We start from the raw sequence: 72,089 nt of genomic DNA, 5'->3' as shown, positions 1-72,089 counted from the left end.
TGCGGCGCTGCAAGACGAGATTTCTCCTCTGCAGTAAAAGATACGTTTGCCGAGGCATATGCGCTGAGGAGGTGGCAGTGTTCATATACTTTGGCAAACACTTTGTATATATAAAAAAAAAAATCCCGGCAAGGATTTATTCATCCACATCGATTGATGTGAATGGAGAAATCTGGTTTGCCAGGGCATACGAGCTAAGTGGGTATGGATGTTGGGCGGAGCTCCTATGTCCTGGCAGACGCCTTTCCCCTCCTTTTTCTTTTTTTGGCAGAGTTTTTTTCATCCACATTGATCGATGCGAATGAAGAAATCTGTGCCGTTCATTTTTTTCTTTCAGCCCAGAGGCTGAACGGAAAAAAAAAATCTCATTACCCGTATGCTCAATATAAGGAGAATAGCAGAAACTCCTAATGCTGGGCATACATGTAATGATTGCGGAGACCCTCAAATGCCAGGGCAGTACAAACACCCCACAAATGACCCCATTTTGGAAAGAAGACACCCCAAGGTATTTGCTGAGGGGCTTATTGAGTCCATGAAAGATTAAAATTTTTGTCCCAAGTTAGCGGAAAGGGAGACTTTGTGAGAAAAAAATCCCAAAAATCAATTTCCGCTAACTTGTGGCAAAATTTTTTTGTTTCTATGAACTCGCCATGCCCCTCATTGAATACCTTGGGGTGTCTTCTTTCCAAAATGGGGTCACATGTGGGGTATTTATACTGCCCTGGCATTTTAGGGGCCCCAAAGCGTGAGAAGAAGTCTGGTATCCAAATGTCTAAAAATGCCCTCCTAAAAGGAATTTGGGCCCCTTTGCCCACCTAGGCTGCAAAAAAGTGTCACACATGTGGTATCTCCGTATTCAGGAGAAGTTGGGGAATGTGTTTTGGGGTGTCATTTTACATATACCCATGCTGGGTGAGATAAATATCTTGGTCAAATGCCAACTTTGTATAAAAAAAATGGGAAAAGTTGTCTTTTGCCAAGTTATTTCTCTCACCCAGCATGGGTATATGTAAAATGACACCCAAAAACACATTCCCCAACTTCTCCTGAATATGGAGATACCACATGTGTGACACTTTTTTGCAGCCTAGGTGGGCAAAGGGGCCCACATTCCAAAGAGCACCTTTCGGATTTCACAGGTCATTTACCTACTTACCACACATTTGGGCCCCTAGAATGCCAGGGCAGTATAACTACCCCACAAGTGACCCCATTTTGGAAAGAAGACACCCCAAGGTATTCCGTGAGGGGCATGGCGAGTTCCTAGAATTTTTTATTTTTTGTCACAAGTTAGTGGAAAATGATGATTTATTTTTTTTTCTTACAAAGTCTCATATTCCACTAACTTGTGACAAAAAATAAAAACTTCCATGAACTCACTATGCCCATCAGCGAATACCTTGGGGTGTCTTCTTTCCAAAATGGGGTCACTTGTGGGGTAGTTATACTGCCCTGGCATTCTAGGGGCCCAAATGTGTGGTAAGGAGTTTGAAATCAAATTCTGTAAAAAATGACCAGTGAAATCCGAAAGGTGCTCTTTGGAATATGGGCCCCTTTTCCCCACCTAGGCTGCAAAAAAGTGTCACACATCTGGTATCTCCGTATTCAGGAGAAGTTGGGGAATGTGTTTTGGGGTGTAATTTTACATATACCCATGCTGGGTGAGAGAAATATCTTGGCAAAAGACAACTTTTACCATTTTTTTATACAAAGTTGTCTTTTGCCAAGATATTTCTCTCACCCAGCATGGGTATATGTAAAATGACACCCCAAAACACATTCCCCAACTTCTCCTGAATACGGAGATACCACATGTGTGACACTTTTTTGCAGCCTAGGTGGGCAAAGGGGCCCACATTCCAAAGAGCACCTTTCGGATTTCACCAGCCATTTTTTACAGAATTTGATTTCAAACTCCTTACCACACATTTGGGCCCCTAGAATGCCAGGGCAGTATAACTACCCCACAAGTGACCCCATTTTGCAAAGAAGACACCCCAAGGTATTCGCTGATGGGCATAGTGAGTTCATGGAAGTTTTTATTTTTTGTCACAAGTTAGTGGAATATGAGACTTTGTAAGAAAAAAAAAATATATCATCATTTTCCTCTAACTTGTGACAAAAAATAAAAAGTTCTATGAACTCACTATGCCCATCAGCGAATACCTTAGGGTGTCTACTTTCCGAAATGGGGTCATTTGTGGGGTGTTTGTACTGTCTGGCCATTGTAGAACCTCAGGAAACATGACAGGTGCTCAGAAAGTCAGAGCTGCTTCAAAAAGCGGAAATTCACATTTTTGTACCATAGTTTGTAAACGCTATAACTTTTACCCCAAACATTTTTTTTTTATCAAAGACATGTAGAACAATAAATTTAGAGCAAAATTTATATAAGGATATCGTTTTTTTGCAAAATTTTACAACTGAAAGTGAAAAATGACTTTTTTTTGCAAAAAAATCGCTAAATTTCGATTAATAACAAAAAAAGTTAAAATGTCAGCAGCAATGAAATACCACCAAATGAAAGCTCTATTAGTGAGAAGAAAGGGAGGTAAAATTCATTTGGGTGGTAAGTTGCATGACCGAGCAATAAACGATGAAAGTAGTGTAGGTCAGAAGTGTAAAAAGTGGCCTGGTCTTTCAGGGTGTTTAAGCTATGGGGGCTGAAGTGGTTAATGATCTAATTTGGGGAAGGAAGAGGGTGCGTATAAAACAAAGATATTTATGGCTGTCGGAGTCAGAGGGCGGGTTATCATTTCCTTTTTTTCAAGGATATTATTTATGTGCACAGATTCAGCGATGTTGTAACTTTAAAGAGAGTTCACTTGCGCGATATTTGACTAAGGTTCTGGATAAACCAATAGAGAATATCTTCACATGTTTGGAGTCTGGGTATATGGGATTGAGGAAGTCCCTACTGATCCCTTGGACCCTACAAAGGGTTTGGAATAAGCTTAAAGAGGACCTTTCACCTGTATAAACGATGTTAACTGAGTATGCTGCCATTTAGAGCGGCGCCCGGGGATCTCACTGCACTTACTATTATCCCCAGGCGCTGCTCCGTTCTCCCGTTATAGGCTCCGGTACCTTTGCTTCTTAAGTTACAGTAGGCGGGTCTTCTCTTGTCCTGTGGGCGTCTCCTTCTCCTAGGCTGCAGCACTGGCCAATCGCAGCGCACAGCTCACAGCCTGGTAGGTTTTTTTCTCCCAGGCTATGAGCTGTGCGCTGCGATTGGCCAGCGCTGCAGCCTAGGAGAAGGAGACGCCCACAGGACAAGAGAAGACCCGCCTACTATAACTTAAGAAGCAAAGGTACCGGAGCCTATAAAGGGAGAACGGAGCGGCGCCCGGGGATAATAGTAAGTGCAGTGAGATCCCCGGGCGCCGCTCTATATGGCAGCATACTCAGTTAACATCGTTTATACAGGTGAAAGGTCCTCTTTAAAGGAGATTCTAAAAGTTTCCTGTCCTTTTGCTTTCACCCCTCTGTGGGGGAACAGGAGTCTGGTGGAATTCTTCAAAATCACAGATTTTGTCTACTGGTTACGTAAGGGGGTTGTCAATGTGTGTCACCTGATAGTTCATCATTAGTTCTGTTCATGTATTCACGTTTAAAACACACATATGAGGCCTCTAGGAATAAAGGCTACATTTTTCCACGAGAGAATTTATTCTTTGATTATTGTTATGCCCAGAAAGATGAGAAGGTTAAAATATCTAGATTATACTGCAAACTCCGAATGGCATTGGCAACTGTAACACTTTTTAAAAGCCCAAGTAAGTGGGAGCAAGAGTTGCATTGCCCTCCACTACAGTGGACCAGCATTTACAGAAATGTAAGAAAGGCTACAATTTCCAATGCTCATAGATTAATTCAATTTAAGATCTTGCACCGATTGTATTATACGCCAAAAATGCAAGCGAAATTCCCCCAAAATAAAGGCCGAGATTGCTGCTGCCCTAAATGTGGATATGTGAATGCAGATTACGGCCACCTACTTTGGAGTTGTAGTAAACTAAAAAAGTACTGGGAACAGGTCTTTGTAACCCTACAAAAGGAGTCCTCTATGATATATAATCCTGGGATGTTGACAGTGATATTGGAATACTTTGCTCCAGAAATGGTAATCCCGGTCCGGGTCAGACAGATCTGGATGAGGGGTTTGATGGCGGCAAAAGTTATTCTAATTAAACACTGGGGCTCTGTCTCCCCGCCCTCGCTAAATGAATGGATCCTGTACGTTCAACAAATTAGAATGTTTGAGGATATGGAAAGGAAACGGAGAGCGGCACGTATGACTGTATAGTTATAATTAATACTGTAATTGTGGGTATATTTGATAGAGCTGTTCTGACGACAGCCAATCAGGGGGGGGGACGACTATAGTTGTACTCTCTGCCTCTCTTTATAGGGTAGTTGATTGTTGCTTATAATGGCTACCCTGTGTTGATTGTCTTGCTTACAATAATGTACTGTTTTTCACTGTGTTTTAAAAAAATGAAAATAAATATTTAATTAAAAAATATTAAAAAAAACTGGCTTCAGTGTTGATGTGTCCCCAAGCAGTTCCTGTGACCCTGTCCATCCAGATGTTTACAGGACAGGGACTGAATCCAGTGGAGAGAGCCGGAGAAAAGCAGAGAGGAACAGGTGAGTGCCAGAGGATGCTATACAACAGAGGTCAACTCCTCTGGCACTCCAGCTCTTGTGAATCTACAACTCCCAGCATGCTCCAATCATTTCCATGGGCATTTTAAGAACAGCCAAGCAAGTGTGCATGTTGAGAGTTTCGGAGCAGCTGGAGTGCCAGAGGTTGCTGATCCCTGCTATACACAGTTATAAATATCCCCCCTTTAAAGCTCTGTTAAAAAAAAGCTGAATTTTTGTAGTCAGCAATTTTAACAGGCAGAAAAGGGTTATTTTTTTCTTCTTCTGTCATTCATAAAATACACCATGGAGGCTTCTTTCTCTCTCCTCATGTTTTAGACTATATAGGATCCTTCCTCCACAATTCAGTGGTCCTCTCCTTAACTAACCCACCAAGAATGGAAACGGAGAGAAACAACATGACCAAGAAAATACTAAATCTCACTTTGGAGATCACCTACCTGCTGACTGGAGAGGTGAGGGATTCTGAGAATAAGGTCTCATCTCTAATAATAACTCTGACTCAACTGGAGATGTGAGTGATTTGGGAAATGTATATAGTTATACTTGTAAGGATCTCTGTCCATACACAGGATCACACCGTAGTGAAGAAAGTGTCTGATAAATGTTTGACCTCCAGCAGCTGTCTCTGTGTCTCAGAAGGTGTGAGAAGGATGCAACGCCCCATCATGGAGCCTCCACCTCACTCACTGATAACAGAGAGAACCAATGAGCAGAAGATCCTAGACCTCACCAACAAGATCATTGAGCTGCTGACTGGAGAGGTGAGCGCTGCTGGGAATGCTGGCACATTACACAGTAACACAAGGAATGATGGATCTGAATGATGACTGTGTCATTGTATGTGTCAGGTTCCTATAAGGTGTCAGGATGTCTCTGTCTATTTCTCCATGGAGGAGTGGGAGTATTTAGAAGGACCCAAGGGTCTGTACAAGGACATCATTATGGAAAATCACAGCCTCTCACAACACTGGGTAAGAGGACATTCATTGAATGTTACATATGCACTATGTATTCTGTCACTGCGTGTTTCCTACATATGAGGCTACTTTCACACTAGCGTTCGGGGCTCCGCTTGTGAGCTCCGTTTGAAGGCTCTCACAAGCAGCCCCGAACGGATCCGTACAGCCCCAATGCATTCTGAGTGGATGCGGATCCGCTCAGAATGCATCAGGATGGCTCCGCTTGGCCTCCGTTCCGCTCAGCAGGCGGACACCCGAACGCAGCTTGCAGCGTTCGGGTGTCCGCCTGGCCGTGCGGAGCCAAACGGATCCGTCCAGACTTACAATGTAAGTCAATGGGGACGGATCCGTTTGAAGTTGACACAATAAGGTGCAATTTTCAAACGGATCCGTCCCCCATTGACTTTCAATGCAAAGTCTGGACGGATCCGTTTGACTAACTTTCACACTTAGATTTTTTTGTGAAATATAATGCAGACGGATCCGTTCTGAACGGATACCATCGCTTGCATTATAGGAGCGGGATCCGCTCCGAACGCAAGTGTGAAAGTAGCCTGAGTCTAGCATGAGAAATCCACCAAAGAAATGTCCCAGTCCCATGTGTTCCCAGGACTGTCCAAAGAAAAGTGAAAGTGTTCTGAGTGAAAAGGTAAGTGGACTTCTACTCATATCCCCTGTGAATTTGTCAGTTTTCATTGGTTTTCTGTATTTTGGGTGCTGTTGCATCCATAATCTTCATTCTAGAGGTTCTTGCAAATAAGGTCAAGACAATGAAAATATCATAGAGGTTGTAAAGTTTAAAAATCCTACCACCATCCAGGTATAGTAGAAGAAATGCTGCCATATTGTAGGAATTACATAATCAGATTTTGGGAGAGACCAGTGCTCATGCTTTCTCCATCTAACTACACTGTAAGACTCCATTCACACGTCCGTAATAATGGGTCCGTAACAGTGTGCTATCCGCAATGCACTACGGACATGTGAATGGACCCTTTGTATGATAAGATCTTGTGCGAATTTTATTTTATGGAATATTAAGGATGAAGACGTGATTATTGTAGATGAACCCATAGCGAGAGCTGAAGATGAAGGGTGATCAGCAGCATGGAGAGGTCACTACTAAAGCTGACAATACGGGTGGGTGTTAAATACTCTCCTTGCTCAGTCCCAACCCATTAGGGTACAGCAACATGGTTTGGATTCCTGATGCAGTTTCGAAAGCCAAAATGGTTTCAAACCTGCATCAAGAAACCTGACTGTGTGATCGCACCATTATTCAAGCATAGCTTAACTGTGGTAGTATAAAGGTAGTCTGGGGGGGGGGGGGGAATGGCCCCAAGTTGTAGGAGAGTTCAAGTTGACAGTAGGCAGGGCCAGCAATACCATAGTGCAGCACAAAATACCACAATGCAGTATAAATACTCCACTATAACAATATTGAGGATGGTGATACAGTAGTGTTCATGAGGGCGGCTGCTGGCTAGGTGCAATAAAATCTGAATATGAATGGACTGCTTCTGGGACACTTGTCGTTGCGGCTGCAGGAGGATGTAAACATAGATTTCTTGGTCATTCACTCTATAGACCATCACTCTAGTCTGCACTGCTTTCTCTGTTATTTATATTGTGCAGATGGTTAGGGCCACCCAGAATAGCATTGTGGGCCACAATTTGTGCACCTCCTGATCTACAAGTTATAACATAGAGGCATTATAGATTTTGATTGTTTTCATTTATTTGTACCAGCAGCTATACTGAACAGTAAGAAGATCTCGGAGAGACGTCACAATTTATCTCCTGGTTGTCAAGTAAAGGATATAGAAATTGATGAAGGTTCCCTTGGACAAAACCACATTACTCCAAATCTGACTGCTGTACTTGAAACTGTAGATCTAACATTGGATCATACCAATCATGAGAAACCTCCTGAAAAATCACAGAACGTTTCTGCCCAGACATGAAAACACAGTGTTACATGTCCAGCACGCAGGAATTCCGATTTTGTCAGACATCAGTGGTCTCACACAGCAGAAAAGCCCCATTCCTGCTTCGAATGTGGCAAATGTTTTACAAAGCAAGCCAACCTGTTCAGACACCGAAGACTTCATACTGGGGAAAAGACGTTTTCTTGTTCCAAATGTGGGAAACGTTTCTTACAGCAGTCGCTTCTGGAAAAGACAGCATAGAATTCACATGAATGAGAAGCCTTTCGCTTGTTCAGAGTGTGGGAAGTGTTACGCCTGGAAGTCAGAACTTTCTAGACATCAGAGGATACACGTAGGGGAGAAACCATTTCCATGTCCAGAATGTGGGAAATGTTTTACCCAGAAATCTGATCTTGTGAGGCATGAAAGAATTCACCGAGGGGAGAAGCCATTTTCTTGCCCTCAGTGCAACAAAAATTTTACCCAGAAATCTGCCCTTATAAATCATCAAAGGCTTCACACTGGAGAGAAGCCCTTCTCGTGTTCCCAGTGCGGAAAACGATTTATACAGCAGTCACTACTCAAGAGACATCAAAGGGTCCACATCGGGGAGAAACCATTCTCATGTTCAGAGTGTGGTAAATGTTTCTTGCAAAAATCAGAACTCAGTCGACATCAGAGAATTCACATTGGTGAAAAACCGTTTACATGTTCAGAGTGTGCTAAATGCTTTGCTCAGAAGTTGGATCTGGTCCGGCACCAGAGAGGTCACACCGGGGATGCAATAAGTATTTTACACAAAAATCAACGTTAATTTATCATCAGCGAACTCACACCGGAGAGAAGCCCTTCTCGTGTTCAGAGTGTGAAAAGTGCTTTGCACGGAAGGCTCTGCTTCTTCATCATCAAATAATTCACAGCAATGAGAATCAATATGATATCCTATAATCTGGAAATGTATTGCAAACAGATCCATTACAGGCTATAGACATCAGTTAATTCAAAAATATCTTAAAATGATTGACTGTAAAAGCCAAGTTGTCTTAAAGAGCAGGTGTCATCTCTCCCGACATGGCAGTTTTAGTAAATGTCTTCATCCCCCCTCGTAATAACAATTCTGGAGTATATATTCTTACGACTCTATGTTGTGGTATTCTTTTATTATTCCTGTTACACACTACTCACAAAAAGTTAGGGATATTTGGCTTGTGGGTGAAATTTCAGGATGAACCTAAAATGTACTCTGACCTTTACAGGTGAACTTAATGTGACCTTCTCTAAACTTTTGAACACACGTCCAGCTGGTCAACGTTTCACTACCTTTTGCACAACTTGCTGTTCTCTAACAAGGAGCTTAACGGCAAAATTCACAACAGGTCGCCTAATAAATTTCCTGGTTCAATTGGTATTTAAACAGTCCTCCTCATCATGCTGTTCACATTTTGATATCATGAGACCAAGATCACACCTCACCATTGCAAGGCTTCAAGCAGGATGTTCTCAGACAGAAGTGGCCACTGAGCTTAGAATGTCACAGAGTGTCATCAGCAGGATGCAACAGGGATAGAGAGACTGGAAGAGTCACAGAAAGTCCACATCCCACACTGATGACCACTTCAGTCTGAACAATTCCTTGCTGAACTGGATGATGAATGCCACCCAACTCCAGGCACATTTAAAGTGTAACTGTCATTCTTTTTATTTTTGTAATATACTTTAATTACTGAAATCGTACATTTTTATTAGAAAAATAGCTCTAAAGTGGGCCATTCTCAGCCTTAGCAATGCTCCTTTGTCTTCTGTTTACATAACACAGTCCGTGTTGAGCAAGTCTCCACAGTAAACAGAAGACAGAGGAGCTTTGTTAAGGCTCAAAATGGGCCACTTTACAGCTATTGTTGTAATAGAAATGTACGATTTCAGTAATTAAAGTATATTACAAAAATGGTCAGTACCACTGCCCCTATCCATCACAAAAAATAAATAAAAAATAATGACAGTTACACTTTAAGGGAGGTGAGAGGCACCCAAGTGTCACGTCAGACGATTCTAAACCGGTTACATCAGCGTGGTCTGCGTGCTAGATGACGTGCAAGGGTAACTCACCACAGCACCAGGTACAGGCGTCATCATCTTGCATAGGTCAGGGAGCATCTACACTGGATGAGGGACCAGTGGGCCTCTGTGCTGTTCACTGATGAAAGTCAACTCACGCTGAGCAGAAATTATGGCTGCCAACGATGTTGGAGACGTCAAGGAGACCACTAACTGTTGTCACCAGATGACCTTTGGTGGTGGTGTTACAGTATAGGCAGGTCTGTCTAGTCAATACAGAACTGCCCTACACTTTGTGAATGGTACAGTGACAAGCCCAAACTACTTGAACATCATCATTAATCCAGTCATTGTGCCTCTGCATGAACAAAACAGGCCTAATTTCATCTTTATGGATGACAATGTGCCAGCTCATCGAAGTCGCATCATTAGGGAACGGCTGCTGGAGACTGGGGTACCTCAAATGGAGTGGCCTGCACTTTCTCCAGAAATGAATCCCATTGAAAACCTATAGGATCAGCCGAGTCGCCGTGTAGAGACTCTTAACTCTACCCCAGAACCTCAATGACCTGAGGGCCGCCCTTCAATAAGAGTGGGATGCCATGCCTCAGCAGACAATAAGTCGACTTGTGAACAGCAGGAGACGTCGTTGTCAAGCTGTAATTGATGCTCAAGGCCACGTGACAAGTTATTGAGACGCTGAAATTTTTTTGTGGGGGGTATACCTACCACTGTTGGCTTTTGTTTCGATAAATTGTTTGAGATGAGGAAATCATCAATGCATGCTTCTACTGAAATGCCCTACTTTCATGATATAATATCACTGTAGCGTGAACTTTTTGTTTTCCTTAAACTTCACCTGAAAACCAAATATCTCCAACTTTTTGTGATCAGTGTAAGTTATGAATGAATTACTAGTTGCTTACAATGAAGGTCCAGCTGGGTGTAACCAGTTAAGAGTTATGTCCATGCACAGTCTGACATCATCCAATCAATGCTGCCACTATCAGACTGGACACACCTGTAACTGGTGACACCCAGCTGGACCTTCATTGTAAACAGCTAGTAATTAATAACTTATAGCAGGAATAATAAAAGAATAGCACAATATAGTCATAAGAACAGATACTTCAGAATTCAGAAAGAAAATACATGTCAGGAGAGGTTACAGGTCCTCTTTAAATCATGAGAGGGACAAAGCTCCCCTCCCCCAGTCAAGCAAGATGTGAAAAATTACTATGAAATTCTGTACTTGCCCATTTCTTTTTCCATTAAAGTGGTTGCACATATTATTTGTTTTATAAATCTTAAAAAAATGAAGGATATTTTCCATTTGCACGCTGTTAAAAAATAATCCAGGAAGGTTTATGGCATTTACATACATAGCATGGCGCCACCTTGTGTTCACAGTGTACAGCAATGTGCACATCAGCGATGTACCTTTGCACTGTGATCACTAACGGGAACACAGTGCAAATAGATGATTACAGCTTCCATTGCAGACATTGGTAACTGCATAAACTTTGATGCACTGGGCTCCCCCTAGTGATGGCTGCAGGCAGACAGATTTGTAAAGACTGTAAATTCAGTTAACCTGTTCACTGCAATAGTGGAACTCTATCGGGTGTGATTTAAGCAGGTATGGTACTGATGAATAGGGCCTTGTTTTATCAACATCATTTAGTAATATCCAAGGTAAGGAGTAACGAGGATATCCTATGAAAATGGTCTATATCACTTGGGATGGGCCATCAATATCTGAGCCAAAGAGCTGCTGTAGATTTCAGCCATCACTACGCCAGTTTCTGGTATAAATATTGATAAATGTGACAGGGCCAATGGCCCAGCCGCCTTTTCAGAAACTGGCGAGGGTGGCATTAAAATCCCAGTTGAAATAAAAAAAAAATTGCAATGGCATTGAAAACATTGCAAAATCCAACTTCGAAAATCTAACCCAACCAGACATAGGAGTAAAGATATTTTATTGCCTTACAGAACACTAAAAAAACATCCTTTAAACTTTTCAAAAAATGCAATTATTTTTCAGAAAAAATATTACAAAAAAGGCAACATTAACAGGGTTCTCCGGGATTTACATATGGATGATATGAGACCGGCGGGGTTCAGACTCCCAGAAGCTGTATGAAGAGGCTGCGGAGCACCAGGCCAGTGAAGTCATGTTCATTGATCACATGGCGTAGGCCCAGCTCAGTTTCATTCAAGAGAATGGGGCTGAGCTGCAACAGAAAGCACAGCCGCTATACAATATACAGGTCCATTGCTTGGTAAGCTGCGAGAAGGTCATGGCACTCACAGGAGCACTGTGGCCTTCTCAAACAGCAGTATCCCACCAATTTCATATTGGGTCATCAAAATATAAATCCTGGAGAACCCCTTTAAAGGGAACCTGTCAGAAGAGTCGCATGGGTAGTATGAAATCCTAACAGGCTCCCTCAGAGACAGCTGTGTGTACCATGAAATGCTGCAGAGTTTTAAAGAACACATTTCTAAAATGAGTCTCAGTGGTGGCTCCCCAATGGCTTCTCCTCACTGTGTATCCCAATGCAGAAATGGGAAGAGACCTGTCTATCAAGCTGAGCCAGCGTCATGACTCTTTTCTCCATTATCTAGCTCCACAACTATGCTGTATCTGAAATGGAGCAGCATAGCTGTCTCTTATGAAGGAGCCTATTGGGTCTGCATGCTGCCTGTGGTTTGGGCATATGAATCTCCTGACAGACCTCCTTTAAACATTTGTCCCAGAAGCGACTTTCATGAGAAAATCCGATCATAATACGCGCACCATCTTGGCTTGCATTTAATCGTTTCTGTAAATCCCTTAGTAATAATGGAAAGTAAGTGCTCAGGCTCAAGCATTGTTCACTGGTGTCAGGACCAGCTTCTATCCGTTTGGTAGGGTCTAGATCTCAACTCCAATCTGATTTTTTTTTTTGGTACATGAGGACCGGTTTTTGGGAAAACTATTACAAATTATACCTAGATTTTTTTTGTACAAAATATATATATATAAAAAAACAACAATATCAAAATGAAATACTGAGTTCTTTTCAATAAACTGACCGAAGATAATAGACCAAAATACTGATGTTATGTTCTATCTAGACATGTGGTCAAAAGCAAAGGTCCCATCAGCGGGTTTTCTTGAACCTTTCCTCTCTGTACATCTAGAGCTTTTGTTTCCCATCTGCCAGTTCCAAAACATCCTTCATAATTTCCAGTAAGAATCTTTGATTGCTTGGTTCATAAACTGCACACAGGAACTGGTGCTTTCGATCTTTGCTGCACACAGCCAGACGCTTTTGGGTTGCTGATCTTATGGTGGTTTTCCGCACTTCATGCTGGACTCTGTTAATGTTAAAGTTGTGGTGTAGACTTGCTAATCGAATCCTGGCCTTCACACTGTCCTTGACAAAATCACCTCTCTTTGGACGGTACTTTGAAATTGCGCTATGAAACAGTTCTATGTCGGTTGGGTGACAAAAGGTGAAGAGGTGCTTTAGGTCATCTTGCAAGCTTGGATTGAGCACAATTTCTCGAAGCGAGTTGTGGGCTGCACTTCCCCAGGGAAGCCACCTCCTCCACCTATGTTGTTCTACAGAATTGTGCTCACATTGGTGGTACAGTTTGTTGCCAGACCAAGTGTGCTCATTTGCGGTATGGTTTAGCAACGAGTTCCACTTTTCGAGAAGAAGTTCTGCATTGTTATCGCATGTGCTAGCAGACCACCACAGGTGATCTCTAACAGCGCTCACCCATGCACTCAGGTCACCACAAGATTTTCTTTTGCTTGCAGACAGAACCTTTGCCCCTATGGATTTGGCCACGTGCCACACGTCTAACTGGTGCACCATAGGGCTATAATCAGTTTTGATCATTTTTCTAATGCCTGCACATTTGTCAGTACATATGATTTTGATGTGGACTTTTTTCTTCTGAAGTTTTTCCAAGGATTTCTGAAAGGCTTCTTTCTCCAAGCGGGCAGATAAAAGGCCTGGCCGCATCTGTTCAACCCGGAAGTTAAGTATTTTCTTTGTGCATGCATCCATTAATGTGTACAGACTGTATCTGGTATTGCGGCCTAGGCCGTCACTCTGTCCATCACCAACAATACATACTGGAGAGTTGCCTAAAACTGAAAGACTTTTTGCCTGGTCTTTCTTCCAATGGTGTCGGACTGTCGGAAATAAATATTTTTTTTGATATTTGTGATAGGTAGATTTTCGGATGCATTCAAGGCCCATAAGGTAGAACAAATTGTGTACCTGCCTAAAGGTGGAGCCACTGAATAAAACCGATGCTGAAAGAGCGAGATTCCCTACAGGAATGTTGGCTTCTTTTGGTTGGCTTTCCCACAAATGTGTACGGTGGTTGTCTGCACAGGTGACATAGACACTAACAAAGGTTCCAACTCTTTTTTTGAAGATTTTGACGATGGGCTTCCCACAGGGGCCGGGCCCCTTGCAGGACACCATTGTGATTAGGGCATCCAGGCACGATTCAGAAACAATAAATTTTCTTTCACTCATCGAATTTCGATTCAAACCGATGCCTTGCTTGGGGTTATATTTTTTATGGTGGGCTTCATTAATCTCATCAACTCTGGAAGATTCCACATTTGAGGCATGGAGTGTGGGTCTAAGGTCATTTTGGGAAGAGCAACTCTGTGTTCCAAAAGCAGGGGTCCTTTCTGCGATGACATTCTGCACACTGACGCCTTTTTCTACTAGAAGAGAGGGTAACACTTTTGGGGTGCGGTTCATTGGAAGAGAACCGTGAGGTGGTGCCACGTTGCCACCCTGGGCATGTACTTTTGCACTGGAACCACTACTGGCATGTGGTATTTTGCTGCCATCACTAGCTTTAAGTTTTGTTTTGTTTTTGTTAAATGGAAAATTACACTGTGTTTTTTTGCGATATGTCTTTATTTTATGTTCTACGGCAACCGCCCTGGTGTTGAGTTTTGGATCAGTATTTGTGGACCTGTCCCATCTTACAATGACTGATTCTGTGTTAACCCCAACGGAGACAACTTTAGGGAGACGTATTGACTGCTGTCCACAATGGTCACAAAAACCAAGCGGTCCTAGATGGGCATCTCTGTCCACTTTGCGCCTTTTTCGAGCAGGAATTTTTCCATTGGGCCCTAAACTGCTAGGCGGGAAATCGGGATGATAGAAAATGGTGGGAATAGCATCTTTCCTCAAAAGTTTGCGCCATCCGTCCAAATGCGTGTAACATTCAGGAGCAAAGTGTTTGGAGCACAGTCTGTAGCTGTCGGTTTTTTTCCCCTCATAAACCTTATTCACAAACTGCTCCAGATCTCCAAAATCTTGTCCTGTCTGAATCAGCCATGCCCTTATCATGTTCTTGTCTTTGGGGAAAACATGAACGATGACGCCATGCTCCTTCTGGCGACCTCCTGATGGACATCCATTGACAATACAAACAGGCATACTGCAAGACAAAAAGAAAATCTACTTTATTTACCTAAAGTGCATTTCCTCTGTAACCGGTAAATAGAAGCCTCTTCTTCCACCAGGTTAAAATGACTATTCCACTGTTTTCTTAGTTGATTGACTACTGCTCCATTCACTGCCTACAGAACTGATGGGGATAGCAGAGCACTTTATTCAGCAATCTCATAGACTGTGAATAGAGTGGTAGTCATGCATGCGCAGCATTGCTCCACTGACACAGGAGACTCAGGGATGCTATGCTCGCATTCAGTGGTTGGACACCCAGCGATCAAACATTATCACCTATACTCTGGATATAGGATTAATATAGCACCAGCAACAATTTACCTGAGGTTGCCATCCTGGAGAGCTCTCTAGAACGGAGCCCCATAGTAAATGAATGCGCACTGTGTGTGCGCAGCCGCCCTCCATTCATTTCTATGGGAGTGCTGCCTTGGCTATTTCAGGCAGTCCCATAGAAGTTAAAGAAGTGGTGGTAGCGCTTGTGCGATGCACTCTCCATTCATTTCTATGGGATTTCTGAAAATGTCGTAACTCCCAAAGAATTGAATGTAGGGCACACTGCACATGTGTAGTGCACTCTCGTTCACTTTGAGGGCCCTGTTCACTTTGTCAGATAGGTGCGGGTCACAGAAGTGGGACCCTCACCTATCTGACATTGGTGGCATAACCTAGCAATATGCCACCACTGTGTGAGGTGGCACAACCCCTTTAGGAACTGCCCTGAGCACAGTGGTGTCCCCACCTTGGAGACAGACCATGCTACAGGGCCCATGGTGAAAGGGTGCCCAGACATGAACCTCATTCTCCCATTTCCCAACATGAAACTACAGTGCAGAGATTTTACAGTTTTAATAGAGTTCAATGGTAACTGTATAGATTCTTATGCACTGGCAGTTGACATCATTTACGATATGAAGGGAATCAAAGGATTTAAAGCTATATCAATGTATTTTAATTATCTGGTATAAATACACTGCGAAACATGGTGCTCACAATGAGCATTAGAACAGCTGGTCTGCTTTTTCCAACATAGAAGTCGAGTAAAGGGGAACGCAACTTCTTTTTTTTTGTCAATTCTTCCACATAATAAAAAAATTGGCAGAAATCTCACAAAAAGGAGGCCCCTTATAAAATTTTGCTATGGGGCTCTATAATATCTGTGCATGCCCCTGCAATCACATTCATTACAAGAGACCTGACACTCTGGTAATATGTATACCTTTGTGTTACAATGTGGTAATTGACAAATACCTCATTTTTTTTAGGGATCGACCGATATTGATTTTTTAGGGCCGATACCGATACCGATAATTTGTCAACTTTCAGGCCGATAGCCAATAATTTATACCGATATTCTGGGTATTTTTATTTTTGAGAAAAAAAAAATTTTCCTACACAAATCTGCTGAAAATTAATGTTTATTGTTAACGTGTATTAATATTTTATTTTTTTTGTAAATCTTTTTCATTTATACTTAATATTTTGGTGTTTTTTTTTTTTTTATAAAACTTTTAGCCCCCTTAGGGACTAGAACCCTTGTCCCATTCACCCTGATAGAGATCTATCAGAGTGAATAGGATCTCACACTGTCCCTGCTGCCCTGTGCTTTGTGCACACGGCAGCAGGGAGCTTAGCATGGCAGCCAGGGCTTCAATAGTGTCCTGGCTGCCATGGTAACCGATCGGAGCCCCAGGATTACACTGCTGGGGCTCCGATCGGAGGAGCAGGGGAGAGGGGATCCTGTGGCCACTGCCACCAATGAGTAATACTGGGTGGGGGGTGGGGGCGCACTGCGCCACCAATGTTTTTACTATTGGGATGGGGGTGGGGGGCGCACTGCGCCACCAATGATTAATACTAGGGGGCTTGAGGGGGGGGGGCGCACTGCGCCACCAATGAAGATACCTCTCTTTCATATACAGGAGGCGGGAGCTGGCTGCAGAGTCACATAACCGGCTCCCGACCTCTATGAGCGGTAGCTGCGATCCGCGGCACCTAAGGGGTTAACTACCGCGGACCGCAGCTGCCGCTGATAGAGGTCGGGAGCCGGCTATGTGATTCTGCAGCCAGCTCCCGCCTCCTGTATATGAATTAATGAAAGACTCATCTTCATTGGTGGCGCAGCGGCCACAGCCCCTCCCCTCCTCTTGTCTCCTCTCCTGCCATTGGCGGCAGCGGCAGCAGCACAGGGGGAGGGAGACACTGCTTCCTTCTCCCCTGTGCTGCTGAGGGAACACAGAGAGCGCTGAGAGCAGCGCGTTCTGTGTTCCTAATACGTTATCGGAATATCGGCAAAATAGATGCCGATACCGATAATCGGTCGATCCCTAATTTTTTTAACAAAAAAAACTGTGATCAAGTTAACAGAGGCACCAGCTTCAGTATATTTACTCCATATGAAATGGAAATAAAAAGGGGTTGTCTAGTCCATTTAATTTACTGGCCTATCCTCAGCATAGGCCATCAATATCTGATCGGCAGTGGTCCGACACCCTGCACCCCCACCACTAGCTCCAGAACTCCACAGCTCCATCCACTGTGTAATGGACAGAGCTGGTTACTGCAGCGCTGTTCCCACTGTAGTGAAAGTGAGCAGTGCGACTGTTACCACCACCATCCACTACACAGTGGACGGAGCTCTGCATTTCCAGCACCAGAGATACTATAGAATAGTTGATCTGAGGGCGTAAAATGAAAAGCCAACAATATAAATGTAACAGAAAATGCCTTTAAAGGGAACCTGTCACCTCTACTATGCTACCCTCACTGAGCGTTTCTAAATGTTCATTGTGTTACCCTAAACATAAATTACACGTTTGTTTTTTTTTACACAATAAAAGCACACAGAGCTATGGGGACTGGGTATTGCGGATGTGCTAGTGGCCATCTAGCAACCCATGTCCTCAGCTCTTTACACAAAATCGCGGTGACAGGTTTCCTTTAAAGGGCTTCTACCACCAGAAATACTGTTATGTAGCTGACTGACATTAGCACTTGTATTATATGCTAATAAGCCTCTAGGTGCTATGTGGGCGTAAAATCAGCACCTAGAGGCTCCGTCCACTCACCCATTATCCCGCCCAGGTCCCCTGTTCTGCCCACCCAGCTCCTCTTGATTGATGGCACGGTCCGCCGCATCGCTGCCGAAATCCCGCGCCTGCGCCGTTCACTTCTGCCTTCGGCGCAGGCGCAGTGAGTGAAGGCCGCTCTCCTGATGCCAGCTTCCTCACTGTGACGTAGTCGAAGACAGAAGTGAACGGCGCAGGCGCGGGATTTCGGCAGCGATGCGGCGGACCGTGCCATCAATCAAGAGGAGCTGGGCGGGCACAACACTGGACCTGGGCGGCATAATGGGTGAGTGGACGGAGCCTCTAGGTGCTGATTTTACGCCCACATAGCACCTAGAGGCTCATTAGCATATAATAAAAGTGCTTTTTTAACAAAAACGGCTGCAGGGACTATTGTTAGAAACATACTGTTATGTAGTGCTGACATCAGCGCATCGCTATATCAGTCAGCTACATAACAGTATTTCTGGTGGTAGAAGCCCTTTAAGGAATATTATCAAGTAAACTGTCAAGATGTCAATAAAAGTCCAATATCTGTCGGCGAACTTAAAAGGGTTTTCCTAAATTTTTATACTGATGACCTATCCACTGGATACGTCATCAGCAGAGTTAAGCGAATCGAGCTTCGGATCATAGATCCGAAGTCGATTCGTTCAAACACTTTGTTTTAATGCTGTACGGAGACCTGTCTCCATACAGCATTAAAATGTATTGCCTCGTGGAGGCAAAATTAGTTACAGCCAAAGTCGCGCAAGACTTCGGTGAATGAATTCGGTAATCAAGTCGGGTTTGGGATCGGCTGGTTGGGTACCAAACCTGACTTTGGATTCCGAATTTTAAATGTTTTTAAAGATGCAGAAATGAATACCAAATTTGTTCCCTGAAGTCTCATGCGACTTTGGCTGAAATGAATTTTGCCTCCATGGAGGCAATACATTTTAATGCTGTGCGGCGACAGGTCTCCGTACAGCATTAAAATAAAGGGGGAGATTTATCAAACTGATGTAAAGTAGAATTGGCTTTGTTGCCCATAGCAACCAATCAGATGCCACCTTTCATTTTCCAAAGGAGCTGTGAAAACTGAAAGGTGGAATCTGGTTGCTATTGGCAAATAAGCCAGTTCTACTTTACACCAGGTTGGTAAATCTCCCCTAAAGTGTATGAATGAACCAACTTCGGATCTATGATCCAAAGCTCTATTCCAGGGATAGCCAACCGGAGGCTCTCCAGCTGTTGCAAAACTACAACTCCCAGCATGCCCGCTCTGCCTACAGCAGGGCATGATGGGAGTTATAGTTTTACAATAGCTGGAGATCCTCAGGTGGCCATCCCTGCTCTATTCGCTCAAGCCTATTCATCAGTATATGATCAGTAGTTATCCAAAACCCAGGACCCTCGCCGATCAGCTGTTTTGAGAAGGCAACAAAGCTTCTGTGAGCACCTTGGACTTCTCGCAGCGTACCAAACACAGTGCCATACATTGATCGCACTCAGCCCCATTCACTTCTATGGGGCTGAACCGCCCCTAGGCCATGTGACCGATGAATGTGACGTCACTCGGCCTAGGAAAAGCGTAGAGAATAATTGATCGGCGGGGGTCCCTGGTGTCGGACCTCATCTTTCAGATAGTGATGCCCTCCCAGCTCCTGTGTGAACAAAAGATCAGGCGTGTTGGTGTCCAACATGGCCAATCCCTCTTTACCATTAGGGAAAAGCCAGGAAGCTTGGCCAACTACCACGTATTGAGTATGGGGAACCGTCACACCCTCGGATGAGCACAGATAACCCCCGACACTCCTCTACCTGGTTTGTTGATGAATCCAGTGATAACTTGCTGTAAATGCCCAGAAATAAAAGGACTGAATGATCTACAAGTAAAACAGAAAACTATGAAGTACAAACCTACAGATGTAAATGTCATATACTCCAAACACTGTCCTTAAAGGGGTTTTCCTCAACATGTGTGGCATATTTGCTAGTACATGCCATCAATGTCGGTGTGGCTCCTATCTCCAGAAGGGGGCCCCCGAAGTGAAGGGGAGCACATTGCGCATGTGTATAGTCCTCTCTAGTCACCGCTATGGGATTTCTGAAAATAGCCAAGTGATCGCGCTTAGCTATTGTCTGAAGTCCCATAGCGGTAAATGGAGAGCACGCCAGGCAAGCACGGCCACCTCACCATTCACCACTATGGGACTACCTAAAATAGCCGAGCCAGCACTATGGGATTTTTGGAGCTCCCATAGCAGTGAATGGAGGGTGGTCATGCTAGTGCAGCTGCTCTCCTTTAACTTCGGGGGCTCTGTTCTGGAGATAGGAGAGGGTCCCAGACATGGGCCACAAATGTTGATATGGGAAAACCCCTTTAAGGGTTTGTACCAAGCCAACACAATAGACGATAAGCACGACCTATAGGGGTCTGACCACTGTGGCCCTCAGGAGAACAGTGGTCCCAAGTCCAATGAACGAATACTGTGGCATGAGAGCATCCATGCTGCTGCTCCATTTATTGTCTATGGGCCTGCTGGAGATGGCACATAGGTGTGACCACCACTCCATTGACCAATCTATAGCAGGGGTACTCAACTGGCGGACCCCGGCCATCCTTCAGAGCGCTCCTCCTCTCCTGCACACTGTACTGTGCAGGAGGAGGAGCTTACCGGCGCACTTCCGCCTGTCCCACAGCGCAGTGAGACAGGGCTTCCTCCACATGTAGCGCTCCTCCTCCTGCACACTCTGGTACGTGCAGGAAGAGGAGCTTACCGGCGCAGTGAGAGACGGCTCCACATGCACATGCAGGCACCAGCGCTTTCATCCGGCACCTGCCCGTGGAGGGAGCTTTCTCCCTCAGTGCGCTCACAGGTCCCTCGTCCCCTGCGGCAGCACGTAAGGGAGCTTCAAGCTCCAAAGGACACTTATGTGCTGCTGGAGAGGGAGGGGAGGGACATCACCACTGCCACCAATGAAATAAATGTCACATTTGGGAAGGAAGGGGGGCGTGGAGAGGGCTACAGAGAGGCGGGAACACGTCACTGATTGCAGGAAAGGACTCCAGTCAGTGTCGTGTTCCCATCTCTCCTGGGCCATCTTCTTTAAAATTAAAGGTAACCTGATTAAATAAAGTGATTAAGCCCCATCAAACCATGATAGTTATGTTCCGCATCCAATTCCCATTAGTTTCAATGGAGCGGAAAAAGATGCAGACAGCACACAGTGTGCTGTCAGCATCTCTTGTGGCCCCATTGTAATTAAGGGGCCGCATCCAATCCCCCAATAATGGGAATTGGATGCGGAACAAAACTATCATATGTCTGTTCTGTGGCTTGGGTTGCCACCCGGCCAGTAGTTCACCAGCAAGGCTGGTATTTTAGTTACCTTGCCGGTGCCAGAATTTTCCTGTAAGGACTGTTAGGCGACTTTCACACTTGCGGCAGGACGAATCCGACAGGCTGTTCACCCTGTCAGATCCGTCCTGCCGCTCCCCATTGACTATAGCGGGAGTAGAGCTACGGCGCAGCATGGCAGTGCACGGCGTGAGCCGCCAGACGAAAAAGTCGAACATGTAGTACTTTTAGTCTGGCGGCCTCTCACCGTGCTGCGCCGTAGCTCTGCCCCCCATCCCCATTATAGTCGATGGGCACAGAGCAGCGGCACGGCGAAGTAGTGGCAAGATGGATCTGACAGGGTGAGCAGCCTGTCGGATCCGTCCTGCTGCAAGTGTGAAAGTACCCTTACTAATGAGCGCTTCCATCATGGAACGCCCATTAGTACAGCCTTTACCTCCACCGCTACTTGTGCTAGTAAAAAAAATAAATAAAATTACGGTACCTCCACCTCCATTTGCTCACGCTGTGGAGAACACTCCCTGCTGACTAGAAGCTCAGGACAGGACCTACAAGACGTCATCACGTTGGAGCACCGGTCCTGAGCTTGCAGTCAGCAGCGAATGTTCACCGCAGCCAGGTGAATGCTACTTATATTTTTTATTTTTTTTGCAAAAGCAGAGAAGGGGGGCACTAATGGGGACATTATTCTTACTGGGGGCATTATTCTTACTGGGGCACTAATGTGGCCATTATTAATTCTGGGACTTACCCGGGGCGCTCCACTATAACGTCAGAGCGCCCCACGCGCATGTATCACATGATCGCATGGCATCTTTACTGTTGGCGTTCAGCTCGGACCTTCACCTGACTGCAGACCCAGGTATGTGGACCTTTAATAAAACTAGTTGAGTACCCCTGATCTATAGGACAGCACTTGGCTATCCCCGGAAGTCCCATAGAGAATGAATAGAGTGGCATCGAACTGATCCTCCTGTATTATAATAACAGACAGGACACCACAGTCTGCTCCTCCTGTATTATAATAACAGGACACCAGAGTCTGCTCCTCCTGTATTATAATAACAGACAGGACACCACAGTCTGCTCCTCCTGTATTATAATAACAGACAGGACACCAGAGTCTGCTCCTCCTGTATTATAATAACAGACAGGACACCACAGTCTGCTCCTCCTGTATTATAATAACAGACAGGACACCACAGTCTGCTCCTCCTGTATTATAATAACAGACAGGACACCAGAGTCTGCTCCTCCTGTATTATAATAACAGACAGGACACCACAGTCTGCTCCTCCTGTATTATAATAACAGACAGGACACCACAGTCTGCTCCTCCTGTATTATAATAACAGACAGGACACCACAGTCTGCTCCTCCTGTAGTATAATAACAGACAGGACACCAGAGTCTGCTCCTCCTGTATTATAATAACAGACAGGACACCAGAGTCTGCTCCTCCTGTATTATAATAACAGACAGGACACCACAGTCTGCTCCTCCTGTATTATAATAACAGACAGGACACCACAGTCTGCTCCTCCTGTATTATAATAACAGACAGGACACCACAGTCTGCTCCTCCTGTATTATAATAACAGACAGGACACCACAGTCTGCTCCTCCTGTATTATAATAACAGACAGGACACCACAGTCTGCTCCTCCTGTATTATAATAACAGACAGGACACCACAGTCTGCTCCTCCTGTATTATAATAACAGACAGGACACCAGAGTCTGCTCCTCCTGTATTATAATAACAGACAGGACACCAGAGTCTGCTCCTCCTGTATTATAATAACAGACAGGACACCACAGTCTGCTCCTCCTGTATTATAATAACAGACAGGACACCACAGTCTGCTCCTCCTGTATTATAATAACAGACAGGACACCACAGTCTGCTCCTCCTGTATTATAATAACAGACAGGACACCAGAGTCTGCTCCTCCTGTATTATAATAACAGACAGGACACCAGAGTCTGCTCCTCCTGTATTATAATAACAGACAAGACACCAGAGTCTGCTCCTCCTGTATTATAATAACAGACAGGACACCAGAGTCTGCGCCTCCTGTATTATAATAACAGACAGGACACCAGAGTCTGCTCCTCCTGTAATATAATAACAGACAGGACACCACAGTCTGCTCCTCCTGTATTATAATAACCAAACAGGACACCAGAGTCTGCTCCTCCTGTATTATAATAACCAAACAGGACACCAGAGTCTGCTCCTCCTGTATTATAATAACAGACAGGACACCACAGTCTGCTCCTCCTGTATAATAACAGACTGGACACCAGAGTCTGCTCCTCCTGTATTATAATAACAGACAGGACACCAGAGTCTGCTCCTCCTGTATTATAGTAACAGACAGGACACCACAGTCTGCTCCTCCTGTAATATAATAACAGACAGGACACCAGAGTCTGCTCCTCCTGTATTATAATAACAGACAGGACACCACAGTCTGCTCCTCCTGTAATATAATAACAGACAGGACACCAGAGTCTGCTCCTCCTGTATTATAATAACAGACAGGACACCACAGTCTGCTCCTCCTGTAGTATAATAACAGACAGGACACCAGAGTCTGCTCCTCCTGTATTATAATAACAGACAGGACACCACAGTCTGCTCCTCCTGTATTATAATAACAGACAGGACACTACAGTCTGCTCCTCCTGTATTATAATAACAGACAGGACACCAGAGTCTGCTCCTCCTGTATTATAATAACAGACAGGACACCAGAGTCTGCTCCTCCTGTATTATAATAACAGACAGGACACTACAGTCTGCTCCTCCTGTATTATAATAACAGACAGGACACTACAGTCTGCTCCTCCTGTATTATAATAACAGACAGGACACCAGAGTCTGCTCCTCCTGTATTATAATAACAGACAGGACACTACAGTCTGCTCCTCCTGTATTATAATAACAGACAGGACACCAGAGTCTGCTCCTCCTGTATTATAATAACAGACAGGACACCAGAGTCTGCTCCTCCTGTATTATAATAACAGACAGGACACCACAGTCTGCTCCTCCTGTATTATAATAACAGACAGGACACCAGAGTCTGCTCCTCCTGTATTATAATAACAGACAGGACACCACAGTCTGCTCCTCCTGTAGTATAATAACAGACAGGACACCAGAGTCTGCTCCTCCTGTATTATACTAACAGACAGGACACCAGAGTCTGCTCCTCCTGTATTATAATAACAGACAGGACACCAGAGTCTGCTCCTCCTGTATTATAATAACAGACAGGACACCAGAGTCTGCTCCTCCTGTATTATAATAACAGACAGGACACCAGAGTCTGCTCCCCCTGTATTATAATAACAGACAGGACACCACAGTCTGCTCCTCCTGTATTATAATAACAGACAGGACACCAGAGTCTGCTCCTCCTGTATTATAATAACAGACAGGACACCACAGTCTGCTCCTCCTGTATTATAATAACAGACAGGACACCACAGTCTGCTCCTCCAGTATTATAATAACAGACAGGACACCAGAGTCTGCTCCTCCTGTATTATAATAACAGACAGGACACCAGAGTCTGCTCCTCCTGTATAATAATAACAGACAGGACACCACAGTCTGCTCCTCCTGTATTATAATAACAGACAGGACACCACAGTCTGCTCCTCCTGTATTATAATAACAGTCAGGACACCAGAGTCTGCTCCTCCTGTATAATAACAGACAGGACACCAGAGTCTGCTCCTCCTGTATTATAATAACAGACAGGACACCACAGTCTGCTCCTCCTGTATTATAATAACAGACAGGACACCAGAGTCTGCTCCTCCTGTATTATAATAACAGACAGGACACCAGAGTCTGCTCCTCCTGTATTATAATAACAGACAGGACACTACAGTCTGCTCCTCCTGTATTATAATAACAAGCAGCTAGGAAACCAATCCACTCCTGTATTAGAAATAACAACGTAGCACAGCCATTACCTAGACTACCTCCTCACGGTGCCGACTCCTGACTTTTCACCCAGAAGTACAACATCACTTCCCCGTTTAGACAACATGACTTCCGGCTCGCCCACTGTTGCCGGTGGAGCGGTGGCCATGTTGTTGTGGCCTCCCCGGTCTTGTTATCTTACAGGATGAGAGAGCAGCGATGCAGACCAGTGCGACACCTACGTTCAGTTAACGGTATAGATGACGGTACAGGGATACGGCCGCCATTTTGTTGTATACCAAAAGTTCCACACTGTTTTTGATGTTATCAGTGGTTGACTACAACTCCCAGAGTCCTTTGCGCACGTCCTGTTAGGTTGCTGTGGGCTGGTGTGGCTATAGAATTCTGTTGACTGTGACCAGTATAATAGAGAAGGCTAACCACTGGAGATCTGAGTCTCCTTGGAGATGGTTGTGTTTCCATAGTAACGATGTGTATATACTAGTTACTCTGCACCATGTTCTCTGTGACTACATCCTGTGTGGAGATTTCCATGATTCAGCCACATAGTGAAGGCATGGAGGTCATTAACTGTTGTGGAAAGGGGCTCACTCACCCAACAGCAATGTATGTCCACTAAATCACAATGGCCTCTTAATTTTTAGGTTCTCTTATGTCACCATTTAAAAAGTTGGACGTGATTTCTTCAATTTTTTTTTTCCTGTACTGTGAACGCCTTAATGGAAAAAAACAATAAAAACACACAATTTTTGTCACATATTTCCCCCAAAAAGTTGAATCACAGTGATCAAAAATTAGTTTGTACCCCAAAAATGAGTTGAAAGGTGACATAAAGTGTCAAATTGTGTGGTTTTAATATTTTTTTCCATTATGGCGTTCACTGCACAGGAATTAAAAAAATATATATGTTATTAGTTAAAACATTTTCAGATGCCGCAATACCTGATAGGTTTATTTTTTTATTGTTATATTTTTTAAATGTAAAATTTGGAAAGGTTTTTTTTTTTTTTTACTTTTACAGTAATAACTTTTAACCCCCTTAGGGGCCTACAACCTGGGATCTTTTGATCCCTTGTCCTATTCACCCTAGTAGAGATCTATTAGGCTAGGGCTACACGATGAATTGTTTCGCATGACATTTTATAATTCTAGTCTATGGCGTCGCACTGTGAATTAATTCGTCACGAATCGCTATAAATCAGGTAAACCCGTACGTCATAGTGGCTGAGGGAATGCTTGGAGCGGGCTGCTGCAGTGAGCCCCCACTCCATACCAGGCGGGTGTCGGCTGTTTCATACAGCAGACACCCGACTGCAATGACACGGAACGGCGATCCCGCCGAATTCCGTCATTTAACCCCTCAGATGCTGCAATCAATGCCAATCGCGGCATCTGTAAAGTAAGGCTTCTGAAGCTTTCCAGGCCTGCCATGGTAAGTCCCATGCTGCGCTGTGCACGAGGCATACCTCAACAGAGAGCTTGGTATAATGCCATTCACCCTAGTAGATCTCTATTGGGGTGCATGGGACAAGGGATCAAAACTTCCCAGGTTCTAGCCCCCTAAGGGGGCTAAAAGTGATTGTAAAAAATGTTTTAAAAAAAATCAGCCCCTTTCCCAATTTTAGGTATAAAAATGAACAATAACAAAATAAACATTGGGTATCGCCACATCCAAAAAAGTCTGAACTATTAAAACATAAAAATATTATTTTGTGGGTGGTGAACGTCGTAACAAAACAAAAAAAGAAAAACACTTGATTCGCTGTTTTTTAGTTACCTTTTTCCCCCTAAAAAATTGAATAACAGTGATCAAAAAAGTCATATGTACCACAAAAATGGTACTAATAAAAACTACAGTTTGTCCCGAAAAAACAAGCCCTTATACAGCTCTGTAGACCGAGAATAAAAAAGTTTTGGCTGTCAGAAAATGGTGATGCTGTACCAGTGAAGTATGACCGTGACAGAGTGGGGAGAGTGTCAGCAGCAGCAGTGGCAGTAAGGGCTCATGCACACGACCGTATGCCCTCCGAGACATACGGTCAGTGAGCGGGCCATATGTCCCGGAGCGGCATTGATCGTGCGCACAGCATCATAGATTACAATGATACTGTGCACGTCGAGCCGCCCGCGGTGCTATTGTCCCGTATTCATATGATCTTATAATAGCCCCGCCGGCGGCCCGACATCCACAGCATCATTGTAATCTATGATGCTGTGTACTCCCGTGTGCACCGCTCAGGGACATATGGCCCGCTCACTGACCGTATGTCTCGGAGGGCATACGGTCGTGTGCAAGGGCCCTAAGGCTGTGTTCACATCACTGTTTATTTTTCTATTCTTCTGATCCATCAGAAGAACAAAAAAATAAATATGGATCCTGTATTTTGAGCAACCGTATCACAGGATCAGTATTTGGTCAGTGTTTTGCATCAGTATTTGATCAGTATTTATAAGCCAAAAACAGGAGTGGGTCCAAAACAGAGATAAAATGTAATGGAAATTTTTGCATCTCTTCTGTGCTTTGGACCCACTCCTGCTTTTGCCTTACAGATACTGATCAAATACTGACCATGTAAAAGAGACCTTACGGATACCGTATATACTCGAGTATAAGACGAGTTTTTTGGCACATATTTTTGTGCTCAAAAAGCCTCCTCGTCTTATACTCGAGTCTAGGTCTTAGCTCCGGTAATGCAGGCAGTGCGGGGGGCGGCGCTCACTCACTGACTTCACCCGCCTGCGCCGCCTAGTGGGAGAAGGCGCGTGACGTCAGTGAGTGAGCGCCGCTCCCCGCACTGCCTGTATTACCGGAGCAAAGACAAAGTAAGATATCGTTTAAATATACTGCTGTGAGCGTCGGGGAGGGGGATCTGTGGATGGCACTGTAGGGGGATCTGTGGATGGCACTGTAGGGGCATCTGTGGATGGCACTGTAGGGGGATCTGTGGATGGCACTGTAGGGGGATCTGTGGATGGCACTGTAGGGGGATCTGTGGATGGCACTGTAGGGGGATCTGTGAATGGCACTGTAGGGAGATCTGTGGATGGCACTGTAGGGGGATCTGTGGATGGCACTGTAGGGGCATCTGTGGATGGCACTGTAGGGGGATCTGTGGATGGCACTGTAGGGGGATCTGTGGATGGCACTGTAGGGGGATCTGTGGATGGCACTGTAGGGGGATCTGTGAATGGCACTGTAGGGAGATCTGTGGATGGCACTGTAGGGGGATCTGTGGATGGCACTGTAGGGAGATCTGTGGATGGCACTGTAGGGGGATCTGTGGATGGCACTGTAGGGGGATCTGTGGATGGCACTGTAGGGGGATCTGTGGATGGCACTGTAGGGGGATCTGTGGATGGCACTGTAGGGGGATCTGTGGATGGCACTGTAGGCGGATCTGTGGATGGCACTGTAGGCGGATCTGTGGATGGCACTGTAGGGGGATCTGTGGATGGCACTGTAGGGGGATCTGGGGATGGCACTGTAGGGAGATCTGTGGATGGCACTGTAGGGGGATCTGTGGATGGCACTGTAGGGGGATCTGTGGATGGCACTGCCATCCACAGATCCCCCTACAGTGCCATCCACAGATCCCCCCTCCCCTAAACAGTGCCATCATGGCACTGTTTAGGGGAGGGGGGATCTGTGGATGGCACTGTTTAGGGGGATCTGTGGATGGCACTGTTTAGGGGGGAGATCTGTGGATGGCACTGTTTAGGGGGGAGATCTGTGGATGGCACTGTTTAGGGGGGAGATCTGTGGATGGCTCCCTGTATTTAATGCAGAGTGTGTGTGTATATAATGCACACACTCTGCATTAAATACAGGGAGTCACCCTCTTGCAGATGTGTGTATATAATGTAGAGTGTTTGCATTATATACACATACACTCTGCATTATAGCTGCATTTCCCACCCTAGTCTTATACTCGAGTCAATAATTTTTCCCATTTTTTGGGGGTAAAATTAGGGGCTCGGCTTATACTCGGGTCGGCTTATACTCGAGTATATACGGTACTTAAAATACAGGATCTGTTTTTTTATGTTCTTCTGATCACAAGAATGGAAAAATAAACGATCGTATCCGTCCTGCCGCAAGTGTGAAAGTAGCCTTACTAGTAAACATTTCCTTTTCACTTCATTCATATATTAACATTACTATACAGAAAACAATATTCCTGGCATTTGTGACATATATTTAATAGCGATATACATCTAACGTATATAAATAACTCGCATGTGGTGGTCTTCCCATGTGTAATCCGGCGCTGTACTGAAGGAAGCGCACCACTGTCCGGCGTACTCAGATCCCGGCTGCGCATGCGCCGAGCTCAGTGCGTGACTGGAGCGCACATAGCCAATGGAAAAAAGGTGGTTAGTGACGTCTATTGTTGCTATGATAAGGGAGCGACCCATAGTAAGCTGAGTCGCTCCCCGACCCCAGCTAGAAGCCACTACAGCTAGAAACAGAATGAGGCAAAAAGAACCTGCATCCTCCTGCTGGTTAAGGTTTTAAATAATATAAAATAATATAAATAACTGCAATCAAGCCACGGGGGAGTAAAACAGAAAGTTGGGTGCTGAGATATATTATAAGAGGGGATCTCAATCTGACTGGTATCGTCATATCATGAGTCCCCTAAAAAAAGCCATGACCTCTAAATGGACAGGATCAGCAATCAGCTGACCCACAATCCATGAAAAAGGGGTCTCGGCTCAGTTTCTTCATGCACAACATGCAGACAGCGCACTGTGTTAAACTTGTCTGCATTGTAGTGCCAAGAGGGTCACACCCCTACAACACCCAGGGGTCATTATTAACATGACCATCCCATATTGTGAATATAGGGTGCACACCCAATGATTATACTCCGCAGTTTAAACCAACCAAACGGTATAAAACTCACCCCTAAGATGCTCGCAGCGGTCATTACGTTTTCCAGGAGGAGTAATGGAGGGACCCACCATAAAAAAAAACCTCTCAAGTTTAGTGCAGGCGCAATCGGAAGAGCCGATGGAGCTAAATAAGATTTTCACATGGAATACCACCTAAGAAAAAGGAAATAAAATTAGAATCCATAAGTGATGAAACAAGAATAAAAACACAACAAAACTATTGTTGGGCACCAACCTATGTTGCAATGTCATATAGCACGTCCATACAGGCAAGAAAAGGACCGGAACCAGCGGATAAATCACTAGATGAAGATACCCAAGTTGAACTCTCTATTAGGCCTTTTGGTTCCAAGGTATTTAGTTTGTGGATCCATTTGAGGTCAAGTTTTTTGAGTAGGATTTCTCGGTCGCCTCCCTGTCGGGGTAGTGGAATCCCATCAATTACTTGAAACTGTTGGGAGATATTATGTCCACACTTTGAGAAATGTTCTGGGACAGGAAGCTCCAAGGCTGAATTACGTATCTTAGATTTGTGTTGCGTTATCCTCTTTTTAACCTCTTGTGTGGTTTCACCGACATAGAAGAGTCCACAAGGGCATTGTAAAATGTAAATAACATACGAGTTACACGTGAAGAACTGTTGAATGTAATACCTCTTCCCCGTTTGGGGATGTACAAATGATCTTCCCTTAATCATGCTGCTGCTCTGCTGTTGTCGTAATGGGATGGAATCTGCATGGACCAATCTATCTCTCAGATTAGTAATTCTCCTGTATGATAGTAGCGGGGGTTCTGGAATTCTGATATATTTGGGAAAGCCTGAGCAAGTAATTTCCAATTTTTCTTAATGATGACAGCAACCTTATTAGTATGAGTATATGTAGACACAAATAGAATCCTACATGTCTCTTTTTTGCTCTGTGTTTTCTTTATTTCTTTGTTTTCCTTGTCAAGTTCTGGGCTTTAGTTTGTTGTCTTTTGACCAAATGTAGTGGGTAGCCTCTTTTTATAAATCTGTTATTCATCTCCTGAAGCCTAATCTGGGCCTTCTGTTCCTCGCTAACCACCCTTCTGACTCGTAAAAATTGACTGTACGGTAGGGAATTCATCATATTACGTGGGTGTAAGCTGTCAAACCGGAGCATGTTGTTCCTATCTGTTGTTTTCATGAAAAGGTCAGTATTTAAGGTGTCTTCTGGTACATAGACTAATGTGTCAAGGAATTGTAGTTTCTCAGTAGAATATACCTTAGGAAACTGAAGTTCCTGGTGTATACTGTTCAGATAATCGTTAAATTCCTGTAACTGCAATTCCGTTCCTGTCCATATAAAGAAGATGTCATCAATGTATCTCATCCAGCCCCTCACAAATTGGAAGAGGCTGGATGGATACACAAAGACATCCTCAAAATATGCCATGTAAATATTAGCATAAGATGGGGCCACATTTGACCCCATCGCGGTCCCCCTACATTGTACATAAAATTTATCCCTAAACAGAAAATAATTACAGGTAAGGATAATTTCAAGGAGTGATAAAATAAATTGTACTCTCTGGGGGGTATGGTCGGATTCAGCTAGTCTATGTTGGACCGCCTCTAAACCCTTCTCATGTTCTATGCTGGTCTATAGACTGACGACATCAAAAGAGACGTATGTTGCCGCTGGTAAATTCAAGTTCCTCTAATTTAAGTAAAAAATGTGAGGTATCCTTAACAAACGAAACGGCAGAGGTGGCAAAACCTTGAAGAATTTTATCTAGGAACATGGCAATTGGAGAGAAAATGGAATCGATTCTAAGACAATCGGGCGTCCTGGCGGATTTTCCCTATCTTTATGGATCTTTGGTAGGACATAAAGAATCGGGGTAATAGGGGATGACACAATCAGATAGTCATGGAGAGAACCGTCAATGATGTCATCAGTGTACGCGTCATCGACCAATAACTGTAGTGGCTTCTAGCTGGGATCGGGGAGCGATTCAGCTTACTATGGGTCGCTCCCTTATCATAGCAACAATAGACGTCACTAACCACCTTTTTTTTTCATTGGCTATGTGCGCTCCAGTCACGCACTGAGCTCGGCGCATGCGCAGTCGGGATCTGAGTACTCCGGACAGTGGCGCGCTTCCTTCAGTTCAGCGCCGGATTACACATGGGAAGACCACCACATGTGAGTTGGGCACCGGTGTCTGGAAATCCTGGTTGATCCACACTTGATTTATCTTTATGAAGGTTAGTCTCTCAACATGTTGGGAGGAAAGGCGAGTTCCCTTAAGGTAACTATGCCCCCCGCCATACTGAACAACTGCTCTGATGCCACACTACTGGCGGTGCAGGAAAGCATGCCCATCGCAAACTCGGCCAGTTGCAGTCATACTTCAAGTTTACATGCCCAATAGTCCAGGGATCTTGGATCATGCATGACAGGAGGCGGTCCAAGTATGCCACCACCTGCTGGTTGAGGTTCTGCTACATGTCCCACTGCTGCTGCAGTGTGGTTTCTTCAGAAGGCGGCTGAAGAAAACTGCTCATCAGAGACTCCAGACTTAACTGGCTGCTTATGGAGCTGGTGCTGCTCCTGCCCCCGACCCCACCAGTCATGGTAGTGGAACGTGAGCGCATAGGATAGGGTCTCCCGGTCAGACCTTCCCGAGCACAGGCGGTGGGGATCGTAGGCAGTGACCAACCGACTACACAGCATGTCTCTATAGTAGTACATTTTTGCATCCCTCTCGGAAGGTCTAAAAATTGCCCCCATTTTTGATTGGTAGCGAGGGTCTAACAATGTGCCGAATCCTGACAATGTGGCTGTCACTACGCAAACAAGAAAGCATGCATCTGGCTATTTGCACATGGGACTCAGGGGGCTTCCCTGCCTCCATCGCCACTGCATACTGCCACGGTCTGATGGGGTCATCTGCCTGGTCTTCGTCCTCATGTTCCTCCTGTAACTCTCCTTTCCTTGCAGCCGTTCTGCTAAAATAAACACTTTTACAATATGCTAATGAGCCTCTAGGTGCTATGTGGGCGTAGATTCAGCACCTAGAGGCTCGAAAAACTAACCATGTATCCCGCCCAGGTCCTCCGTTCTGCCCTCCCCGCTCCTCTTGATTGATGTCCAAGTTCCATGCATCGTTGAGGAAATCCCACGCCTGCGCCGTGGATTTTAGTGGAACTTAGACAAGAGGTCACCCCACCATTGCTTAATCCATAGGGATCTTCTGGCGGCATTAATAATCGCCAATGAACGGGACGCTAATCTCAACGAATCTAGTGGAGAATCGCACAAGAATTCAGGAGCATGTTTTAAAACCAGAATACTTTTTAGAATTTCCTCCCTTGGGACCCCATCTTCTAGGTCACGGGTGTCAAACACAAGGCCCGCGGGCCGAATCCGGCCCGCCAGACCTCGTCATGTGGCCCGCGCAGCGAGCGAGCTGGCGGCGGCGGCTGGGCACAGGGAGATGAGTGCTTCCATTGTGGAAGCGCTCATCTCCAGTCATATGTATCACCGTCCTCAGGACAGCGATACAGATGCCTGCCTGCCTGTGCTGCGGTAGGGGAGGGAGAGGCGTGTCCCTTTCCCTTCCTCTGATAGGCTGCCGGCCTAGTGCCTGCAGCCTATTAGAGGCCGGCGCAGGCGGCGCGATGACGTCATCGCGCTGCCTGAGCCATACAGCGTGGGACACAGGCCAGAAGAGGCCTGCATCGCATCACTGACATGGAGGTAAGTATGTGTTTTTTTTTGTTTTTTTTATTATGTACAATACTTTTACTGGCGGGGGCTGTTATTACTGGCAAAGGGGGGGGCTGTTTGTTATTACTGGCAAAGGGGGGGCTGTTATTACTGGCGGGGGCTGTTATTACTGGCAAAGGGGTGGCTGTTATTACTGGCAAAGAGGGGGCTGTTATTACTGGCGGGGGCTGTTATTACTGGCACAGAGGGGCTGTTATTACTGACACAGCGGGGCTCTTATTACTGGGGGCTGTTATTACTGGCACAGAGGGGCTCTTATTACTGGGGGCTGTTATTACTGGCACAGAGGGGCTGTTATTACTGACACAGAGGGGCTCTTATTACTGGGGGCTGTTATTACTGGCACAGAGGGGCTCTTATTACTGGGGGCTGTTATTACTGGCACAGAGGGGCTGTTATTACTGGGGGCTGTTATTACTGACACAGAGGGGCTCTTATTACTGGGGGCTGTTATTACTGGCACAGAGGGGCTGTTATTACTGGGGGCTGTTATTACTGACACAGAGGGGCTCTTATTACTGGGGGCTGTTATTACTGGCACAGAGGGGCTCTTATTACTGGGGGCTGTTATTACTGGCACAGAGGGGCTCTTATTACTGGGGGCTGTTATTACTGGGGGCTGCTATTACTGGCACAGGGGGCTATTATTACTGGCACAGGGGGGGGGCTGTTAATACTGGCACATGATTGGGGGCACTATAGGGGCATCTACTGAGGCCACAAAGAAGGGGTATTTTATATGGGCTCTCTGTACAGTACAATTTTATACTGGGACACATGGTGGGTACTATGGGGAAGGGGGGAGAGGAGTACTATGGGGTCATCTATGGGGGACACTAAGAAGGGGTATTTTATACTTGCAAATTATGGGGGACACTGAGGGCATCTACTGGGGCATTTTATACTGGTACATTATGGAGGGCACTAGGAGGAAGGAGGGTGTGGAGCACTATGGGGTCATTTACTAGGGGCACTATATAGGGTTATTTTACACTTGCCCTATATGGGGGCACTATGAGGACATTAGCTCAAATGGGGGCATTACAAGGGGGTATTTTTTGCACTGTCACATTATAAGGAGAATTATTTCTACTGGGGGGCATTATGGTGGGCTTTATTACTCCCCCATGGTATGACCCCCTAGTAGCAGCACCAGCCTCTCTCTGCTCTGCTATTCCTCTGCCCTTTCTCCAAATACTTATTATGAAATCTTTCTCATTAGGATAAAACACCTCATCAGCTCCACCGAGCCCCCGGCCAAAGTGTGGAAGTGGTGTCCGAGATCCCCAAGGGTCAAGCCAAGTAACTGTAAGTTTGCATGTGAAATATGTTTGTTATACACATATAGCCTACACTGTGCCACACAATATTTTTTATTTTTTTTTATTACAAAAAACAGTAATAATTGAATGCAGTGACAATAATTTATGATAATAAAGAGTGGACACATAGTCCTACAGATACAACCGGCCCTTTGAGGGTGACCAAACTGCTGATACGGCCCCCGATGAATTTGAGTTTGACACCCCTGTTCTAGGTCATGGGATAATTGGGAAAGCCAGATCCGCAAAGATCTTTCCACTAGTACAGAGGCTAGGGCCGGTAAACAGGAAGATGAAGTGGATGCATATGCTTTTTTAAGAAGAGACTGCCTTTTTGTCCACCGGATCCCTGATTAGGGAAGCCTCTTCAGAGGGGGAAAAAACGCCCTTTTTGACAATCTGGCTACTGGAAGATCGACATCCATTCTTTGCATATATCGTTCGCTAACTTATATGTATACTTGAATCTGGAACTTGGATCTGTTTTCTTGTCTGGTCTGTCCCAATCCTGCTTCAACCAATCATTAAGCAGCTGGTGCCCTGGAAAGGCTTTGCCTTCCGTTTTAGGAAAATAAAACAATTTTTCACATTTTAATTTGTCAGAAACATCTCTGTCGGATTCAATAGTGTCCTTGACTGCTTTGAGAAGACCCCCTAGTTTCTCTTTATGGAACAGCATAGTGTCCTCCTTATCCTCAGAACCTGAGTCTATTTTACCTTCAGATAAGGATCTGTCAGAAGACGAGATATACTGTGCCCCAGAAATTTTATGAGATGTTTTTACTTTCTTATTTGAGGCTCTGACTTCATCAAATATAGACGACAACTGATCTTTATAACTGTGGGTGATGGTCTCTTTAAGTTGTTCCTAGAGAAAATAAAATACATGGCTCTGCGTGTTCTGTGGGGCTTTATACTGGGAGGTACCATGCTAATTAATCAATCTATGGCTTGCTAATTGGTCTCTATTTGTGGTTGTACCTAGGGGACTTAACCCTTTGGTGTGTGCTGCCAAGGATGATCAGGAAATATATATATGTATGTGTGTATATGTCTATATACAGTGCCTTGCAAAAGTATTCACCCCCCCTTGTTGACTTTTTTCGTATTTTGGTGCCTCACAACCTGGAATTAACATGGATTGTTTGAGGATTTGCATAATTAAATTTACAGAACATGCCCACAATTTTGAAGATGTGTTTTTTTGTTTTTTTTTATTGTGAAGCAAACAACAAATAGGACAAAATAATAGAAAAAGTCAATGTGCATAACTATTCACCCCCTAAAGTCAATACTTTGTAGAGCCACCATTTTGCGGCAATCACAGCTCCAAGTTGCTTTGGATAAGGCTCTATGAGCTTGTCACATCTTACCTCTGGGATTTTTGCCCATTCCTCCATACAAAACTGCTCCAGCTCCTTCAAGTTGGATGGTTTGCGCTTGTGAACAGCAATCTTTAAGTCTGACCACAGATTTTCTATTGGATTGAGATCTGGGCTTTGACTAGGCCATTCCAACACATCTACATGTTTTAAACCAGTCAAGTGTTGCTTTAGCAGTGTGTTTGGGGTCATTTGGGGTTTTGCTCAAGAATATCCCTGTATTTAGCACCATCCATCTTTCCCTCAACTCTGACCAGTTTCCCGGTCCCATCCCCACAGCATGATGCTGCCACCATGTTTCACTGTAGGGATGGTGTTCTTTGGGTGATGTGTTGGGTTTGCGCCAGATATAGAGTTTTCTTCGATGGCCGAAAAGTTCAATTTTAGTCTCATCAGACCAGAGTACCTTCCTCCATACATTTTGGGAGTCTTCCAGAGGCCTTTTCACAAACTCACAACGTGCCTTTTTGTTTTTAGCTGAAAGTAATGGCTTTCTTCTGGCCACTCTGCCATAAAGCCCAACTCTATGGAGCGTACGGCTTATTGTCGTCCTATGTACAGATAGTCCAGTCTCTGCTGTGGAACTCTGCAGCTCCTCCAGGGTTACCTTAGGTCTCTGTGCTGCCTCTCTGATTAATGCCCTTCTTGCCCAATCCGTGAGTTTTGGTGGGCGGGCGTCTTTTGGCAGGTTTGCTGTTGTGCCATGTTCTTTCCATTTGGTTATGATAGATTTGATGGTGCTCCTGGGGATCATCAAAGATTTGGATATTTTTTTATACCCTAACCCTGACTTGTACTTCTCAACAACATTGTCCCATTACTTGTTTGGAGAGTTCCTTGGCCTTTATGGCAGTGTTTGGTTAGTGATGCCTCTTGCTTATGTGTTGCAGCCTCTGAGGGCTTAAAAAAAAAGGTGTGTATATGTAATGACAGATCATGTGACCCTTAGATTGCACACAGGTGGACATCATTTAATTAATTATGTGACTTCTGAAGGTAATTGGTTGCTCCAGAGCTTTGTATGGGCTTCCTAACAAAGGGGGTGAATACATACGCACATGCCAATTTTCTGTTTTCTATTTCTAATAAATAGTTTTATTTATATATTTTTCTCATTTCACTTCACCAACTTAGACTAATGTGTTCTGATCCATCACATAAAGTTCAGATTAACAAAACATTGAACTTAAGGCTGTAATGTAACAAAACACGAAAAAAGTCAAGGGGGGCGAATACTTTTGCAAGGCACTGTATATATATGCATGCGTGTGTGTATATATCTGTATCTGTATGCATGTATGTGTATAAATGTTTATATATATATCTACTGTATGTATGCATGTTTTTTTATTTATGTCTATATTTATATCTGTGTATGCGTGTGTGTGTACCTATTGTCTATATATGACTATGCATGTATTTGCCTCTCTCTTTCTCTCTCTCTATATATATATTATGAACTTTTTTTGTTTGTTTTAGGAAATACCGTATGTTGGTGATCATATTAATTGTATTTTCACCCTGTAAGACATACTTTTTCCAGGCTGATAGAGGTTGTGGTTCTGACTGTGGGGTCTGCTGAGGACTGGGGATCTCATTTAGGGGATCTGATGAGGATTGGAGGTCTGATCTGAGGGTTGCCACCTGGCTGGTAATTTAGTGCCAATGCCAGGAATCTTTTTCAACAGGCAAAAAATAATTGCCGGTATTTTCCTATATGGACTGTTACTAAATGAGAGCTTCCATTGTGGAGTGCTCATCAGTACAGCCTTTAACTCCGCCCCCACCCACTTGTGTTCAGAAGAAAAAAATGACAATCACACCACTGTGAACACTCTCTGCTCACTGGATGTGCAGGACAGGACCTGTGAGACGTCATCACGCTGGAGCGCAGGTCCTGAGCTTCCAGTCAGCAGTGAGCATTCACCGCAGTGCGATCAAATGGAGGAGGGGAGGTGTGTTTTTTTTGCATAGAGGAGGCAATAGTAATTCTGGGGGGCACTAATGGGGGGCATTGATATTACTGGGAGCATTACTATTACTGGGAACATTAATATTAATGGGTACACTATTAATACTCGGAGCCACATTATGATCCTGCGTCGTCATGCCCCCCACAGACACACCACCTTTGGGTTGTGGCTTAACTTGGCCGGTATTTTTTGTTGGGAAAGGTGGAAAACCTAGCAGCATACCAGTGGTCACATTTCTCAGGGTACTTTCACACTAGCGTAATTCTTTTCCGGCATTGAGTTCCGTCCTAGGGGCTCAATACTGGAAAGAACTGATCAGTTTTATCCCCATGCATTCTGAATGGAGAGCAATCCGTTCAGGATGCATCAGGATGTCTTCAGTTCAGTCTTTTTGACTGTTCAGGACGGAGATAATACCGCAGCATGCTACTGTGGTGCAGAGCTGTGTGTGTAAAGTGCAGTTTATCTTTTTTTTTTTGCTTTATGAATCGCCCACACCTATACATAATCGACAGAAAACAGCATGCAGCTCCTAGCTACACAGCCTGGCTCCTCCCACACATGTGACTGATCACATGGTGATGACATCATCAAAGGTCCTTTACCCACTGGTATCTCATGAGTGAAACGCAGAAAGTGGAGGTTCACCTGACATCTTCCAGGTGAGGGGTGATGGAGCTGCAAATGTAGTGTATGTGCAGGAGGAGCAGACTGCGTTGTCCTGTCGGTTATTATAATACAGGGGGAGCAGACTGTGGTGTCCTGTCTGTTATTATAATACAGGAGGAGCAGACTGTGGTGTCCTGTCTGTTATTATACTACAGGAGGAGCAGACTGCGTTGTCCTGTCTGTTATTATAATACAGGAGGAGCAGACTCTGGTGTCCTGTCTGTTATTATAATACAGGAGGAGCAGACTGTAGTGTCCTATCTGTTATTATAATACAGGAGGAGCAGACTGTGGTGTCCTGTCTGTTATTATAATACAGGAGGAGCAGACTGTGGTGTCCTGTCTGTTATTATAATACAGGAGGAGCAGACTCTGGTGTCCTGTCTGTTATTATAATACAGGAGGAGCAGACTCTGGTGTCCTGTCTGTTATTATAATACAGGAGGAGCAGACTCTGGTGTCCTGTCTGTTATTATAATACAGGAGGAGCAGACTGTGGTGTCCTGTCTGTTATTATAATACAGGAGGAGCAGACTGTGGTGTCCTGTCTGTTATTATAATACAGGAGGAGCAGACTGTGGTGTCCTGTCTGTTATTATAACACAGGAGGAGCAGACTCTGGTGTCCTGTCTGTTATTATAATACAGGAGGAGCAGACTGTGGTGTCCTGTCTGTTATTATAGTACAGGAGGAGCAGACTCTGGTGTCCTGTCTGTTATTATAATACAGGAGGAGCAGACTGTGGTGTCCTGTCTGTTATTATAATACAGGAGGAGCAGACTGTGGTGTCCTGTCTGTTATTATAATACAGGAGGAGCAGACTCTGGTGTCCTGTCTGTTATTATAATACAGGAGGAGCAGACTGTGGTGTCCTGTCTGTTATTATAATACAGGAGGAGCAGACTCTGGTGTCCTGTCTGTTATTATAATACAGGAGGAGCAGACTCTGGTGTCCTGTCTGTTATTATAATACAGGAGGAGCAGACTGTGGTGTCCTGTCTGTTATTATAATACAGGAGGAGCAGACTGTGGTGTCCTGTCTGTTATTATAATACAGGAGGAGCAGACTCTGGTGTCCTGTCTGTTATTATAATACAGGAGGAGCAGACTCTGGTGTCCTGTCTGTTATTATAATACAGGAGGAGCAGACTCTGGTGTCCTGTCTGTTATTATAATACAGGAGGAGCAGACTGCGTTGTCCTGTCTGTTATTATAATACAGGAGGAGCAGACTCTGGTGTCCTGTCTGTTATTATAATACAGGAGGAGCAGACTGTAGTGTCCTATCTGTTATTATAATACAGGAGGAGCAGACTGTGGTGTCCTGTCTGTTATTATAATACAGGAGGAGCAGACTGTGGTGTCCTGTCTGTTATTATAATACAGGAGGAGCAGACTCTGGTGTCCTGTCTGTTATTATAATACAGGAGGAGCAGACTCTGGTGTCCTGTCTGTTATTATAATACAGGAGGAGCAGACTCTGGTGTCCTGTCTGTTATTATAATACAGGAGGAGCAGACTGTGGTGTCCTGTCTGTTATTATAATACAGGAGGAGCAGACTGTGGTGTCCTGTCTGTTATTATAATACAGGAGGAGCAGACTGTGGTGTCCTGTCTGTTATTATAACACAGGAGGAGCAGACTCTGGTGTCCTGTCTGTTATTATAATACAGGAGGAGCAGACTGTGGTGTCCTGTCTGTTATTATAGTACAGGAGGAGCAGACTCTGGTGTCCTGTCTGTTATTATAATACAGGAGGAGCAGACTGTGGTGTCCTGTCTGTTATTATAATACAGGAGGAGCAGACTGTGGTGTCCTGTCTGTTATTATAATACAGGAGGAGCAGACTGTGGTGTCCTGTCTGTTATTATAATACAGGAGGAGCAGACTGTGGTGTCCTGTCTGTTATTATAATACAGGAGGAGCAGACTGTGGTGTCCTGTCTGTTATTATAATACAGGAGGAGCAGACTGTGGTGTCCTGTCTGTTATTATAATACAGGAGGAGCAGACTGTGGTGTCCTGTCTGTTATTATAATACAGGAGGAGCAGACTGTGGTGTCCTGTCTGTTATTATAATACAGGAGGAGCAGACTGTGGTGTCCTGTCTGTTATTATAATACAGGAGGAGCAGACTCTGGTGTCCTGTCTGTTATTATAACACAGGAGGAGCAGACTCTGGTGTCCTGTCTGTTATTATAACACAGGAGGAGCAGACTGTGGTGTCCTGTCTGTTATTATAATACAGGAGGAGCAGACTGTGGTGTCCTGTCTGTTATTATAATACAGGAGGAGCAGACTGTGGTGTCCTGTCTGTTATTATAATACAGGAGGAGCAGACTGTGGTGTCCTGTCTGTTATTATAATACAGGAGGAGCAGACTGTGGTGTCCTGTATGTTATTATAATACAGGAGGAGCAGACTCTGGTGTCCTGTCTGTTATTATAATACAGGAGGAGCAGACTGTGGTGTCCTGTATGTTATTATAATACAGGAGGAGCAGACTCTGGTGTCCTGTCTGTTATTATAATACAGGAGGAGCAGACTCTGGTGTCCTGTCTGTTATTATAATACAGGAGGAGCAGACTCTGGTGTCCTGTCTGTTATTATACTACAGGAGGAGCAGACTGTGGTGTCCTGTCTGTTATTATAATACAGGAGGAGCAGACTCTGGTGTCCTGTCTGTTATTATAATACAGGAGGAGCAGACTCTGGTGTCCTGTCTGTTATTATAATACAGGAGGAGCAGACTCTGGTGTCCTGTCTGTTATTATAATACAGGAGGAGGATTAGACTCTGGTGTCCTGTCTGTTATTATAATACAGGAGGAGCAGAATGTGGTGTCCTGTCTGTTATTATAATACAGGAGGAGCAGACTCTGGTGTCCTGTCTGTTATTATAATACAGGAGGAGCAGACTGTGGTGTCCTGTCTGTTATTATAATACAGGAGGAGCAGACTCCGGTGTCCTGTCTGTTATTATAATACAGGAGGAGCAGACTCTGGTGTCCTGTCTGTTATTATAATACAGGAGGAGCAGACTCTGGTGTCCTGTCTGTTATTATAATACAGGAGGAGCAGACTGTGGTGTCCTGTCTGTTATTATAATACAGGAGGAGCAGACTCTGGTGTCCTGTCTGTTATTATAATACAGGAGGAGCAGACTCTGGTGTCCTGTCTGTTATTATAATACAGGAGGAGCAGACTCTGGTGTCCTGTCTGTTATTATAATACAGGAGGAGCAGACTGTGGTGTCCTGTCTGTTATTATAATACAGGAGGAGCAGACTCCGGTGTCCTGTCTGTTATTATAATACAGGAGGAGCAGACTCTGGTGTCCTGTCTGTTATTATAATACAGGAGGAGCAGACTCTGGTGTCCTGTCTGTTATTATAATACAGGAGGAGCAGACTGTGGTGTCCTGTCTGTTATTATAATACAGGAGGAGCAGACTGTGGTGTCCAGTCTGTTATTATAATACAGGAGGAGCAGACTCTGGTGTCCTGTCTGTTATTATAATATAGGAGGAGCAGACTGTGGTGTCCTGTCTGTTATTATAATACAGGAGGAGCAGACTGTGGTGTCCTGTCTGTTATTATACTACAGGAGGAGCAGACTCTGGTGTCCTGTCTGTTAGTATACTACAGGAGGAGCAGACTGTGGTGTCCTGTCTGTTATTATAATACAGGAGGAGCAGACTCTGGTGTCCTGTCTGTTATTATATTACAGGAGGAGCAGACTGTGGTGTCCTGTCTGTTATTATAATACAGGAGGAGCAGACTCTGGTGTCCTGTCTGTTATTATAATACAGGAGGAGCAGACTCTGGTGTCCTGTCTGTTATTATAATACAGGAGGAGCAGACTGTGGTGTCCTGTCTGTTATTATACTACAGGAGGAGCAGACTCTGGTGTCCTGTCTGTTATTATAATACAGGAGGAGCAGACTCTGGTGTCCTGTCTGTTATTATAATACAGGAGGAGCAGACTCTGGTGTCCTGTCTGTTATTATAATACAGGAGGAGCAGACTCTGGTGTCCTGTCTGTTATTATAATACAGGAGGAGCAGACTCTGGTGTCCTGTCTGTTATTATAATACAGGAGGAGCAGACTGTGGTGTCCTGTCTGTTATTATTATACAGGAGGAGCAGACTGTGGTGTCCTGTCTGTTATTATAATACAGGAGGAGCAGACTGTGGTGTCCTGTCTGTTATTATAATACAGGAGGAGCAGACTGTGGTGTCCTGTCTGTTATTATAATACAGGAGGAGCAGACTGTGGTGTCCTGTCTGTTATTATAATACAGGAGGAGCAGACTCTGGTGTCCTGTCTGGTTATGATGATGAAAATAATATATATACAGCACCCACCAAGGATAAAGTCCTGACACCCTAAATGTGTGCCTCCAGAGCCATATCCAAAAGCTGATCCATAAATCCAATGTAGAAGAGGCAGCATCCAACAATTTGCGTAACTGTGCTTTTATATACCTACCACTAAAACTAAATCTCGCCCTCAATGCCCTTTGCTCAGGTCTACATCTAGGCTGCAGGGATGTAAAACCTTGTGTTGTCCAGTCACTACTGCCATGTGTTACATCACTGTGTGCACTGAAATGTGTGGGTCTGGTTAGGGGAGGCAATACATTTAAGCAGCTATTAACTGGTGGCTCCAGGTTTTTGATACGTTAATGAATCCCGTCACTTGCGTTCAGTCTCACCTGGTAAAAAATGATCTCACTCTTTAGATCAGACGTCCATTTCTTATAGGCCCTGAGGTCAAGATGAATTATTGCTGATTATGTGAAGATGGAAAAAGACAGGACAGATAAGACTGGGGTTATATTAAATCTCACCCTGGAGATCATCTGCCTGCTGACCGGAGAGGTGAGGAATCCTGGATTTATCTGATATCACACAACTTTTCTCTCTACTGGTAAGACGAGGATGTAACTGAGGGATATCAATCAGGGTCTCCCTTCATACGCAGGATTACACAGTAGTGAAGAAGACATCTGGTGAGTGTGTGACCCCCAGCAGCCATCATTATGTGTCAGGAGGATGTAGCAGCCCGACCATGGAGTCTCCACATCACTCACTGATTACAGAGAGAACCAATGAGCAGAAGATCCTAGAACTCGCCAACAAGATCATCGAGCTGCTGACTGGAGAGGTGAACGAGGTTGTGTATAATGATGTCATGACTGAGAACCACCAGCACCTTATATCACTGGGTAAGAGGAGACTGTCACTGATGGGTCACCTAGATTCCACAACATCTGATCATCCTATCTGCCCATTGTATTCAGTGACTGTGTGTGTTTCCTACAGATGGATCCTGTAAGAGATATCTACCCGAGAGACGCCCCAGTCCTTTGTATTCCCAGGATTGCTCAGAGGAAAATCACAATGTTCCACGAGATTATCAGGTAGATGCAGCTGAGGCTTTTACAACGATTGACTTATCTCACATAGTGGTAGGTTTACCACAGAGTTTGAAAGAGCCAGGGGGAGCACGCAAAGGTCTAAGAGGGACAGTGTTATGGCAGTGGGTGTAGAAGCACTGTGTCAACCAACAGATTTGTTATCCTGGTGTTTCACTCTGGTCTTTGATAACCCCGGCACCGCTGGAGGAATTGTTCAAGTTGGAATAGATTTCAATTATCATTAATGCCTGCAAACTGAATGCATTGGGACTTGTGGCCCCTTTCATAAAGTGGTGAGGCTGGCATTGTAACACCACTTGCTCCTAAACGTAGGAGCAATGGTGTTTAAAAAGTTGCAATCCTTAAGTTTAGGACTTTTTTACGCCAGCTTCAGGGGCATAGTCAATGCCCCAGAAGTATCGCAGGAAAATAACCATCTTCTTCAGATGTCTGTAGACAAAGCCTTGAGTAAGCTCTTGAGTAGAGATGAGCGAACTTCTGTTTTAAGTTCGGCGTCTAAAGTTTGGCTTCCGGTTAGCGGAGGATCCCGATATGGATTCCGAATTCCGTTGTGGTCTGTGGTAGCGGAATCAATAATGGCCATTATTGATTCCGCTACCACGGACCACAACGGAATTCGGAATCCATATCGGGATCCTCTGCTAACCGGAAGCCGAACTTTAGACGCCGAACTTAAAACAGAAGTTCGCTCATCTCTACTCTTGAGGTTTTTCACTATATTTTCTTCCAGCCTCAAAGTAAATCGAAAGCACCAGCCAGCCCTATTTAGATATACCATATTACTGGAGGAAATCAAGAATGCCAGCATTGGACATTTCTAGTGGAGACCCTTGTGATTACTATTACTGTGACAGTGAGGTTTTTATATTTTCTGGTAATTTAGGATGAAGATCTTATTCATATTAAAGTTGAGGTTGTAGAGGATGAAGAAGAGACAGACTTTATGGACGATCAGCAGTGTAAGGAGGAGGAGATACCTGAAGATATCAGCCCACGTGAGTAATAACTATTAAATCAAGAGAAGCATCATGATTACCCTTCAGACATGTCTCTTATTGTCCACCCTGCATACTCATGAGAAGTCTCTGTACTGTGGAGGAGACTGTAGTCATCAGACAATCTTTTCACCTTATATCAAGACTTGTCACACTCTAGTAAGACACTAGTCTAGAGGACTTCAGTCTGCCCCAGGCACTAGGACTTTTGGTTAGGGATGAGCGAACCCGAACTGTATAGTTCGGGTTCGTACGGAATTTTGGGGTGTCCGTGACACGGACCCGAACATTTTCGTAAAAGTCCGGGTTCGGGTTCGGTGCTTTCTTGGCGCTTTTTGAAAGGCTGCAAAGCAGCCAATCAACAAGCGTCATACTACTTGGCCCAAGAGGCCATCACAGCCATGCCTACTATTGGCATGGCTGTGATTGGCCAGTGCACCATGTGACCCAGCCTCTATTTAAGCTGGAGTCACGTAGCGCCGCACGTCACTCTGCTATGATCAGTATAGGGAGAGGTTGCAGCTGCGACGTTAGGGCGAGATTAGGCAGATTAACTCCTCCAAAAGACTTCATTCTGTGATCGATCTGCAGCTGTGGATCATTGAAGTGCTATTATTGACTTGCTCACTTTTTTGAGGCTGCCCAGAGCGTTTTTAGATCACTTTTTTTCTGGGGTGATCGGCGGCCATTTTGTGACTTGTGGTGCGCCAGCACGAGCTATCACCAAGTGTATTTAACCATCGATAGTGTGGTTATTTTGTGCTATATCCTACATCAGCTGCAGGCTGAGCCTGTGTCACCCAAGTGCATTTAACCATCAACAGTCTGATTATTTTTTGGCCATATACTACATCAGCTGCAGGCTGAGCCTGTGTCACCCAAGTGTATTTAACCATCGATAGTGTGGTTATTTTGTGCTATATCCTACATCAGCTGCAGGCTGAGCCTGTGTCACCCAAGTGCATTTAACCATCAACAGTCTGATTATTTTTTGGCCATATACTACATCTAGTGCAGGCTGAGCCTGTGTCACCCAAGTGCATTTAACCATCAACAGTGTGGTTATTTTTTGGCCATATATTACATCAGGGGCAAGTTGAGCCTGTCACCCAGTGCCTAAAAAATAGACCTGACATTTCTATTCAACCAAATCTGTACTGTTTTAGCTGGTCAAGTTATTTGTATTGACCGTAAAAGCACACTTTTTTTTCTGGGTTGAAAAAGCATTCCCAAATTTGCCATTCTCAAAATAACTAGTTTCTGGTATTTGAGGCCTACTTGAAATCTATCCCAAAAAGAAAATCTTACATTGAAGGTATTGATAGTGTCATTCAGAAGTACCTAAGACACACGCTAGTGTGCTGATAGAAGTGTGATTCTGTGATTAAACCTATACCTGTCACACAGCGCAAAAAAAAACAGGTCTCGCATCTCTATTCAACCAAATCTGCACTGTTTTAGCTGGTCAAGTTATTTGTAGTGACCGTAAAAGCAGACTTTTTGTTCTGGGTTGAAAAAGCATTCCCAAATTTGCCATTCTCAAAATTGTGGTGAACGGGAACAATGAGGAAAACTTCTAATAAGGGACGCGGACGTGGACATGGTCGTGGTGGTGTTAGTGGACCCTCTGGTGCTGGGAGAGGACGTGGCCGTTCTGCCACAGCCACACGTCCTAGTGAACCAACTACCTCAGGTCCCAGTAGCGAGCAGAATTTACAGCGATATTTGGTGGGGCCCAATACCGTTCTAAGGATGGTAAGGCCTGAGCAGGTACAGGCATTAGTCAATTGGGTGGCCAGCACGTTCACATTATCTCCCACCCAGTCTTCTGCAGAAAGAGCACAGATGGCGCATGAAAACCAAGCCCATCGGTCTGTCACATCACCCCCATGCATATCAGGGAAACTGTCTGAGCCTCAAGTTATGCAGCAGTCTCTTATGCTGTTTGAAGACTCTGCTGCCAGGGTTTCCCAAGGGCATCCACCTAGCCCTTCCCCAGGGGTGGAAGAGATAGAATGCACTAACGCACAACCACTTATTTTTCCTGATGATGAGGACATGGGAATACCACCTCAGCACGTCTCTGATGATGACGAAACACAGGTGCCAACTGCTGCGTCTTTCTGCAGTGTGCAGACTGAACAGGAGGTCAGGGATCAAGACTGGGTGGAAGACGATGCAGGGGACGATGAGGTCCTAAACCCCACATGGAATGAAGGTCGTGCCACTGACTTTCACAGTTCGGAGGAAGAGGCAGTGGTGAGACCGAGCCAACAGCGTAGCAAAAGAGGGAGCAGTGGGCAAAATCGGAACACCCGCCGCCAAGAGACTCCGCCTGCTACTGACCGCCGCCATCTGGGACCGAGCACCCCAAAGGCAGCTTCAAGGAGTTCCCTGGCATGGCACTTCTTCAAACAATGTGCTGACGACAAGACCCGAGTGGTTTGCACGCTGTGCCATCAGAGCCTGAAGCGAGGCATTAACGTTCTGAACCTTAGCACAACCTGCATGACCAGGCACCTGCATGCAAAGCATGAACTGCAGTGGAGTAAACACCTTAAAAACAAGGAAGTCACTCAGGCTCCCCCTGCTACCTCTTCTGCTGCTGCCGCCTCGGCCTCTTCTGCTGCTGCTGCCGCCGCCTCGGCATCTTCCTCCGCCTCTGGAGGAACGTTGGCACCTGCCGCCCAGCAAACATGGGATGTACCACCAACACCACCACCTGCGTCACCAAGCATCTCAACCATGTCACACGGCAGCGTTCAGCTCTCCATCTCACAAACATTTGAGAGAAAGCGTAAATTCCCACCTAGCCACCCTCGATCCCTGGCCCTGAATGCCAGCATTTCTAAACTACTGGCCTATGAAATGCTGTCATTTAGGCTGGTGGACACACACAGCTTCAAACAGGTCATGTCACTTGCTGTCCCACAGTATGTTGTTCCCAGCCGCCACTACTTCTCCAAGAGAGCCGTGCCTTCCCTGCACAAACAAGTGTCCGATAAAATCAAGTGTGCACTGCGCAACGCCATCTGTGGCAAGGTCCACCTAACCACAGATACTTGGACCAGTAAGCACGGCCAGGGACGCTATATCTCCCTAACTGCACACTGGGTAAATGTAGTGGCGGCTGAGCCCCAGGCGGAGAGCTGTTTGGCGCACGTCCTTCCGCCGCCAAGGATCGCAGGGCAACATTCTTTGCCTCCTGTCTCCTCCTACTCAGCTTCCTCCTCCTCTTCTTCTTCCACCTGCTCATCCAGTCAGCCACACACCTTCACCACCAACTTCAGCACAGCACGGGGTAAACGTCAGCAGGCCATTCTGAAACTCATATGTTTGGGGGACAGGCCCCACACCGCACAGGAGTTGTGGCGGGGTATAGAACAACAGACCGACGAGTGGTTGCTGCCGGTGAGCCTCAAGCCCGGCCTTGTGGTGTGCGATAATGGGCGAAATCTCGTTGCAGCTCTGGGACTAGCCGGTTTGACGCACATCCCTTGCCTGGCGCATGTGCTGAATTTGATGGTGCAGAAGTTCATTCGCAACTACCCCGACATGTCAGAGCTGCTGCATAAAGTGCGGGCCGTCTGTTCGCGCTTCCGGCGTTCACACCCTGCCGCTGCTCGCCTGTCTGCGCTACAGCGTAACTTCGGCCTTCCCGCTCACCGCCTCATATGCGACGTGCCCACCAGGTGGAACTCCACCTTGCATATGCTGGACAGACTGTGCGAGCAGCAGCAGGCCATAGTGGAGTTTCAGCTGCAGCATGCACGGGTCAGTCGCACTGTGGATCAGACCCACTTCACCACCAATGACTGGGCCTCCATGCGAGACCTGTGTGCCCTGTTGCGCTGTTTCGAGTACTCCACCAACATGGCCAGTGGCGATGACGCCGTTATCAGCGTTACAATACCACTTCTATGTCTCCTTGAGAAAACACTTAGGGCGATGATGGAAGAGGAGGTGGCCCAGGAGGAAGAGGAGGAAGAGGGGTCATTTTTAGCACTTTCAGGCCAGTCTCTTCGAAGTGACTCAGAGGGAGGTTTTTTGCAACACCAGAGGCCAGGTACAAATGTGGCCAGACAGGGCCCACTACTGGAGGACGAGGATGAGGAGGAGGTGGAGGAGGATGAGGATGAAGCATGTTCACAGCGGGGTGGCACCCAAAGCAGCTCGGGCCCATCACTGGTGCGTGGCTGGGGGGAAACACAGGACGATGACGATACGCCTCCCACAGAGGACAGCTTGTCCTTACCTCTGGGCAGCCTGGCACACATGAGTGACTACATGCTGCAGTGCCTGCGCAACGACAGCAGAGTTGCCCACATTTTAACGTGTGCGGACTACTGGGTTGCCACCCTGCTGGATCCCCGGTACAAAGACAATGTGCCCACCTTACTTCCTACACTGGAGCGTGATGGGAAGATGCGCGAGTACAAGCGCACGTTGGTAGACGCGCTACTGAGAGCATTCCCAAATGTCACAGGGGAACCAGTGGAAGCCCAAGGCGAAGGCAGAGGAGGAGCAAGAGGTCGCCAACGCAGCTGTGTCACGCCCAGCTCCTCTGAGGGCAGGGTTAGCATGGCAGAGATGTGGAAAAGTTTTGTCAACACGCCACAGCTAAGTGCACCACCACCTGATACGGAACGTGTTAGCAGGAGGCAACATTTCACTAACATGGTGGAACAGTACCTGTGCACACCCCTCCACGTACTGACTGATGGTTCGGCCCCATTCAACTTCTGGGTCTCCAAATTGTCCACGTGGCCAGAGCTAGCCTTTTATGCCTTGGAGGTGCTGGCCTGCCCGGCGGCCAGCGTTTTGTCTGAACGTGTATTCAGCACGGCAGGGCGCGTCATTACAGACAAACGCAGCCGCCTGTCTACAGCCAATGTGGACAAGCTGACGTTCATAAAAATGAACCAGGCATGGATCCCACAGGACCTGTCCATCCCTTGTGCAGATTAGATATTAACTACCTCCCCTTAACAATATATTCTTCTACTCCAGGGCACTTCCTCATTCAATACTATTTTTAATTTCATTTTACCATTATATTGCGGGGCAACCCAAAGTTGAATGAACCTCTCCTCTGTCTGGGTGCCGGGGCCTAAATGTGTGACAATGGCCTGTTCCAGTGGTGGGTGACGTGAAGCCTGATTCTCTGCTATGACATGAATACAGATTCTGCGCTGACATAAGGCCAGATTCTCTGTTACGGGACCTCTCTCCTCTGCCTGGGTGCCGGGGCCTAAATGTGTGACAGTGGCCTGTTCCAGTGGTGGGTGACGTGAAGCCTGATTCTCTGCTATGACATGAAGACAGATTCTGCGCTGACATAAGGCCAGATTCTCTGTTACGGGACCTCTCTCCTCTGCCTGGGTGCCGGGGCCTAAATGTGTGACAGTGGCCTGTTCCAGTGGTGGGTGACGTGAAGCCTGATTCTCTGCTATGACATGAAGACCGATTCTGCGCTGACATAAGGCCAGATTCTCTGTTACGGGACCTCTCTCCTCTGCCTGGGTGCCTGGGCCTAAATGTGTGACAGTGGCCTGTTCCAGTGGTGGGTGACGTGAAGCCTGATTCTCTGCTATGACATGAAGACAGATTCTGCGCCGACATAAGGCCAGATTCTCTGTTACGGGACCTCTCTCCTCTGCCTGGGTGCCTGGGCCTAAATGTGTAACAGTGGCCTGTTCCAGTGGTGGGTGACGTGAAGCCTGATTCTCTGCTATGACATGAAGACAGATTCTGCGCTGACATAAGGCCAGATTCTCTGTTACGGGACCGCTCTCCTCTGTCTGGGTGCCGGGGCCTAAATGTGTGACAGTGGCCTGTTCCAGTGGTGGGTGACGTGAAGCCTGATTCTCTGCTATGACATGAAGACAGATTCTGCGCTGACATAAGGCCAGATTCTCTGTTACGGGACCTCTCCTCTGCCTGGGTGCCTGGGCCTAAATGTGTGACAGTGGCCTGTTCCAGTGGTGGGTGACGTGAAGCCTGATTCTCTGCTATGACATGAAGACTGATTCTGCGCTGACATGAAGCCAGATTCTCTGCTATGGCATGAAGAGACTGATTCTCTGCTGACATGAAGCCAGATTCTTTGCTATGGCATGAAGAGACTGATTCTCTGCTGACGTGAAGCCAGATTCTCTGCTATGGGACCTCTGTCCAATTGATATTGGTTCATTTTTATTTTTATTTTTTTAATTTTAATTAATTTCCCTATCCACATTTGTTTGCAGGGGATTTACCTACATGTTGCTGCCTTTTGCAGCCCTCTAGCTCTTTCCTGGGCTGTTTTACAGCCTTTTTAGTGCCCAAAAGTTCGGGTCCCCATTGACTTCAATGGGGTTCGGGACGAAGTTCGGATCGGGTTCGGATCCCGAACCCGAACATTTACGGGAAGTTCGGCCGAACTTCTCGAACCCGAACATCCAGGTGTTCGATCAACTCTACTTTTGGTGTCTGTTGTTCCTCCTGACAATACACCTGGAAATGGTCATGTGTCTTAACCTGTTTGGTAAATCTGTGTGGGTATCCAACACTGGCCTGCAGTTTAGATAAAACTTTAAGGCAGGGATCAGCAACCTTCGGCACTCCAGCTGCTGTGAAACTACAATTCCAAGCACGCTCCATGCATTTCTATGGGAGTTTGGAGAAGAGCAGAGTAAGTATACGTGCTGGGAGTTGTAGTTTCACAAAAGCTGGAGTGCCGAAGGTTGCCCACCCCTGCTTTAAGGGAACCTTTCATCTAGTTTGGGGCCACTAAACCACCAACATGCTGTTGGCATGCATAATGGCATGCTAGTGGTTTAATGCCCAAAACTAGGTGACAGGTTCCCATTAAAGAGGTTGTCTCATCCGAGACATTTCAGGCATATTGCTAGGATATACCACCAATGTCAGATAGTTGTGGATCCCACCTCTGGGACCCGCACTTATCTCCTATAGCAATTAGTAAAGGAGGGGGAGGTAAACAGCTAATAACATGAGAACTCGATATTTCTCATTGATAAAACATATTAGAAAGTTTCTTCTGGTTCTATTGATTTAAGTAAAGTTGTGTGAAAGTATAATGATAAATATGCACTTTTTTTTAAACAGATACACGCAAAAGTTGTGATACATTAGAAGAACGTATTATTTCAACTGGAGTTTGTGAAATGGAAACTCGGGATAGCATTCAAGATTCCTCCGGAGTAGAGCATCTGACTCAAAAGCAACCCTCAGATCTCTCGTCTGCAGCCTCCAGTCATGAGCGATGTTATGATAAATTAAATAGCCTTACAAGTAGTAGTACAGATAGTGGGAGGAAAATCTATCCGTGCGCTGAGTGTGGGAAAGGTTTTCACAACAGTGCAAATCTATCCCGACATCTGAGGATTCACACGGGTTTGAAGCCATTTTCTTGTTGTGAATGTGGCAAATCTTTTACACATAAATCTATGCTTGATGCTCATCAGAGAATTCACACAGGGGAGAAGCCATTTACGTGTTCAGAGTGTGGCAGATGTTTTACCCAAAAATCTCATCTTATCAAGCATCAGGTTATACACACTGGAGAGAAGCCGTTTTTGTGTTCGGAGTGCGGGAAATGTTTTATGCAGAAATCAGATCTCCTAAAACATCTGAAAGTCCACACAGGGGAGAAGCCATTTCCATGTTCTCAGTGTGGGAGGCGTTTTGCAAGTAAATTGGATCTGGTCAACCATCAGCGGATGCACACTGGGGAGAAGCCATTTCCGTGCTTTGAATGCGGGAAATGTTTTACACAAAAATCAATTCTTGTGAATCATATAAAAATCCACACAGGAGAGAGACCACATCAGTGTCCTGATTGCGGGAAATGTTTTGCTCAAAAATCCAAGCTTCTGGGCCATCAGAGAACTCATACAGGAGAGAAGCCATATTCTTGTTCTGACTGTGGGAAAATTTTTGGACACAAATCGAGTCTCGTCAAACATCATCAAAGAGTTCACACAGCAACTAGTTGAAACATTGTTACAGTACTTAGTATACTTGTTTCAAGCAAAGTCAGTACATAAGGACCATATGTTCTCGAGGACAGACCCACCAGAAGCCATAAATACATTTATGTTAATGAAATTCTCCAGCATATTCACAGTCTATTCACATGTAGTAAGGAAGGAGGGAAAAAAAATTAATCCTTTTTATTTAATTTTGATCTACATGTCTGTTATGGGATTTACGGCTGGTTTCAGGCTCATTAGCGCCAATTGGTCCTTGGTCATCTGACATATGAGGTAGCTATGAAGGCTGTTTTTTTGTTCAGATTTTGGCCAACAGCACCCCAGGCACAACCAGGATATGTGTGCTCTGTTTATATAAGTGTCTTTTAAGCCAATCTGCTATGGAGCTCCATATCATACATAAAATGTTTTCCATTTGATGGATGCAAAGGAGTGATTGAGGTGGTCGTGTAGTCTCTATGTAGCTGCCATACATTTGAGTAGGTATTCGTATAGTAATTTATAGTAGGCTCTATTCTGAATATTCTGAAACCCACACACAACAATGTCACTTGCAGAGAAACGTTACCACAGCTACTCTCTACCAAGCCTAATAATAGGTGCCATTTCTTGATCTGTACAGATCACTTTCAGCAGCCAACTCATTATCATCACAGGCAGGATTTTAATGACAGATACCACGTCTACACTGCGTGCAGAATTATTAGGCAAATGAGTATTTTGACCACATCATCCTCTTTATGCATGTTGTCTTACTCCAAGCTGTATAGGCTCGAAAGCCTACTACCAATTAAGCATATTAGGTGATGTGCATCTCTGTAATGAGAAGGGGTGTGGTCTAATGACATCAACACCCTATATTAGATGTGCATAATTATTAGGCAACTTCCTTTCCTTTGGCAAAATGGGTCAAAAGAAGGACTTGACAGGCTCAGAAAAGTCAAAAATAGTGAGATATCTTGCAGAGGGATGCAGCACTCTTAAAATTGCAAAGCTTCTGAAGCGTGATCATCAAACAATCAAGCGTTTCATTCAAAATAGTCAACAGGGTCGCAAGAAGCGTGTAGAAAAACCAAGGCGCAAAATAACTGCCCATGAACTGAGAAAAGTCAAGCGTGCAGCTGCCAAGATGCCACTTGCCACCAGTTTGGCCATATTTCAGAGCTGCAACATCACTGGAGTGCCCAAAAGCACAAGGTGTGCAATACTCAGAGACATGGCCAAGGTAAGGAAGGCTGAAAGACGACCACCACTGAACAAGACACACAAGCTGAAACGTCAAGACTGGGCCAAGAAATATCTCAAGACTGATTTTTCTAAGGTTTTATGGACTGATGAAATGAGAGTGAGTCTTGATGGGCCAGATGGATGGGCCCGTGGCTGGATTGGTAAAGGGCAGAGAGCTCCAGTCCGACTCAGACGCCAGCAAGGTGGAGGTGGAGTACTGGTTTGGGCTGGTATCATCAAAGATGAGCTTGTGGGGCCTTTTCGGGTTGAGGATGGAGTCAAGCTCAACTCCCAGTCCTACTGCCAGTTTCTGGAAGACACCTTCTTCAAGCAGTGGTACATGAAGAAGTCTGCATCCTTCAAGAAAAACATGATTTTCATGCAGGACAATGCTCCATCACACGCGTCCAAGTACTCCACAGTGTGGCTGGCAAGAAAGGGTATAAAAGAAGAAAATCTAATGACATGGCCTCCTTGTTCACCTGATCTGAACCCCATTGAGAACCTGTGGTCCATCATCAAATGTGAGATTTACAAGGAGGGAAAACAGTACACCTCTCTGAACAGTGTCTTGGAGGCTGTGGTTGCTGCTGCACGCAATGTTGATGGTGAACAGATCAAAACACTGACAGAATCCATGGATGGCAGGCTTTTGAGTGTCCTTGCAAAGAAAGGTGGCTATATTGGTCACTGATTTGTTTTTGTTTTGTTTTTGAATGTCAGAAATGTATATTTGTGAATGTTGAGATGTTATATTGGTTTCACTGGTAAAAATAAATAATTGAAATGGGTATATATTTGTTTTTTGTTAAGTTGCTTAATAATTATGCACAGTAATAGTCACCTGCACACACAGATATCCCCCTAAAATAGCTAAAACTAAAAACAAACTAAAAACTACTTCCAAAAATATTCAGCTTTGATATTAATGAGTTTTTTGGGTTCATTGAGAACATGGTTGTTGTTCAATAATAAAATTAATCCTCAAAAATACAACTTGCCTAATAATTCTGCACTCCCTGTATATGTACATAAGTATTCACAAATGATTGTCAAATTTTATCTGTTCTTTCCTTGTACAAAGACCTTTGCACCGGCCACAGAGTATGTGTAGAAGTTGAGTCCTCTCCAGTCTGTTATGCCACATGGCGGCTGCTCTAAATACACTGCTCAAAAAAATAAAGGGAACACTTAAACAACACAATGTAACTCCAAATCAATCACACTTCTGTAAAATCAAACTGTCCACTTAGGAAGCAACACTGAGTGACAATCAATTTCACATGCTGTTGTGCAAATGGGATAGACAACAGGTGGAAATTATAGGCAATTAGCAAGACACCCCCAATAAAGGAGTGGTTCTGCAGGTGGTGACCACAGACACTTCTCAGTTCCTATGCTTCCTGGCTGATGTTTTGGTCACTTTTGAATGCTGGCGGTGCTTTCACTCTAGTGGTAGCATAAGACTGAGTCTACAACCCACACAAGTGGCTCAGGTAGTGCAGCTTATCAAGGATGGCACATCAATGCGAGCTGTGGCAAGAAGGTTTGCTGTGTCTGTCAGCGTAGTGTCCAGAGCATGGAGGCGCTACCAGGAGACAGGCCAGTACATCAGGAGACGTGGAGGAGGCCGTAGGAGGGCAACAACCCAGCAGCAGGACCGCTATCTCCGCCTTTGTGCAAGGAGGAACAGGAGGAGCACTGCCAGAGCCCTGCAAAATGACCTCCAGCAGGCCAGAAATGTGCATGTGTCTGCTCAAACGGTCATAAACAGACTCCATGAGGGTGATATGAGGGCCCGACGTCCACAGGTGGGGGTTGTGCTTACAGCCCAACACTGTGCAGGACGTTTGGCACTTGCCAGAGAACACCAAGATTGGAAAATTTGCCACTGGTGCCCTGTGCTCTTCACAGATGAAAGCAGGTTCATACTGAGCATATGTGACAAAGTCTGGAGACGCCGTGGAGAGCGTTCTGCTGCCTGCAACATCTTCCAGCATGACCGGTTTGGCATTGGGTCAGTAATGGTGTGGGGTGGCATTTCTTTGGAGGGCCGCACAGCCCTCCATGTGCTCGCCAGAGGTATCCTGAATGCCATTAGGTACCGAGATGAGATCCTCAGACCCCTTGTGAGACCATATGCTGGTGCGGTTGGCCCTGGGTTCCTCCTAATGCAAGACAATGCTAGACCTCATGTGGCTGGAATGTGTCAGCAGTTCCTGCAAGACGAAGGCATTGATGCTATGGACTGGCCCGCCCGTTCCCCAAACCTGAATCCAATTGAGCACATCTGGGACATCATGTCTCGCTCTATCCACCAACGTCACGTTGCACCACAGACTGTCCAGGAGTTGGCAGATGCTTTAGTCCAGGTCTGGGAGGAGATCCCTCAGGAGACCGTCCGCCACCTCATCAGGAGCATGCATAGGCGTTGTAGGGAGGTCATACAGGCACGTGGAGGCCACACACACTACTGAGCCTCATTTTGACTTGTTTTAAGGACATTACATCAAAGTTGGATCAGCCTGTAGTGTGTTTTTCCACTTTAATTTTGAGTGTGACTCCAAATCCAGACCTCCATGGGTTGAAAAATTTGATTTCCATTTTTAAATTTTTGTGTGATTTTGTTGTCAGCACATTCAACTATGTAAAGAACAAAGTATTTCAGAAAAATATTTAATTAATTCAGATCTAGGATGTGTTATTTTTGTGTTCCCTTAATTTTTTTTGAGCAGTGTAGTATTAAAGGGGCTCTGCAACCAGTACATATTGATAACCCATCCTCAGGAAAGGTCTTCAATATCTGATCGGCGGGGATGCCAGGTAGTGCTGAGCGAATCGAAGCCAAACAAATTTACTTAGATCCAAATTTCAGGAGAAATTCGATTTGCCACAAAGCCGAATTTCCTTGCGCTTCGTGGTAATGAATCTATTTTTCCTGAAACGGTGGCACAAAAAAAGAAATTGCTCGTGGAGGCTCCTTCGCAGCCATCTTGATTGAAGATACCATGCGAAATCTTGCGCAGGGTGCCGTGTGACATCACCACACCAGAACGCTGGCTGGGTTTGGTGACATCATCAGTGATGACCTCACTGCGTGCGGCCAGCGTGATGACATCATCACATCACCACGTGAGATTTCGCACGGTGTGTTCAATCAAGATGGCCACTCCGCGAGCAAATGGATAAGGTGAGTATGTTTTTTTTTTTACCGGATTAACTCCTGAAAGCCCACAATTGTAGCATCAGATGCTGTGATCAGCGATAAACTTGACATCTGAGGGGTTCAAACACGGAGGGCGGCGCAATTGCCATTCCCGTCATTGCGTCCGCTACATACAAAGGAATGCTCTTTGTGGCGAAATAATTTGTCACAAATTTAAATTTCTTTGTGAAATTCGGCAAAGCAGTCGAATTGAATTTTTCATAACTTTGCTCATTACTAGAGTTGGATCCCTTACAATCTGACAGCTGCAGTTACAGGGAGATGTGCCGTGTCCAGCTGGAGCGTTGTGCTTGTAAGCAAATGCCTATATTACATTGAGGAAGTTGAAAGCCGGCAGGGAGCGCTTTTTCTTAGGTAAGAGCGCCACCTGCTGGCTTTTAAATAAAATGTCAGCCTGCAGGCTGGGAATTAACGTCTTCCTGCCTTGACTGTTGCAAAAAGGGGTTAATTCACTTAAAAAAAAAAAAAAAGTTAATAAAAAGTAAAGAGAAATAAATAATAATAATAAAAAAATAATATAATTTTTTTTTTTTAAAGATATAGCAATACTTACTAGTATTAGCAATAGTAATAAGACTACATACACACCCATACAAACATCCCGGCCCTTTTTTGTTCATATAAAATAAAAAAAATATATTTATTATATTTATTAGTTTTAGCAATAGTATAGTGGAATTTGTATGTGTAAAATATTCAAACATACACACATTTGTCTATTTAAAAAAATCTAGGTATTTGTTTTAGTTATAAATATACAAACGTACGTAAAAAATAAAAAAAACGTAATTTTAAATTTCCCCAAGATGAATACCTCAGGCGAGTAACATAAAAAAAGGGGCTTGTAGCGTTTTGGCGCTGTGCAGTGCTATAGAACCAGCAATAGAAAAATAGCCCGCCAAAATGCGCTCCAGTCTTTTGAGTGTTAGAAAAAAAAATTGATAAGAAAGGAAAAATATATTTGTTTTTCATATTTTCACAGTTTTTCCTTAATTTTTTTTATATTATATCCATCATCTAATGGCACAAAAGAATGGTCTAAGGTGTCCCGAGAAAAAATATCAAATACATGTAGGCTGGCTCAAAAATTGATCAGTTATTTGCAGTTAGAGAGACGCATTGCTACAACTGAAAAACTGGCCTGGTAAGGAAGGGGGATAAACGCTCTGGTAATTAAGTGGTTAAATAGATCTTGGACCTGATAAGGCTGGTGTATTTACTTAGAAAATCAATGTCAGAATGTCTACAGAATTCTTCATGAAAAATTTCCTGAACATTTTAGCAGTCCATCTAAAGAGTGAGAGAGCTCTTAAAGGGGTTATCCCATGATTGATCTAAAAACTGAAAATCGGACATCATATAGTACATGACAATCTCCAAGAACCAGCCCTGTACCTCACATGGATCCAGAGATCTCCCCATTCATTGTTTGAGTTGCTGTGCAGCTCGAGGAATCCGCTAGGGGTTTGACAAGGCAAGCTAGATGGGCCCTGTTTTTTTTGCCAGATTCAGTTTGTGGTATCTTTCCATCCTGGGTCTAAGAAGGTCAAGGCAGACTCTCTGTCCAGATGTTTTAAACCCATGAGCAATCTGGTTTAGGGTCCATTCACACATCGGTAATTTGGGTTCGCATTCGTTCCGCAATTTGCGGACCCATTCACTTTCAATGGGGCTGGAACGGATGCAAATCCGCATTTCCGGGATCCGCATCCGCATTTTCAGGATCTGCATCCGTTTTTTCGGGATACAGAATTCCGTTCCTGAAATTGCGGACAAGAAAAGGCATTTTCTATTATAGTGTTTGTGATGTGCGGTCCGCAAATTGCGGATCACACATTGCAGGTGTCCGTGTTTTGCGGTTCTGCAAAACACATACGGACGTGTGAATAGACCCTTACATTGCAGCACAAAATACCACAGGGCAGCAACGCTGGCAGCACCAATGTATCCATTCCCTCCCCCACTAGCAGCAGCATTTCCACCTGTCCATCGTTCCGCAGAGGCACCATTGGTAGTATTTCCCCATTGACACCCCTTTCCACTCCTTGCCTGTTGGCAGTAGCATTCTCTTCCAAACCACACTTTTATTAACAGCAAAACTGAAATACTGAATCCAGGAGCTGTGTTCATGTACCTATGATGTCACCATAGGTCCTTCATTCCTTCAAGCCACAGAAACTGCACTGATAATGTAGTACTGGCGTTATCAGTGCAGTTTCAACTTTACCTGACTGATGAGTCAACTGGGGTCCTGTGGGGGAGACTAACATTCCCGTCCTGCTTACTGGCCTAGAAGTGTGCCTGCTGGTGGTGTATGAAGCCATCAAGCTATTATGCTATGACCAGACCGTCGTAAAGATGGAGGTCTAGATGACTGCATGTAAACCTGCAGACCTTCTCGCCATGAAAATGACAACGTGCAGCAGAGGAAAAGGGATCTTCCAGAGGTGAGGCCAGGAGAGAGAGCTAAGCTATTGGCGGCATTGCAGTCATTTACATTAAAGGGGTTGTCTCACTTCAGTAAGTTGCATTTATCATGTAGAGAAAGTTAATACAAGCCACTTACTAATGTATTATGATTGTCCATATTGCTTCCTTTGCTGGCTGGATTCATTTTTCTATCACATTATACACTGCTCGCTTCTATGGTCACAGACCACCCTGCAATCCATCAGTGGTGGTTGTGCTTGCACACTATAGGAAAAAGCATCAGCCTCTCTGGTGGCCGGGACCGTGAGAGCTCACGTAGGCTAGTGCTTTTTCCTATATTGTACAAGCACGACCACCACTGATGGATTGCAGGGTGTTCTGTAACCATGGAAACAAGCAGTGTATAATGTGATAGAAAAATGAATCCAGCCAGCAAAGGAAGCAATATGGACAATAACAATACATTAGTAAGTAGATTGTATTAACTTTCTCTACATGATAAATGACACTGAAGTAGGACAACCCCTTTAAGGTACCAAATTGGCAGGCAGCAGCATAGTCGAAAATAAGTGAAGGACAGCGCAGGTAAAAAAGAATCATAGTCAGGAAACAGTCTGCGGTCAGGGCAGACAGCAAACAACCGCAGTCAAAAAGCAGGCTAGGGTTGGGGCAGGCAGGAAACTATTGTAGTCCAAAAACCGTCAAAACACATAATCCATTAGGGCAGACACATAAAAGCGAGTTGAATGCGATAATCTCGCAGCATGCATCAGTGAGAGGTCCTGTTCTGACCTTTGCTCTACTGACAGAATTGTACAGCATTAGGCCTCATGCACAAGACCGTTGTGTGCATCCGTTTTCCGTTTTTTTTTTCACGGACCCATTGACTTTCAATGGGTCCGTGGAAAAATCTGAAAATGCACCGTTTTGCAGTCGCATCCGTGATCCGTGTTTCCTGTCCGTCAAAAAAATATGACCTGTCCTATTTTTTTGACGGACAATGGTTCACGGACCCATTCAAGTCAATGGGTCCGTGAAAGAACACGGATGCACACAAGATTGGCATCCGTGTCCGTGATCCATGGCCGTAGGTTACTTTCATACAGACGGATCCGAAGATCCGTCTGCATAAAAGCTTTTTCAGAGCTGAGTTTTTACTTCATGAAAACTCATATCCGACAGTATATTCTAACACAGAGGCGTTCCCATTGTAATGGGGACGCTTCTAGTTAGAATATACTACGAACTGTGTACATGACTGCCCCCTGCTGCCTGGCAGCACCCAATCTCTTACAGGGGGCTGTGATCCGCACAATTAACCCCTCAGGTGCTGCACCTGAGGGGTTAATTGTGCATATCATAGCCCCCTATAAGAGATCAGGGGCTGCCAGGCAGCAGGCGGCACACCCCCCTCCCTCCCCAGTTTTAATTTCATTGGTGGCCAGTGCGGCCTCCCCCCCTCCATTGTATTATTAAATTCATTGGTGGCACAGTGTGCGGCCCCCCTCCCTCTATTGTATTATTTTCATTGGTGGCACAGTGTGCGGCCCCCCCTCCCTCCCTCTATTGTATTATTTTCATTAGTGGCACAGTGTGCGGCCCCCCCTCCCTCTATTGTATTATTTTCATTGGTGGCACAGTGTGTGGCCTCCCCTCTCCCCCCCCCCCCCCGATCATTGGTGGCAGCCGAGAGTTCTGATCGGAGTCCCAGTTTAATCGCTGGGGCTCCGATCGGTAACCATGGCAACCAGGACGCTACTGCAGTCCTGGTTGCCATGGTTACTTAACTATATTAGAAGCATCATACTTACCTGCTGCGCTGTCTGTGACCAGCCGGGAGCTCCTCCTACTGGTAAGTGACAGATCATTAAGCAATGCGCCGCACAGACCTGTCACTTACCAGTAGGAGGAGCTCCCGGCCGGTCACAGACAGCGCAGCAGGTAAGTATGATGCTTCTAATATTGCTAAGTAACCATGGCAACCAGGACTGCAGTAGCGTCCTGGTTGCCATGGTTACCGATCGGAGCCCCAGCGATTAAACTGGGACTCCGATCGGAACTCTCCGCTGCCACCAATGATCGGGGGGGGGGGGGGGGGGCGCACACTGTGCCACCAATGAAAATAATACAATGGAGGGGGGCCGCACACTGGCCACCAATGAAATTAATACAATAGAGGGAGGGAGGGGGGGGGGGGGGCAGAGGGGGGTCTGTCATGTACACAGTTCTTAGTATATTCTAACTTGAAGCGTCCCCATCACCATGGGAACGCCTCTGTGTTAGAATATACTGTCGGATCTGAGTTTCACGATCTAACTCATATCAGACAGTATATTCTAACATAGAGGCGTTCCCATGGTGATGGGGACGCTTCAAGTTAAAATATACCATCGGATTGGAGAAAACTCAGATCCGATGGTATATTAACTCCTGACTTTACATTGAAAGTCAATGGGGGACGGATCCGTTTGCAATTGCACCAAATTGGGTCAACGTCAAACGGATCCGTCCACATTGACTTGCATTGTAAGTCAGGACGGATCCATTTGGCTCCGCACGGCCAGGCGGACACCAAAACGACTTTTTTTTCATGTCCGTGGATCCTCCAAAAATCAAGAAAGACCCACGGACGAAAAAACGGTCACGGATCACGGACCAACGGAACCCCGTTTTGCGGACCGTGAAAAAATACTGTCGTGTGCATGAGGCCTTATACTGATTTATATATAAACTTTTTTATTTTAAAGGTATTTTCAAAAATATATATTGTGGAGTTACATCACTCCAAATGAATAAATGAAAACATTTCTTTACATTTTTGAAAAATAATATGCATATATCCATATCAAAGAAACAAAGCCATTGAAACAAGAACAAATAAAATATGACAAACATGGAAAGAGTAGGGAAGGAGGGAGGGAGGGGGAAGGGAAAGGAAAGGAAAGAACAGGAAAGGAAAAACACAGGTTACCAGTCAAGATAACATTTTAGTGAATCTTTTGGAAAATGGTCTATGTACAGACCTCTTGGTAGATTAACTCAACTTTGACAGATAATCAATTAAACACAATCATTTAACATCCAACTTGTTCTTTCTGGTGTCAGATATGTAGTCCATTTTTCCCAAATGTCCTCAAATCTTTGCCTGTTATGAGATAAAGTCCACCTCATTTTCTCAAAGCTCTGTATTTTCTTGACCTCCAGAAACCATTCCTTTAGCGTTGGGGGTTCTTTTTGCAGCCACTTCCTTGGTATTAATATCTTGGCCGCATTGAGGAAAAGCATACATAACTCTGACTTAATACCAGCATGACCTACATCAAACCAATTAAACAGAATCAGATGTAGAGTGAAGATCGTTTTAGTTTTGAAAACCTCATTAACAATTTTATTTATCTTTTCCCAAAATGGAACAATTAAAGGACATTTGTACCAAATATGAGCGTATGTCCCTATCTCTCCTCCACATCTCCAACAGCAATCCGAAATCTCAGGGTTTATTCTATGTAATAAGGCAGGTGTTTTATACCACCGTGACGTTAATTTGTATTGCATCTCTTGATACACATAGCATCTTGAGATTGAGTGAGCATTCTTCAGTATGTGGCTTGTTTGTGTCGCGTTAAATGGAGAGTTCAGGTCCTTGCTCCAGTTCTCCAAGTAAGTTAGAGGTTTAATCGAATCAGTTATTAGTTTATAACATTTAGATATCAGATGATCCCTGGAAGAGCGACTGCGGAGGAGAGATGAGACCACAGTCTCTTTAGCTGTGGCAACATGATCAGGGTAAATCTTATTTAAAAGATCCGAAAGTTTTTGATATTGAGCAGTAGGGATGCTAATCTGACTATATATGAGTTTTAATTTGTTCAAGGGTAAGGTTTTCCCATTTTCATAAAACTTTTTAATAGGAGTCTCTCCTAATAGATTATTGCTTTTGAATATTTTGTGCCATATATGCCAAGTGTTGGGGACGAGACTTATGAGTGGTGTGTCTAGGCTTTTGTTAGAGAGAAAATTCAGGGTTTTGTTGATTGTATGCCATCTTTTGAGGGAGAATTTTGTTAATGGATTTTTGATCCTTCTCAGATTTTGAGTGTAGTTAGTTGTCTTCCATAACATAGAGAATAGGCTAATCTCCGAACAGTCAGTTTCAATATCAACCCACAGTTTTTTGGCTGGGGAAACACCCCACTCCAGTAATCTTGTTATCAGAGTAGCCTTATAGTATCCTTCTATGTCCGGGAGTCCAACACCTCCTTCCTTTTTATTTTTTGTCATAGTGTAATATGATAACCTATTGTGTTTGTTTTGCCACACAAACTTCAAAATAAGACGCTTAATCTTATTAAAAAATTCTTTAGGAACCTCAATTGGAAGGGTCTGGAATAAGTACAAGATTTTAGGCAAGATCATCATTTTAATAATATTGACTTTCCCAAACCATGAGAGGAATAACGCTTCCCAGTCCTTCAGTTGTTTTTCAATATTTTTAAGAAGGGGTACGTGGTTAAATTTATATAAGTCTGATTGATCTAAACATATATTTACTCCCAGGTATTTAAAGGAGTGAGGGGCCGGTTTAAGATCACTTAGACTTTTTATCCTGTTCCAGGTACTGCTATCTAGTGAGACATTAAATATTTCTGATTTGTTTAAGTTTATTTTGAAATCTGAGGCTTTGTTAAAGGCCTCAAACTCTTTGATAAGCTCCGGAAGGGAATTCAGGGGATCTGTTAAGACGAAGAGGGTATCATCTGCAAAAGCAGCTATTTTATGATTGCCTGATTTGGTTGACAGTCCTTTAATATTCAGATTATCTCTGATCCTAGATAGAAAGGGTTCAAGAGACAAAACAAAAAGAAGGGGGGATAGGGGGCAACCCTGTCTTGTCCCATTATATATATTAAATGATTCTGAAAGAGTACCATTAGCTCGAACTTGTGCAGAGGGGGTAGTGTATAGTGCCATAATTTTTTCTACAAAGATTGCAGGGAAGGCAAATTTATTTAAAACCGAGCGCAGGAAAACCCAGTTTAGCCTATCAAAGGCCTTCTCTGCGTCCGAGGCCACCAATAACATGGGCATGTTTTTCAGTTTCGCCGCTTGTATAACCTGTAATACCTTTATAGTATTATCTTTAGCTTCCCTCCCCGGGAGAAATCCAACCTGGTCCTCCTTTACCAGAAAGTTCATTAATTTTTTCAATCTAGATGCCAATAGTTTTGCATATATTTTAATATCATTATTTAGCAACGATATGGGCCTATAATTCCCACATGAAGTATTATCTTTCCCTTCTTTGGGGATCACGGATATATGGGCTAGCATAGATTCTGTCCTAAGGGGATTATTGTTAGAGATCTTATTAAAGTAATTAGCTAGATGAGGAGCAAGGATGTCTTTAAATTTTTTGTAATAGCAGACAGCAAAACCGTCTGGGCCTGGAGTTTTGCCATTGGCCATTGAATCAATTGTTTTGGAGACTTCCTCAGTAGTGAATGGAGCAATCAAATCTTCCGCTTGTTCCTGAGATATTTTAGGAGTATCTATTTTACTAAGATAGTCATCAATATACTGTTTTAAGGGGGGGTCATCTCTTTTATCTGGGCGGAGATTATACAGTTTGGCATAAAATTCTTTGAAGGTGTTTGCTATACCATCTGAGTCATATATGTCCAGGTTATTTTCAGATTTTATTTTAGGAATACATGTTGCAGCTCTATCTTTCCTCACTACGTTTGCCAAGGTTTTACCACATTTATTTGCATTTAGATAGTGTTTAAACCTGCTCATAAATAAATATCTCTGGGAATTAGTATCAAGTAGCTCTTTTAATTTAATTCTAAGCTGCACTAGTTCTATTTCTGTCTTTTTACACAAGGAAACTTTATGAAGTCTTTCTAATTTTCTAATTTTTGTCAATATAGCATCAATTTCCATATTCCTCGCTTTCTTCTCTCTCGCTCCTAGTTGAATGAGTACTCCTCTAAGGACGGCCTTGTGTGCTTCCCATGTTAGAGGGTCGCATCCACCAGTAGTATTATTTTCTTCAAAAAATAACTGTATTTGAGAGGCAATTGAGTCAGTATTAATTTTCTGGGACAGTAAACTCTCGTTTAATCTCCAAGACGTTTGTTTCTTAGGTTGTGAGCTAAATTGGAAATGAACCTGGAGGGGAGCATGATCTGAAAGAAGAATGGAGTCATATTCAATGCTTTTGACTGTACTAATCTCTCTTTGAGTCACCAGTATGTAATCTATCCTTGAATACATTTTGTGGACTTTAGAATAAAAGGAAAAATCTTTCACTGTTGGGTGAAGTGCTCTCCAAATATCTACTAACTGGTAGTGTTGGAACAATTTCTTAATCTTATTAAGTCTATTGAGGGGCACATAGGATTTCCCGTGGGATGTGTCTAAATTTGGTTCAAGGGTTATGTTGAAGTCTCCTCCGAATATCAATGTCCCCTCCAGGAACGGCTCCAACCTTTCGAAGATGGATCTAAAAAAGGCTGATTGGTTATGGTTGGGGGCATAGACATTGACAAATGTGAATAGCTGATCATTAATTTTGCCTTTAACAAAAATAAATCTCCCATCAGGATCTGTTATAATATCAGTTTTTGCAAAGTTTAAGTGTCTACTAAATACAATGGATACTCCTTTTCTTTTTTGCGTGGGAGTACACGCGTTAAACCACTGCGTAAAATGTCTATGTTTCGTAATTGGGGTATACGTCTTTTTAAAATGTGTCTCTTGGAAGAAGAGAATATCTGCTTTCTTTTTTTGGAGGAGTTTTAAGATATGACCTCTCTTTGCTGGTACATTAAGGCCATTGGTATTAAATGTAATACAATTAAAATCTGTCATCTTATCTATAGTATGTGATTAGAATGATCATTATGTTATGACTGGTAAAACATACAAAAACTTTAACAGGTAACATGCAGTACACCTCAAGAAACGAGTGTGGTACTGCAGGGGAAGAAAGAAAGCGTCTGGTCCACAAGAGAAGGAAGAAATTCCCTGTGGAGCAGAGTTTAAAGTGCAAAGGTTCTGCACTTCTTTAAGTGGAGGGGTGGGCTGCTGAGGAGTATGTGTATATGTAACTCAGTACACTAACGTAGATTAACGCCTTAAACGTGTAACAAGTTATAACAACCTCCTATGTGTATACAAATTACACAAAAGGGTGTTTGAGTAAATAAGTGGAATCAGATCTATGATACCACTGATCTAGTCAAAGAATACAAAGAGAAATATGATGACCATCAGACATCATATACTCTATATGGTACAGTAACAAATACTGACATAAATTAATACTTATCAAAGGATATAGAGCTGAGATCAGTCTGGTGGTAAACCTCTTCCGAATTTTCTAGGTGCTCTTGGGGGCAGCGGTTCTTGCATGCTGATTTTCTTCTGTTTTGGTGTCACGACCTTTTCCCATTTTTCCATCCTTGGGAGTTTGGGGAAAGTCTCCGTCAAGTCCTCTGTAGTCCAATCTGGAATCTCAATTTGTCCCAAGTTGAGCTTCAACATGACCTGGGAAAGATCTTCAGGTGACCTGATGGTAAAAGGTCTGCTATTGTGGGTCACAAGGATCCCAAATGGATAGAGCCATCTGTATTTTATGTTTCGCTCCCTCAGAGCTCTGGTAAAAGGAATTAGCTGCCTTCTTCTGTCTAGCGTGTATTTTGAGATGTCTTGATAGATAGTGACTTCCTTTTCGTCATATACAATTCTTTTTTCAGACCGTGCTTTTTTAAGAATTTCTTCTTTTAAGCTGAAACTTAATATGTAGCACAGAATGTCTCTAGGAACATCACTTGACACGTGTCGCGGGCGGAACACTCTATGTGCTCTCTCAATACCCAGATCCTGTGTTTCTTCTTCTCTTCCCAGCAGATTTAGAAATATCTTCGTCAAAGCTCTTGTAATGTCTTTGTCTTCAACTTCCTCTGAAAGGCCTTTTATTCTGAGATTATTTCTCCTTGATCGGTTTTCTAGATCATCTAGATGAAGATGCAGATCATAAATTTCTTTTTGTTGCGACTTGACTTTAGTTTCCAAGTGTGAGGAATGATGAACCACTTTCTCAACTACTTCTTCAACAGACTCCATTCTTTGGAACACTTGTCTAATATCGGATTTAATTTCCGAAAGTTCCGTTGTTATATTTGAAGTAAATTCTTGCAGCATATCTCTGATAGTGTCAGAGGACGGCAGTGTTCTAATGTACTTTCTGATGTCATCTTGGTCCCGGTTAGTGTCATCTTCTTCACTGTCTGATTCTGGGCTTTGGACAGCTAGAAATTTACTTTTTTTGGGCGTTTTAAGTGACCCTGCGTCTTCTGTTGAATTTCTTGGTTTTCCCATTTTTTAGGCGGTACTTTTCTGCTTGAATGGTCAGAGGGACAGCAACAGAGAATCCTTGAACAAGGAAGAAGAAGAAGGCAGCTATTATAATAAAATATTTAGCGTCACATAAGAGGTTATTTAAAGAACTGGATCAGGGGATAGATCCTGAGTCATGCTTTACATTCTCACTGCATTATGTCTTGTTAGCTTAGCAGTGCGTTTGCTCTTATAGAGAATCAAACAGGAATCTTTAGCTATTAGCACTGTGGCCTTGCTGTGTAAATTACAGGCACTTTCTCAAGCAGTGCTATTTTTACAAGCTGTTGCTTCCTCTTCAGCGTTTCTGGCCAGCAGAGCTCTCCTACACTGAGCTTCTGTGGCTCTCAAACGCCTATTATATATAGATACAGTTCACTACAGCTTTATTCACTGTTTATAATTTGCTGTGCTTGCCGAATGTATCGGCGGTACTCACTGTGAGGGGTTAAACCAGTTTTTTCTGGTTGCCGGCGGCACTATTTTTCCCTATGATGCGGCAGTATAGTATTTACTTGAACCGCTCCTACCCAGAGCAGGGTCCAGTGTCCGGCTTCTCTGGTCACTACTCAGCCGACCAGTGAGTATTCCCCACCGGAGGTTCAGGAGACCACTTATTTATTTCAAATCCTCTCCTCTGCTGAGGAAGATCCGGCGCTCCTTTTCACAGCCGTGGCAGGATCTAGCCGGAAGTGACTTCTCAGCTCCAGTCCCGGTGGCTATGGAGCAATTACCGGCCCTATTTAGGTACCTTTACAGGGCTTCTTCGTGAATTATGATTAGCCCAACTTCCGATTTAGTCTTCAGTGGCCTGCAGAGCCCTGCAAGCTTCAAAAAAAAGCGGCACTGTTTTCTTCTGGCCGAGTCCGATTCCGGCCGGAACTACTTTTGCCGGCCTCAGCTCCTATTCAGGCACCGTAGCATATAAAGGTGTCTTCTGCTGTGTTTTCAGCCACCGAGATGTCCCTTATACTGATTTATAATGCTGTGTGACCTGAAAGTCCTGGAATATATTGTATTAAAGGGGTTGTCCGAGTTATAAAAAAATATAAATAAATAGCACTGTAAATCTGATGGCCAGCAATATACATAATCCAAGTTTTAGGCAAACAAATCCTATTTCCTAATTTCCCTAGTTCTCTTTCGGCCCTTTGTTTACCTTCAATAACAACAATCTCTGAGGTTCTCGTCATGAATATTTATTCCCCTCCCCCTGCTCTGCAAAGGGAGTGAATTAAAGTCTGCCCTGAGTGACATGTCTGACTGCTGGGATACTCACCAGCATGTTGTATGTGTAGGACTACAAGTACCAGCTGTACAATGACACTGCTGATACATACAAAATCTTCCCCCTACCTGTTTTTGTGCAATGCTCTGCAGAACTCCTTCAGTCCGTCAGCTCCTGTGCCCAGCATTTGTCTCTTCACTGCCTGCAGCTGCTCAGCAAAGCCTCAAGCTGAGGCCGAGTTCACATGAACGTGTGTGACCCGTGCCTCTGCTGCGGCCCGCAAATAGCGAGCCGCAATGCACGATCGCCGGCCGTAGGTCAGCCGCATCGGATCGCGGACCCATTCACTTTAATGGGTCCGCGATCCACCCATTCCGCTAAAAGATAGGACATGTTCTATCTTTTTGCGGAACGGAAGTACGGGACGTAACCCCACGGAAGCACTCCGTAGTGCTTCCGAGGGGTCCCGTCCCGTGTGGCCGTTCCGCGATTCCGGATTTGCGGACCCATTGAAGTGAATGGGTCCGCATTCGTGATGCGGAATGCACACGGAACTGTGGCCGTGTATTGTGGCCCGCGATTTGCGGGCCGCAATACGGCCACGGATCACACACATTCGTGTGAACTAGGCCTAAGTCTGTGCTGCTGAAGGGGTTAATCTTTCCTGAAGAATCCTGGGAGACACAGGGCAGATGTCAGTGCAGGGGGGCGTGGCCAGCACAGTGATGTCATGCACAGACGAGGCTTGGGTATGAGACACCATCAGAGCAGGGAGAGAAGCTGACATCACAGGTCATGTGACCCTCAGTGAAATCTGAGAAAGGAGCCACTGCAGATGAAGTAAGTCAATTGTAAACCCCTTCTAATGGCACTATTTACGGTTGGATACCATGTAGTAGGGAGCAGGAAAAAAAAAATCCAAATGGGGTAGAATTGGGAAAAAACGCAATTCTGATAAAGGTTTTTATTTAATTTTTTTACACTGTACACTATGCAGTAAAATTGACCTGTTACCTTCATTTTCCAGGTCAGTATGGTTCCAACGATACCACACTTGAATAATTTTTCTTGCGTTTTAATACTGAAAAAAAAAAAAAAAAAAAAAAAACTTTGAGGATTTTTTTTTTTTTCATAACCACATTCTGACCCCTATAACTTTTTTTTGTAGCTATGTGTACGGGGCTGTGTGAGGGCTAATTTTCTGCGGGACGATCTGTTCTTTTCAGTGATAACAATTAAGTGTGTGACTTTTTAATCACTTTTTATAAAAAAATTATTGGGTAGTTGAAGTGACAAAAAATGGCAAATAGGCTGTTTTTATTTTTTTCCCGCTACGCCATTTGCCGTATGCCATTAATATTGTTATATTTTAATAGTATGGGCATTTTTGCACGCGGCGATGCTCATGATGTTTATTTTTTTATTGGTTAAGTATTTTTATTTTAAGGAAAGGGGGGTGATTTGAACTTTTCAATTTTTTTATTTCTTTTTATATTTGTAAAAACATTTTTTGTTTACTTTTTTTAAGTCACCTTGGGTGACAATAACTGGCAATCATTCGATTGCCCATAGTATTCAGTGATGGCTAAATAGCCATCATTGAAAGACTTCAATTGCACTATATCAATACAAGGCTGCCATCTAGTGGCCTG

At 44.5% G+C, this 72,089-nt stretch overlaps 3 protein-coding genes across 6 annotated transcripts; 2 read left to right on the top strand and 1 right to left on the bottom strand.

The window, feature by feature from the left end:
- The first annotated feature begins 7,550 nt into the window (after positions 1-7,550).
- On the top strand, positions 7,551-8,375 carry LOC121005586 (gastrula zinc finger protein XlCGF71.1-like). Its single transcript, XM_040438364.1, has one exon. It carries the CDS (start codon positions 7,551-7,553, stop codon positions 8,373-8,375), a length of 825 nt encoding a protein of 274 aa, XP_040294298.1.
- Positions 8,376-12,450: 4,075 nt separating this feature from the next.
- On the bottom strand, positions 12,451-25,640 carry LOC121005379. 2 transcript variants are annotated; one of them, XM_040438089.1, is made up of 3 exons: positions 25,522-25,640; positions 19,989-20,053; positions 12,451-15,091 (listed from the first exon to the last, which is right to left on the bottom strand). In XM_040438089.1, exon 3 carries the CDS (start codon positions 15,088-15,090, stop codon positions 12,802-12,804), a length of 2,289 nt encoding a protein of 762 aa, XP_040294023.1. In that variant the 5' UTR covers position 15,091; positions 19,989-20,053; positions 25,522-25,640; the 3' UTR covers positions 12,451-12,801. The 2 variants fall into 2 exon arrangements, with proteins under 2 accessions (XP_040294023.1, XP_040294024.1); XM_040438090.1 differs by lacking the exon at positions 19,989-20,053 and having other exon boundaries at positions 25,522-25,610.
- On the top strand, positions 25,617-54,356 carry LOC121005403 (zinc finger protein OZF-like). Of its 3 annotated transcripts, none has more exons than XM_040438146.1 (7): positions 25,617-25,725; positions 44,255-44,371; positions 44,475-44,718; positions 44,816-44,913; positions 45,815-45,926; positions 53,037-54,028; positions 54,226-54,356. In XM_040438146.1, exons 2-6 carry the CDS (start codon positions 44,294-44,296, stop codon positions 53,924-53,926), a joined length of 1,422 nt encoding a protein of 473 aa, XP_040294080.1. In that variant the 5' UTR covers positions 25,617-25,725; positions 44,255-44,293; the 3' UTR covers positions 53,927-54,028; positions 54,226-54,356. The 3 variants fall into 3 exon arrangements, with proteins under 3 accessions (XP_040294080.1, XP_040294078.1, XP_040294079.1); XM_040438144.1 differs by lacking the exon at positions 25,617-25,725 and adding an exon at positions 39,436-39,485 and having other exon boundaries at positions 44,233-44,371; XM_040438145.1 differs by lacking the exon at positions 25,617-25,725 and having other exon boundaries at positions 43,901-44,371.
- The last annotated feature ends 17,733 nt before the right edge of the window (positions 54,357-72,089 follow it).

Source organism: Bufo bufo, chromosome 6, assembly GCF_905171765.1.
Source record: "Bufo bufo chromosome 6, aBufBuf1.1, whole genome shotgun sequence".
Lineage (NCBI taxonomy): Eukaryota > Metazoa > Chordata > Amphibia > Anura > Bufonidae > Bufo > Bufo bufo.
The sequence above is the reverse complement of the archived record's forward strand: the minus strand, read 5'-3'. Positions and strand labels throughout refer to the sequence as shown.

What these genes read in the sequence shown, in the direction of transcription:
- LOC121005379 (XM_040438089.1), bottom strand. Translation starts at nt 15,090, where the DNA reads ATGCCTGTTTGTATTGTCAATGGATGTCCATCAGGAGGTCGCCAGAAG.
- LOC121005586 (XM_040438364.1), top strand. Translation starts at nt 7,551, where the DNA reads ATGAGAAACCTCCTGAAAAATCACAGAACGTTTCTGCCCAGACATGAA.
- LOC121005403 (XM_040438146.1), top strand. Translation starts at nt 44,294, where the DNA reads ATGGAAAAAGACAGGACAGATAAGACTGGGGTTATATTAAATCTCACC. An exon ending in ATGTTCCACGAGATTATCAG is followed by an intron (nt 44,914 to 45,814) that starts GTAGATGCAGCT and finishes CTGGTAATTTAG; the next exon opens with GATGAAGATCTTATTCATAT. An exon ending in ACCTGAAGATATCAGCCCAC is followed by an intron (nt 45,927 to 53,036) that starts GTGAGTAATAAC and finishes TTTTTTAAACAG; the next exon opens with ATACACGCAAAAGTTGTGAT.